We start from the raw sequence: 60,948 nt of genomic DNA on the forward strand, positions 1-60,948 counted from the left end.
TTAGTTTTCTGAAAATACACTTCATGTTCGTATTTCTCACATATTTCTGGAACCAAATGTCCGATTTCAAAAAAAATTAAACTCGTACAATGACAAAGTCATAGCTTTCGTTTAGTGTTAAAATCGTGCAAATCGGTCCACGGGCGGCTGAGATCTTGATGTGAAATTTTTGTAACGCACACATATACGCACACACGCACACACGCACACACACATACATACACATGCTCAGTTCGTCGAGCTGAGTTGATTGGTATATACGACTTGGGCCTTCGAGTCTCGGATAAAAAGTCGGTTTTCAAGCGATCTTTATACCCTTCTTAGGATGTAAGAAGGGTAAAAAGGGATATTTCTGGAAATTTAACAATTTTTAAAAAATACAAAAAGACTGCAGATTTGATTTGCCGCCTTAAATGGCAATATTACAGCTTCTGTTTAAGCCCAAAAGAGTTCAAATCGGGTCATAGACGGTTGAGATATTGGTGTGACAATTCTTTATTAGTAGTCTGAAAATATGTCTCATATTCGTATTTCACAGATATCTCTGAAACCGAATTTCCGATTGCAGAAAAAAAATTAATGGGTCCAATGACAAAAACATAGCTTTCGTTTAAAGATAAAATCGCACAAATCGGTCCAAGGACGACTGAGATCTTGATGGGACATATTATACCAATGTGTGAAGTTGATACGTCTAATGCTTTATGTTCGTATTTCAGAGATATCTCCGGAACCCAATGTCTAATTGCAAAAACAAAATACAATGGATTTAATGGCAAAGTCATAGCTTTCGTTTAAAGATAAAATCATGCAAATTGGTTTACAGACGGCTGAGATATTCATGTGACAGTATTTTGTTAGTTTTCTGAAAATACACTTCATGTTCGTATTTCTCACATATCTCTGGAACCAAATGTCCGATTGCAAAAAAAATTGAACTTGTACAATGACAAAGTCATAGCTTTCGTTTAGTGTTAAAATCGTGCAAATCGGTCCACGGGCGGATGAGATCTTGATGTGACATTTTTGTAACGCACACACATACGCACACACGCACACACGCACACACACATACATACACATGCATAGTTCGTCGAGCTGAGTTGATTGGTATATACGACTTGGGCCTCCGAGTCTCGGATAAAAAGTCGGTTTTTCAAGCGATCTTTATACCCTTCTTAGGATGTAAGAAGGGTAAAAAGGGATATTTCTGAAAATTTAACGATTTTTAAAAAATACAAAAAGGCTGCAGATTTGATTTGCCGCCTTAAATGGCAATATTACAGCTTCTGTTTAAGCCCAAAAGAGTTTAAATTGGGTCATAGACGGCTGAGATATTGGTGTGACAATTTTTCATTAGTAGTCTGAAAATATGTCTCATATTCGTATTTCACAGATATCTCTGAAACCGAATTTCCGATTGCAGAAAAAAATTAATGAGTCCAATGACAAAAACATAACTTTCGTTTAACGATAAAATCGCACAAATCGGTCCAAGGACGACTGAGATCTTGATGGGACATATTTTACCAATGTGTGAAGTTGATACGTCTAATGCCGTCTAAGACGAATTAAGTACTGTCCATTTAATTCCACCAGTTAATTTTCGTTATCTTTGCAGATACGTATTTCGACCACAACTGTGTGGTCGTCTTCAGTGTCTTGTACTTGACTCGACTTCAAAATACGTATCTGCAAAGATAACGAAAATTAACTGGTGGAATTAAATGGACAGTACTTAATTCGTCTTAGACGGTTTAATACATTCCACTAAACGAGCTTAATATATTTTTCCCGTCTAATGCTTTATGTTCGTATTTCAGAGATATCTCCGGAACCCAATGTCTAATTGCAAAAACAAAATACAATGGGTTCAATGGCAAAGTTATAGCTTTCGTTTAAAGATAAAATCATGCAAATTGGTTTACAGACGGCTGAGATATTTATGTGACATTATTTTGTTAGTTTTCTGAAAATACACTTCATGTTCGTATTTCTCACATATCTCTGGAAAAAAGATATTTTAGTTACTAGATAAAGATTGTCGCTTCGGTTCGCTTTGTTCTGCTGTCCGAAACATGTGTGGTACATACCTGTCAAATCGTATGGATTTTCCTTCTTTGACATTTAGCTCCCCTATCCTCGCCAGCAAAAGATGTTTCGGACAGCGACGACAGCGACAATCTTTATCTAGTAACTAAAATATCTTTTCTCTGGAACCAAATGTCCGATTGCAAAAAAAATTGAACTTGTACAATGACAAAGTCATAGCTTTCGTTTAGTGTTAAAATCGTGCAAATCGGTCCACGGACGGCTGAGATCTTGATGTGAGATTTTTGTAACGCACACACATACGCACACACGCACACACACACATACATACATGTGCTCAGTTCGTCGAACTGAGTTGATTGGTATATACGACTTGGGTCTCCGAGCCTCAGATAAAAAGTCGGTTTTTCAAGCGATCTTTATACCCTTCTTAGGATGTAAGAAGGGTAAAACACTATTGAAAAACATCAAAAGAAAATTTGAGAAATATATAATCAATGGTCTTTGAAATTGTTAATACCTTCATATAATCCAAGATGTATGCTCATTTTTGCGATTGACTGTAGGTACATGATTAAAAAAGACTCATCGTTCGATTGTTTGAGTAAGCGGAAAACTTCCAATTCCACCCATTCGTTGCGCGAGCAAAGTATTTCTTTAACCGTTTGACTCACGCGGCATCAAGGAAACATTAACGGATTCTGGCACAATTTCGTTGCAACTTATTGAACTTCAACTAGGATTTTTGTTTCTTGTAGAGTTTGTGCGAAAACCGCACCAATCTTTTTATGTTTGATCAAAGGCACCGTGAATAGAGTAAAAGGTATCAAGTCTCCCTATAATATACATATTCCTGTTCTATGGTTAAACATGCGATCACGTGAAAAAAGCTCCCACATAAGGCATCGCATAGTAACTATGACTTGCAGGAATATTTCATCCTTCCCATCCATATAGCCAAGCGGTATCCTATAGGAGGCTTATGTGTAATCTTGGCCACATAATAAATTAGTAAGACTTTTATGTTATGTTATTCCAATGATTCATATTATCTATCATTTGAGTATCGAATATGACAACGCATTTTTCCAGGTTGGTCGCTGCTCCGATGTTCTGCATATGCAAGGTGAGTGAACTAAATAGCAACGGAGCCACATTTCTGCAAGTCACGTAGAATTGCAGAAACATGGAGTATGTAGTATGGTTTATCAATTCAAAGCGATAAAGGATCGATTTCAAATTGCTTATCCGGGGCCTTATATTTATTTAGAAACTTTTGTTTTTTCGATTTTATTATGTTCTGAAATTCATTTAGGAGTGGCACTCGTTTAGGAGCGTCCTGACTCACGAGTTGCGGATGTTTATTAGGGTGTTAATAACTGTATGGAAACAAGTGGAATCGAATTTGTAGTTATTAGCCGGAAAATCAATCTAGTGCAATTCAGAAAAGATTCAAATACCTGTATTGTACAATTCTTTGTATAAGAAATTTTGTACTTCATAGCAATTTTTTCCTAATCGCTAAATTCTGCAAATTTATAGTAACTATAACCGGTGGCTTATAGTATGTACTACTTCCGGAACCCAGAAGATCACCCAGTAATCCCCCTTAGAACTCTCAAGCCGTTGCAACTCGCTAACAAATCTCGGCAGAAATTCTGCGAAGCGAATGATCGACGAAGGCCAGGGAACAAAAATGAATGATTTTCCAGCGATTGCTCCAACTATAACGCAATTTTTTGCTTCAGGTTAAACACAGTTTTGGGTTGGTACGGTGATGAGAATGCTTTTAAATCGAGGCCATGTCTACACACTAGTCACATATCTACGCAGGTTCTGCGATTGGGGGCGATGGCGGCGACTGAAGTATCACCCGCCTAGCTGCAGTTAAGCGCGCAGCTGATGGGCCCATGCAAATATGGCTGATCTTTAGTTGTGAACTGGATGGCGGCTGGACGGAAAGCCTCCGATTTTCTCGAGGGAGCTGCGCCGACGGATGTCGCGATTCTCGGGTTGATCTTTCTCTCCGGACAAGGGCCAACGTACCTCTGCACGTTTTCGATATTTACGGCTATGATCACCCGTGATTAAATGAAACCTTGCCTTCGGTTCCAATCCAGCGCTGTGGTACGCTATTGGCGACGTATTCCACGCACCGAGCTTTCCGAACGGTCCCATAGGGTTTGGAACGTATTGGACCCAGTGTTGGTAGAATCATTCTCCAATTTCACTTACCAAAGCCTCATGCGCGAGCTGACTCGCTTGTGAATCTGCATGGAGAGCATTGTGCATGAGTTTTTCATGCAGAATCGCATCGTTTCGCTCATTCGCCGAAAAACGAACGATTTCGCTTCAAAAAGTGTTAAAAGCCAATCGAAGCGTATTTTATGTTTACGTATGAATTTATTATCTATTGTTTTCAGCGAAGAAAGTTATTCCGATGAATTTAACGAAGAAAAACACGCAAAAATCACATAATGATGCAAATCGCGAGTTGAATCATGAACGATTCTCTGGGCCATGAATCGGGTGAGGTTTGCCTCGCACTTGATTTGAATTGTGGATGATATTTGAGAATTTGAGTTTTTACCAACACTGTGGACCACCGTCGTTTTGGCGATCAACGGTCCACTTTTCGCGTCACTATACTCGCGAAACATTACCACACTTCGTCCCACTATAGTATCCCCCCGCTTATCCGGACCTCGCTAGTCCGACGACTCTTTAGTCCGGATCTCGCTAATTCGGAATTTTCCGGATTAAAAAGTATTAACACGCATTTAAACACATTATGCTGTCAGTTTTTCAAATTTGTGCTGTGATTTTGTTTTGGTTTATTTGTATGAATTTGACAGTCGGATTAACGAGAGAAACCCCGTTAGTCCGGCCACACATTTGTCGGATCAGCGGGGGGATACTGTACTTCGAAGCGCGGGCCTTGACGAGCGCTCGGACTCCACAAAACGCCTTCAACGAAGTACGCGGACGAAATGACGGTACGTACACTTGGTATACAGAAAAGCGTGACAGAGGAGGGAGGGGGGTCTAAAAATCTCAAAAAGTAAAAGACGTCATATTTGAATCACCCCTAACAAACGTAAAGTTACACATGGAACGTCAATAATATAAGAGTTGACCCTGCAGATGTTTTCCTGAATAGTAGGCGAAAATGCGGGTTGTGAACTGCCCATGCGAAATGTACATAGGTACAAATCTTTATTTTAGTTTCTCACGATTTTCTCAACTTTACTCGTGATTTTTGCATAAGGAAATATGATATAAACCCGTTGAAAGCTATAGCAAACATATCTGCTGAAGGAATGAAGAAAATCCATCCAGCCGTTTTTGGGTTATGCGGATACGAACACAGACCATTTCATTTTTATTATATAGAAGATGACAAAATATTTGTTTTATCGAGATCGTTAAGGATATGGTTTAGATCTTTCGATTTTCGGATATTTTTAGACGAATGGGAAAAAGAAATAATTTTTATAACACCACGAAGTCGACGTCGAATTTCCCAAAGCATTTTCAGCTCGCTAACTCGATGTTGTCAAAATCAGTTCACATGCACAAAATATATGATGTCGGGCCATTTGGCAGAAAAGTTGAAAAAAACTTTTACATATTGTGAGTAGTGAAAAGTGAGTAATGAGAAGTGAGTAGTAAGAATTACATTTAGCACATCTCATTAGAAATAAGACGTGAGAAATAGAAAGTGAATAAAGATTTTACAGTGAGAAGTGATAATGAGACGTGAGAAGTGAAAATTAAGAATTGAGAAGTGAGAAGTGAGAAAAGAGAAATTTGAGAAATGGGAGCTGTGAAGTGAAAAGTAAGAAGTGATGAGTAAGAAGTGAGAAAAAAGAAGTGAGTAGTAAGAAGTGAGAAGTGAAAAGTGTGAAGTGTAAAGTAAAAAGTGAAAATTATATTGTGAAAAGTGAGAAGTGAGGACTAAGAAGTATGAAGTGAGAAGTCAGAATTGAGAAGTGAAAAGTGAGAGGTGAGAAGTTTAAAGTGGAAAATTTGAGAAGTGATGATAGTGAGAAGTGAAAAGTGAATAGTAAAAGGTAAAAAGTGGGAAGTAAGAAGCGAGAAGTGACAGGTGAGAAGTGAGAGGTAATAAATGAGAGATTTGAAGTGAGAGTAAATAGTGAGATTGATTTCATTTATTTAGTTTACATCTAAACACTGAATCAACAATTTGACGCCACAATACACGGTTCGAGGCCGCATCTCTCCATCCTCGAATGCGCCCCACGCTCGTCAAGTCGTTTTGCACCTGGTCTGCCCACCTCGCTTGCAGCGCTCCATGCCGTCTCGTACCTGTCGGATCGGAAGCGAACACCATCTTTGCAGGGTTGCTGTCCGGCATTCTTGCAACATGCCCTGCCCATCGTACCCTTCCGGCTTTAGCTACCTTCTGGATACTGCAGTATCAAGTAACCCATGGGTTCGCCGTAGAGCTGGACGAGCTCATGGTTCATTCTTCACCGCCACACACTGTCTTCTTGCAAACCGCCAAAGATGGTCCTAAGCACCCGTCTCTCAAATACTCCGAGTGCGTGCAAGTCCTCCTCAAGCATTGTCCATGTTTCATGTCCGTAGAGGACAACCGGTCTTATCAGCGTCTTGTACATGACACATTTGGTGCGGGGCGAATCTTTTTTGAACGCAGTTTCTTCTGGAGCCCGTAGTAGGCCCGACTTCCACAGATGATGCGCCTTCGTATTTCACGACTAACATTGTTATCAGCCGTTAGCAAGGATCCGAGGTAGACGAATTCCTCGACCACCTCAAAGGTATCCCCGTCAGGGCTGGTAGCGATCAATGGCGCTCAAAATAGTGACTTTTGTGACTAACGCTGGTGAAAAATGATGAAAGAGGCCAAATAGTGACTTTGAATCGCAGAAAAAGTGACCAGAAAGTGACTTTTATTTCTCGAAAAAGTGACAAAAGTTTTTAAAAAGCTACACGGATACAAATTTCATCCTTCATTTATTTAGTTAACATCTAAACAGATAACACTGAATCAACAATTTGACGCCACAATGCACGGTTCGAGGCCGCATCTCTCCATCCTCGGATACGCATATTCATGTTTGTTCACAAACTGATAATATGTTTGAATCAAACATATTTATTTTGAAAATTAAATTTAATGCCTGTTTGTTTTATGCGTGCACTAGTGGGTAGCCCCTCGCTCGCTCTTGCAAAAGTAAACAAAAACTTCACTTCAGGTCAGGTCCGATTGGATTCCAGCAAAGAAAGGGAAGCAAGTTTTTTCTTGCCTCCAAATTGCTGATGAGGATGTTTTTCAGGTTCAATAAGGTAAGTAAATGAAATATGAACGTTAGCAATTGTGGAATCTGGTAGTCAAATGCTACCATAATATAAATATTGCAGTAATATATTGGAAAACATTTTTGCGGTCGAACCAAAACAATAATATCCATGATTGATTCAATAATTTCGGTGGTTGAAGCAACTTAAAATGCATATTTGATTTAAAAATAGTTTTCGTTTGCTTCAAATGTAACATTATGTTTGTTTCAAACGTATTTATGTTTGGTGCTAGAACAAACTGAACTTTCGTTAGAATTTACCTAAAATATGTTTGTTTGTACCATACTTTTTTCTGCGTGGTTAAAAAGTTTAGAATTTCTATTTTTTTAAACTTATACCTTTTAAAAAGAATGCTCTTAGCTACACTGTAGTCAGCTTCAATGTTTCCTAAAATTCTGGCCAGTCGTTTATTAACACATATTAAATTCTACATTACTAAGCGAATCCACCAAGCGATGTTGATGCCTTTTTCGTGCATTATGAGATGTTATCTTATTTTCATTTAATAGCATTTCATCATCACATCATTTATTTCAAGTTATAAATCGTAACCTCAACAGGCCTTAAGAATTCCATAACAACCGAAATATATGCATCGGAATTGTGTTTATACAAAATAAATCAAAGCACGGATTTTTGCCAGAAACTTAAGATAAATGATTATTTTTAAACCTTAAGATTCTTTTTGGGTTCCAAAATACTACTAACGAAAGTGTCTTTGAAATACTAAATTACAAATGTATTGGTGAGTCAAATTACCATTTTTTTTAAAACGGTAATTTTTTTGGGATCGGCAAAGTTTAAAGAATTTTTAATGTCTAAATTTTTATCAGAATATATTTTGAATTATTGATCAGAGTGGATGTAGCTAAGTAAGTAAGTTGAACCCATTTCTTCTTCAATTATGTTAGTTCTAACTCGAAAAATAGGAACAATATAATCATTTTATCGACTAGTCAAGTCATCGTTATTTGCACAGATCTAATAAAACTATTTGGAAATTAAGATTTCAAAGCAAAGCAATATCCCCATCACGACTGCTTGTAATGTGACAGGTGACCAGGAGCACGCTACATTTTGATTTGGTCTCTTGAAAATGCAACTGTTTTCGCTTTCACATGACGATCACGAAAACTACCAGTAAAAACTGGCACACAATATACAAAATCGTAAACAGTGACATACGACGCCTCCAATTGGTCACTATTTAAAAGCTAAAAAAGTTTAGTTGAACTTTTAAACCGCGAAAGAACAACTTCTAGGTTAACAAGTTCCAAGCTTTCATTTTTCCAGTTTCGCCATTTGATTTGAATAGAATGTCATTTGACTGGTACATATTTAAAGCTTCATACTTTAAAAAAATGTAATTTCAATTCTACAGTGGAGTCCATAACGAATCTCTGGATTTTGATCAAAATAGTTGAAAATAGTGACTTTATTGACTTTAGCTCGAAAAAAAGAGATTTTTTAGTGACTGGCCCGAGTGACCAAGTCACAAAAAAGTGACCCGCTACCAGGCCTGCCCCGTCTATCGTAACACTGCTTCCCAGGCGGGCCCTGTCGCGCTCGGTTCCGCCCACAAGCATGTACTTTGTCTTTGACGCATCCACCACCAGTTCAACTTTTGATGCTTTACGTTTCAGGTGGGTGTACAGTTCTGCCACCTTTGCAAATGTTATGCCGACAATGTCCATGTCATCCGCGAAACAAATAAATTGACTGGATCTGTTGAAAATCGTACCCCGGCTGTTACACCCGGCTCTCCGCATGACACCTTCTAGTGCAATGTTGAACAACAGGCACGAAAGTCCATCACCTTATCTTAGTCCCCGGCGCGATTCGAACGAACTGGAGTGTTCGCCCGAAACCTTCACGCAGTTTTGCACACCATCCACCGTTGCTTTGATCAGTCTGATAAGCTTCCCAGGGAAGCTGTTCTCGTCAATAATTTTTCATTGCTCTACGCGGTCTATACTGTCGTATGCCGCCTTGTTGAAATCAATGAACAGATGGTGCGTTGGGACCTAGTATTCACGGCATTTTTGAAGGATTTGCCGTACAGTAAAGATCTGGTCCGTTGTCGAGCGGCCGTCAACGAACTCGGCTTGATAACTTACCACGAACTCATTCACTAATGGTGACAGACGTTGGAAGATGATCTGGGATATCACTTTGTATGCTGCATTAAAAATGGTGATCGCTCAAAAGTTGTCACACTCCAGCTTGTCGCCTTTCTTGTTCTTCCACTCCTCTGGTAGCTGTTCAGTTTCCCAGATTCTGACTATCAGTTTGTGCAGGTAAGTTGCTAGCTTTTCCATGCCCATCTTGATGAGCTCAGCTCCGAAATAAAAATTTCCACCTTTTTCAACATTCTCTGAAATTTTTGTTTCTGCTAATTTCTGTAGCTTTCTGAGCAAGAAGAAACAATAGAATTGAAGTAAGTGTAACAAAACAGGTGTGAAGAATGGCTATGAAAAATCTCAATGTCCGGACGTGGGGACAACTATCGAATATGTACAGACATTGACTTTGCACCACAATTACATGGTTCATCTAACAAATCATGATCTATATTTAAAATATGCCTAATATGGACCATCTCCACATAATCAGAATGCATTAGATTGATTTTAATATTGTTGATTCAAACCTTCTAAAATAACGCGAAACATCAAAATTTTAAGCATTTTCGTTGAATTTAAAATTTTGTACAAAATTTACCACATGAAGATCTGATATTCCATGCCGTTAAAAGCCTTTTCAATAGCTTCCTTTTGTTCTTAATAAGATGAAGCAGGGACCTCTACGTAGGGGCGGAAACGAAATCTGTAAACAAGCATTAGACTGGAACCCAGCGGGACATCGCAGCAGAGGCAGACCCAGAGGCTCATGGCGGCGAAGCCTCAATAAAGAAATAAAAGAAGTCGACCGAAATCTAACATGGCAACAGGTTAAAGCGATAGCCGGGCAACGCTCAGGATGGAGATCTTTCAAGTCGGCCCTTTGCACCACCGGAGGTGTACAGGATCCATAAGCAAAGGGACCTCTGCAAGTGTTGTTTTAAAATGTGTCCGGTGCTGGGGGATCTCCCCCTAAACAGTTAATGAGCCGCCTCACGAAACGATCTTTCACATACGGGACGATTTTTATAGAAATTTCCATAAGGTAGGGGAAGGTGGGTAGACTTGATCCCCGGGGAGACTTGATCATCCCCTGTTTTATCGAGAACTAAAGTAGTTTTGTTCTAGCGTATTTTTTAGTACAGATCCTCTAAACAAATGACCTTTATGTGGCGAGTTATTTTTTGTATTGACAAACTTATTTATTCTGCAGGGCGATTTGTATGTTTTGACCTTCCAAAAGATTTTTTTATTGGCCACGCAAAATTTGAACAACTTTTTATAACAATGACCAAATGATTTCATTTTCTCACAGCACAAAGCCATAAATATGCTTAATGATCTGTACTGATAAAAATGTCAACATTCCATCAAAGTTTGAGGATATTTGGATTTGAAGTTATTGCCTCAAAATGGGGACACTTGATCCCCCCATTTGGCGAAAAAATTAAAAAAAATATAAATCTGTTCTCAGGCTTCTATTTTTTTGTACATTTGACAGATTTGATGAAGGATTGGCAGGAAAAATTATTTATTGCGTAGATATCGTAGAAAGGGGATCAAGTCTCCCCAAATTTTAAAATTGCATGTGCTGCCGAATTCAATAACAAAAATCGTTGATGTATACGTACAGCAATTCGAAAATCACGCGTATTTTGAAGGAAAAATATTTAAAAAATCTGAGGGCACCTTTCTAATTTTATCAAAGCAAGTTATTGAAGAGGGATCAATTTCCCCCGAATATTTTGAAAGTCGATTTTTGACAGCAATCCAAAAAATCGATTGTGTATCAATAACAACAATAATTTATGGACTGTCATACATCAGTAATGTTAAATACTATATTTCTTAGAGAGTCTGTGTGGAAATCGCGTATGTTTATTTATTTTTGGCTGTGATACATCGAAAATCAGAAAAGGGGATCAAGTCTTCCCAGTCTCCCCTACAGTGGGGCAAGTGGGTAAAGGAAATCGTATATTTCATGTTCATCAAGTCATAAAAGTTGAATATAATATTGAAATTGATCATATTTATGACATAACGAATCATGCCTGCGAACAAGATCTTTGAAAAATACTTTTAGGATACAAAATATTTGGAAAACCAAAAAATCGGTTTCAAAAATGATTTTAAAAGAGGATGTTTCAATATAAGAACACATTTTCTGTTCATATATTGCATGCAAATGATAATAATACTGAATAGAGCATAACTGTGATCTGTTTTGATGCTTTTTGACACTTCATAAAAGTCAAAGGGCACTAGAGTGCCTCCATTAAATGATTTTTATGTTTTTGTTTTTTTACTTGACTTTTTTGAGATCTAATATCCATTTGTGTCTAACACTACTTTCTATTTCAGGTTTATAGTAAGATTATGAACTTTGGCGATAATTCAGAGAAATTATCTTTGAAATATGCATCAAACCTGGAATCATATTTGTAGAGAATAGCAATAATGAGAAAAATACATATAAGAGAACAAAGCAAATAAAAAAATCTTTTATTTGAGTATGTTATTGCTTAAAACTTGCCTATTTGCTCAGAGCGTGTTGGAATTTGACAGAAAGAAAAAAAATATATTTACAAATATTGCTTAGATTTGTCAGTCTCATAATTCATGTGTAGATGAGCAGATCGCATTTACGGTCCCGCCGAGGGTCCCGCTCGACCAAGCGAATTCGGATGAAGCAGCATCCGAAAGTAGATTCACGACAATGTCGCGGTTGGTGGGGACTGTAACGCTCCCAATTTTCGGAAGAAATGTGTTTTTTATGTGTTTCGGCCACGAGTTGATTGCTGGACGTTGGATTGGACAGGATTCCTGAGGTATGAGGTTGCTTTTGGCGTCGAGCGAATTTCACGATGCAATGTTTTCCACGGATTTGTTTGAGCTATGGTTTATTTTTGTTTCTTTTTCGATGACTGATTGATGCGTGTTATGATTGTTGACCGTTTACCATTACCAGAGGCTCGTTTGTTTTCACCGGAAAATAGATTTTTGTGTTCGAATTTTTGGATTGGCTATCAGCAATTTTCCGTGATTGTTTTGTAGGAGATGGGGTATATGAGTGCGCCGTGGCACCATATGAGCGCAATCCACATTTTTAACCAGGTTTAGATACGGAGTGGTTCCGTGATGAACTTAAATAAATTAAATTAATTAAATTAAACCCATGATTATTGCCCCGTGATTGATGTAGATTTCATTAAAACTAGGACCGTCTCCACCTGCATTATTGAGCCGTTGCATATCTAGAAATTCAATGGACGCAGTGGTTTATCCCGAACAAGAAACAAATCCTGAGATATGAACATTTTTCGATAACACAACTATTGAATATGCATGTACGTTTACTTCCCGAAAGTATCGCGGAATTAGGTTAACTTTTTGCTGTTTGTAAACAGCGTAAATTTTAAGTTTTCGAGTACATTCATGTGAGGTATCTCGAGTATCAAATACGAGGTTCGCTAAAACAACGTTATATTATCATTGGATGTGTTAATTGTTTACTGTGTGTTGTTAGTTATCGGACATAGTTAGGTTGAAAAAATCCAACTCTGGAGCGGGTTGGTCGGTGGCTGAATATGCCATCGGACCTAGTTTGGTTAAGAAAGTCCAACTCTGGAGTGGGTTGGTCGGTGGCTGGATATGCCATCGGACCTAGTTGGGTCAAGAAAATTCAACTCTGGAGTGGGTTGGTCGATGGCTGGATATGCCATCGGACCAAGTTGGGTCAAGAAAATCCAACTCTGGAGTGGGTTGGTCGATGGCTGGATATGCCATCGGACCTAGTTGGGTCAAGAAAATCCAACTCTGGAGTGGGTTGGTCGGTGACTGGATATGCCATCGGACCTAGTTGGGTCAAGAAAATCCAACTCTGGAGTGGGTTGGTCGGTGGCTGGATATGCCATCGGACCAAGTTGGGTCAAGAAAATCCAACTCTGGAGTGGGTTGGTCGATGGCTGGATATGCCATCGAACCTAGTTGGGTCAAGAAAATCCAACTCTGGAGTGGGTTGGTCGGTGGCTGGATATGCCATCGGACCAAGTTGGGTCAAGAAAATCCAACTCTGGAGTGGGTTGGTCGATGGCTGGATATGCCATCGGACCTAGTTGGGTCAAGAAAATCCAACTCTGGAGTGGGTTGGTCGGTGGCTGGCTATGCCATCGGACCAAGTTGGGTCAAGAAAATCCAACTCTGGAGTGGGTTGGTCGATGGCTGGATATGCCATCGGACCTAGTTGGGTCAAGAAAATCCAACTCTGGAGTGGGTTGGTCGGTGGCTGGATATGCCATCGGACCTAGTTGGGTCAAGAAAATCCAACTCTGGAATGGGTTGGTCGGTGGCTGGATATGCCATCGGACCAAGTTGGGTCAAGAAAATCCAACTCTGGAGTGGGTTGGTCGGTGGCTGGATATGCCATCGGACCTAGTTGGATCAAGAAAATCCAACTCTGGAGTGGGTTGGTCGGTGGCTGGATATGCCATCGGACCAAGTTGGGTCAAGAAAATCCAACTCTGGAGTGGGTTGGTCGATGGCTGGATATGCCATCGGACCTAGTTGGGTCAAGAAAATCCAACTCTGGAGTGGGTTGGTCGGTGGCTGGATATGCCATCGGACCAAGTTGGGTCAAGAAAATCCAACTCTGGAGTGGGTTGGTCGGTGGCTGGATATGCCATCGGACCTAGTTGGGTCAAGAAAATCCAACTCTGGAGTGGGTTGGTCGATGGCTGGATATGCCATCGGACCTAGTTGGGTCAAGAAAATCCAACTCTGGAGTGGGTTGGTCGGTGGCTGGATATGCTTGGATCTAGTTGGTAAGAAGTACAAACAAGATATGCAAAGGGTGGCATAAAGGAATAAGCTATTGCCTTGGTGAAGCGTTAGAACGTATAAATGCAACCAAAGTATGAACCAAAAACTTTTCTGATTTTGATGCATGAATGATTTCTTGAGCCTGGTAAGCTCAACCCAAGATAGCATGAAGGAATCAGCTCTTGCTCTTGATAAAGTGTTAGAACGTGTAAAATTAAGTGAAGTAAATGAAGATATGAACATGTTCTGATTTTGATGCTTGAATGATTTTTTGAGCCTGGTAAGCTCAACCCATGATAGTATGAAGGAATCGGCTCTTGCCCTTGATAAAGTGCTAGAACGTGTAAAATTAAGTGAAGTAAATGAAAATATGAGCATGTTCTGATTTTGATGCTTGAATGATTTCTTGAGCCTGGCAAGCTCAACCCATGATAGCATGATGGAATCAGCTCTTGCCCTTGATAAAGTATTAGAACGTGTAAATTGAAGTGAAGTAAAAGAAGATATGAACATTTACTGATTTTGATGCTTGAATTATTTTTTGAGCCTGGTAAGCTCAACCCATGATAGCATGAAGGAATCAGCTCTTGCCCTTGATAAAGTGTTAGAACGTGTAAAATTAAGTGAAGTAAAAATAGATATGACCATTTACTGATTTTGATGCTTGAATGATTTCTTGAGCCTGGTAAGCTCAACCCATGATAGCATGAAGTAATCAGCTCTTGTCCTTGATAAAGTGCTAGAACGTGTAAAATTAAGTGAAGTAAATGAAGATATGAACATGTTCTGGTTTTGATGCTTGAATGATTTCTTGAGCCTGGTAAGCTCAACCCATGATAGCATGAAGGAATCAGCTCTTGCCCTTGATAAAGTGTTAGAACGTGTAAATTGAAGTGAGGAAAAATAAGATATGAACATTTTCTGATTTTGATGCTTGAATGATTTCTTGAGCCTGGTAAGCTCAACCCATGATAGCATGAAGGAATCAGCTCTTGCCCTTGATAAAGTGTTGGAACACGTAAAATTAGGTGAAGTAAAAATAGAGATGAATATTTTCTGATTTTGATGATTGAATGATTTCTTGAGCCTGGTAAGCTTAACCCATGATAGCATGAAGGAATCAGCTCTTGCCTTTGATAAAGTGTTAGAAAGTGTAAAATTAAGTGAAGTAAAAATAGGTATGAACATTTACTGATTTTGATGCTTGAATGATTTCTTGAGCCTGGTAAGCTCAACCCATGATAGCATGAAGGAATCAGCTCTTGCCCTTGATAAAGTGTTGGAACACGTAAAATTAGGTGAAGTAAAAATAGAGATGAATATTTTCTGATTTTGATGCTTGAATGATTTCTTGAGCCTGGTAAGCTCAACCCATGATAGCATGAAGGAATCAGCTCTTGCCCTTGATAAAGTGTTGGAACGTGTAAAATTAGGTGAAGTAAAAATAGATATGAACATCTTCTGATTTTGATGATTGAATGATTTCTTGAGCCTGGTAAGCTCAACCCATGATAGCATGAAGGAATCAGCTCTTGCCCTTGATAAAGTGTTAGAACGTGTAAATTGAAGTGAGGAAAAATAAGATATGAACATTTTCTGATTTTGATGCTTGAATGATTTCTTGAGCCTGGTAAGCTCAACCCATGATAGCATGAAGGAATCAGCTCTTGCCCTTGATAAAGTGTTGGAACACGTAAAATTAGGTGAAGTAAAAATAGAGATGAATATTTTCTGATTTTGATGATTGAATGATTTCTTGAGCCTGGTAAGCTTAACCCATGATAGCATGAAGGAATCAGCTCTTGCCCTTGATAAAGTGTTGGAACACGTAAAATTAAGTGAAGTAAAAATAGAGATGAATATTTTCTGATTTAGATGCTTGAATGATTTCTTGAGCCTGGTAAGCTCAACCCATGATAGCATGAAGGAATCAGCTCTTGCCTTTGATAAAGTGTTAGAAAGTGTAAAATTAAGTGAAGTAAAAATAGATATGACCATTTACTGATTTTGATGCTTGAATGATTTTTTGAGCCTGGTAAGCTCAACCCATGATAGCATGAAGGAATCAGCTCTTGCCCTTGATAAAGTGTTAGAACGTGTAAATTGAAGTGAAGTAAATGAAGATATGAACATTTTCTGATTTTGATGCTTGAATGATTTCTTGAGCCTGGTAAGCTCAACCCATGATAGCATGATGGAATCAGCTCTTGCCCTTGATAAAGTGTTAGAACGTGTAAATTGAAGTGAAGTAAAAGAAGATATGAACATTTACTGATTTTGATGCTTGAATTATTTTTTGAGCCTGGTAAGCTCAACCCATGATAGCATGAAGGAATCAGCTCTTGCCCTTGATAAAGTGTTAGAACGTGTAAAATTAAGTGAAGTAAAAATAGATATGACCATTTACTGATTTTGATGCTTGAATGATTTCTTGAGCCTGGTAAGCTCAACCCATGATAGCATGAAGTAATCAGCTCTTGTCCTTGATAAAGTGCTAGAACGTGTAAAATTAAGTGAAGTAAATGAAGATATGAACATGATCTGGTTTTGATGCTTGAATGATTTCTTGAGCCTGGTAAGCTCAACCCATGATAGCATGAAGGAATCAGCTCTTGCCCTTGATAAAGTGTTAGAACGTGTAAATTGAAGTGAGGAAAAATAAGATATGAACATTTTCTGATTTTGATGCTTGAATGATTTCTTGAGCCTGGTAAGCTCAACCCATGATAGCATGAAGGAATCAGCTCTTGCCCTTGATAAAGTGTTGGAACACGTAAAATTAGGTGAAGTAAAAATAGAGATGAATATTTTCTGATTTTGATGATTGAATGATTTCTTGAGCCTGGTAAGCTTAACCCATGATAGCATGAAGGAATCAGCTCTTGCCCTTGATAAAGTGTTGGAACGTGTAAAATAGGTGAAGTAAAAATAGATATGAACATCTTCTGATTTTGATGATTGAATGATTTCTTGAGCCTGGCAAGCTCAACCCATGACAGCATGAAGGAATCAGCTCTTGCCGTTGATAAAGTGTTAGAACGTGTAAAATTAAGTGAAGTAAGTGAAGATATGAACATGTTCTGATTTTGATGCTTGAATGATTTCTTGAGCCTGGTAAGCTCAACCCATGATAGCATGAAGGAATCAGCTCTTGCCGTTGATAAAGTGTTAGAACACGTAAAATTAAGTGAAGTAAAAATAGATATGAACATCTTCTGATTTTGATGCTTGAATGATTTCTTGAGCCTGGTAAGCTCAACCCATGATAGCATGAAGGAATCAACTCTTGCCCTTGATAAAGTGTTAGAACGTGTAAATTGAAGTGAAGTAAATGAAGATATGAACATTTTCTGATTTTGATGCTTGAATGATTTCTTGAGCCTGGTAAGCTCAACCCATGATAGTATGAAGTAAACAGCTGTTGTTCTTGATGAACTTTTAGAACGTGTTAATTGAACGGAGTAAAAATAGATATGGAAGAGTAGAGGAGAAGGAGAATGTAGAGAATAGCAATAATGAGAAAAATACATATAAGAGAACAAAGCAAATAAAAAAATCTTTTATTTGAGTATGTTATTGCTTAAAACTTGCCTATTTGCTCAGAGCGTGTTGGAATTTGACAGAAAGAAAAAAAATATATTTACAAATATTGCTTAGATTTGTCAGTCTCATAATTCATGTGTAGATGAGCAGATCGCATTTACGGTCCCGCCGAGGGTCCCGCTCGACCAAGCGAATTCGGATGAAGCAGCATCCGAAAGTAGATTCACGACAATATTGTGTTTCATTAACAATCCACTTATGATTTCAGTAGAAGAGTCTACATTAACAAATGAATAAATTTTATAAATTTCAACTAAATAAATCCTAATTGTTGATATATTTGCAATAGTAGTGATTCTTGTATTTAAGCTATATAAAAAAACATTTTTTCACAAATTATTTATCAAACATGGATTATTTAAAACACTGACACGCTTGGCACTTTGGGTTCCTGATTTAGTATTACTACGTATCACTGTAATAGCCAAAAGCTTTCGAATGAGTTCGAATTGGTATCATTTGTTTATATAATAATTAATAGAATTGTGCACAACGATTCAAGACCCCTCGCCATCGGCTAAAACCGTTTAGCTCATCCCTGAAATCAACCGGGCGAATGATAAACTGACAACGTCAAGAGTAAACGTCACGGGAAATGATTGGCAGAAATAGCTATCCAATACGAAGAATAATAGTCAAGAGAGAAGATTAGATTCGCTAAACCTAAAACAATTATTCTAAAGTTAAAATTATCCTAAAATCTTATATTCTAAAGTGGTAAACTAGAATTTGTTCCTAATATTACAAGTAAGTACTTTGATGCTTAAAATTATGAATTTGATCTTAATTGTAATACTTAACTTAATAGGGACATTCACAACCACGAATTACCTTTGTTACAAGTAGACGGACAGTTAACGTAGAAGACAACAAATGTAAGTTAGCTTAAAATTAATCATGTAAAAAGAAATTACAATAAATAACAATTTCAGCTTAAAGCCTACTCAAAGCAATAACGAGTTTGCTGGTTAAGAGTCCGAAACGTGACCGTCTTCGTAACAAAATCTTTAAGATTTGTTTGTATCGTTCGGCGTGGAAAACATAACCATGTCTAGTGGTGATCCAGCGGCCGCCGACACACACGATCGTTCTGATGGACAAAATCAATGCATCGTGTGTAACGAACCAAACCATGCAGATCGCAAGATGGTCCAGTGCGACGGATGCGATCGCTGGTTCCACTTCAGGTGCGTCGGTGTGAACGACAGCATCGAAGGAGAGGACCGAAGCTTTAGATGCACAGCGTGTTCTGTTCCCGATCCACCAGCCTCTACAGTATCGACTTCAGCAAGTATGCGGGAAGCACGCATACAGTTGGAGGTGCAACGCCTAGCCGAGGAGAAGCGGCTACAGGAGAAGATGCAAGAAGAGCGAGGAAAGCAGGAGCAAGCTATTCAGGAGATGACGTTGCGTTTGGAACGAGAACGGAGAGACAAGGCCATCAGGGAGATGTTTGCCTTGGAGAAGGAATACATCCAACGAAAGTACGACCTGCTTCATACCCAATTGGATGACGATGGAGATGCAGTTAGCGTTCGTAGCCGTTGCAACCGTGGAGCGGAGAAAGTTGAGGATTGGATCACCCGTAACCCGGCTGTGACCATGAGTGCCAATTCTGGAAACAAACCCACTGGACTCACATCGCAGCTGAAACCAATCACGAGTTCTGCCCCAGGAACGGCAACAGCAACTATTGAAGAAGTAGGCCAAGTGAATCCACATTCAGCTTCTGCGGTCACTTCGAGTATGTTAGCTACTCTTTCGTTGCCATTATCCCATTCTGCAAACGCCTCGATCTCGCATCCTACTACACAACGACCACCTATAGCACAGAGTACCATGCAAGGGAACAATGTGATGCCAATAGTCACAGAGCGTGCAACAGTTTCTTAAACCCTCTGCGTCGGTCGATGCACACAATATGTTTGTGATTTCACCAACAACAGCGTCGATGGTTTCGTTTTCGTTGCCGTCACTGACCACTACACAGCCGGTCAGTTTCATGCCATCATACGGGAACTCATTTCTGCCACAGTCGTCGTTAGCAACCTACACACCACAAGCGCAAGGCATATCATCGGTAACATCAACATCGTCGTGCCGGCCCATCGTATCGCACACTGCCGCACCGTTTTGTTTACCAGCGAGTGGTATATCATCGATGTGGCAACCACCAACACACCACTCAACACCAACGAGTTCGTCTAGCGGTCGACGTTCAGCTGAGGTACAATACGCAAACACACAACCGATGTGCTCTCAGGTAAATGCTACTTCAGTTTCGACCCGTATGATCAGTATGAATCTTGGTGGGAAAGAGAATGTTTCATCTGCCAGTCAGCATGTACAAGCTCCAATGGGGGTAGGTAGTGGTTATGGGATTGCTAATTTGCCAAATATGTACCGAAACTATGTTCAAAATCAATGGTTAGTTGGAGATAATCAGATTCCCCAAATGCAAGATAATATAGCTAGTTATTTGCCAATGTCATGTTCGGTGGGTACATAGGACAGTCAGGAATCAGGTGCCAATTATTCCGAATACAATTCCCCAATTTTATCAAATTCCACCGTCAATAAGTGGTGTTCAATCGAATGCGTACGCGCCTGCAGTGTCGTTTACGTCCGCGCACCCGGACTTACAACTGGGTCCAAATGCTCAGCAGCTTGCAGCTCGTCATGTGGTCCCAAAAGAGCTTCCAGTGTTCGGAGGCAATCCTGCGGAATGGCCCCTGTTTTGGAGTAGCTACAATACTTCAACGCAGATGTGCGGGTACACCGAAGCAGAAAATCTCCTCCGTTTGCAACGCAGTTTGAAAGGTGAAGCAAGAAAAGCAGTGAACAGTTTTTTGCTACACCCTTCGAACGTGGGTGATATTATGTCGACACTAAGCACACTGTATGGCCGTCCCGATATCATCATTAACACGCTGTTAAACGATGTCAGGAGTACCCCCACGCCGAAACCAGAAAAACTTGATTCTCTGGTAAACTTTGGTTTGGTTTGGTAGTTCGCAATCTCTGTGCGCATCTAGTGTCAACTGGGCAGCAAATGCATTTGGCCAACCCGATTCTGCTCCAAGAGCTGGTCGACAAACTGCCGGCCAATATCAAATTGGGGTGGGCGATGCATAAGCAGTCAATAGCGGTAGCAGATCTTCGAGCGTTTGCAAATTACATGAACGTCATCATCAGTGCAGCTAGCAGTGTATCGAGTGGGGTTACAGAAAGTACCAAGGCGGACCGACAGAAAGGGAAGGCGTTCGTCAATTCCGTTCGTTCGGAATCTTGTGGTCGGAATGATCAACGTCATCCCGAAAAGGTCACTGGTAGGGGTAAAAGTGTGATGGATTCAAAGTCAACGGATCCTCCTAAAGTGCGTCCCTGTGCAGTGTGTCAAGTACATGGGCACAAACCAAAAGAATGTCCGATCTTCAAGGCGAAAACACTTGGTGAACGCTGGAAGGCCGTGCAAGATGCACATCTGTGCAAACGTTGTCTATACCCTCATGGAAAGTGGCCATGCAAGGCTGCTGGTTGTGGGACAAATGGATGCCAACAAAATCACCACAAATACCTCCATCCCGGCAATCCAAACGTCGGAAATGGCTCGAGTGAGAATGTATCAAATTCGACTACAGGGGTAGTAACGGTGCATCAACATATGCAGCACAGAGTCCTGTTTCGCGTCATTCCGGTCAGTCTTCACGCCAATGGGAAATCGGTGCATACCTTTGCCTTCTTGGATGGCGGTTCGGATTCAACGTTATTAGAAGACTCCATTGCCAAGAAACTTGGGGTCACTGGAGCTGTGTTTCCTCTCTGTATGCAGTGGACTAATGGTGTGAGGCGTACTGAAGAAGAATCAAGAAGAGTGATGCTGGAGATTTCCGGTAACAACGGCAATCGTTTTATGATGAAAGATGTCCACACTGTCTCTAGTTTAGATCTGCCACGACAAACAATTGACTTCGAAGAACTTCAAACAAAATTCCCTTATTTGAAAGAAATCCCAATCGCAAGTTATGATGATGCTACTCCGGGAATATTAATTGGACTGGACAACACCAAGCTGAAGACGACGTTGAAGCTTCGTGAAGGAAGCGGAAGTCAACCTGTGGCGGCGAAAACTCGTCTAGGATGGCTGCTGTACGGAAGGTCTGGAGAATCGGATTTAAAACTGGTCCACCGAGTACTGCACGCATGCAATCGGTCAACGAATGAAGACCTTCATGAGCTCGTCAAATCGTTTTTCACTGTCGAAGGTTCTGGTGTAGAATCTAACGAAATGGTAGAATCACCTAGCGAAAAACGGGCACGGAAAATATTGGAGGATACCACGGTTCGGACCGAGTCGGGAAAGTTTCAAACAGGGCTGTTGTGGAGGTACGACTTGGTGGAGTTTCCGGACAGCAAACCAATGGCGGAGCGGAGGTTGCAGTGCCTTGAAAGACGACTATCAAAGGACCCAACGTTGTACGACAAGGTGAGGGAACAAATTGATGACTATCTGTCCAAGGGTTACACCCATAAAGCAACAGAATGGGAGTTGAAAGAGACCGTGCAAAATCAGACATGGTATCTACCATTGGGTGTAGTAGTAAACCCTAAAAAGCCGGAAAAGGTTCGAGTTGTCTGGGACGCTGCAGCAACGGTAAAAGGAGTTTCGCTGAATTCCGTTCTGCTGAAAGGGCCGGATTTTCTACAGTCCTTACCAACGGTACTTTGTCGATTTAGACAGAGGGAGGTGGCCATCAATGCGGATATCAAGGAGATGTTCCACCAAGTGATTATCAGACCGGAGGATCGTCAGGCACAACGATTTCTGTGGCGGAAAAATCCGTCGGAGCAAACGGAAGTGTTTGTTATGGACGTCGCCATATTTGGAGCTACGTGCTCCCCAAGTTCTGCGCAGTTTGCGAAGAATAGAAATGCAGTTGAATTGTCCAGAGAGTTTCCTCGAGCTGCAACCGCGGTTTTGGAGAACCACTATGTGGACGACTATCTCGATAGTGTCGATAGCGTCTACGAGGCAGTGGAGCTTGCAAGAGAAGTCAAAACGTTACATCAATACGCCGGGTTTGAACTCCGACACTGGTTGTCCAATAGTGTGGATGTGTTGAAGCAAATCGGAGAAAAACCGTCAGAAACTCCGAAAAATTTCATGATGGGCAAGGACGTTGGGACTGAGAGAGTATTGGGGTTGAGTTGGTTGCCGCACGAAGACATCTTTACGTTCGCAATACAGTTCCGCGAAAATCTGAAGAGGTTGCTGGACGGGAATACGTATCCCACCAAAAGAGAGTTGTTGAGCCTGGTTATGAGTATTTTCGACCCTCTTGGATTGGTAGCTAACTTTGTGATACACGGAAAAATTCTTGTTCAAGAAGTTTGGAGATCCGGCAGCACTTGGGACGACAAAATTCCAGAGTTACTGTTTGCGTCGTGGAGTCGTTGGGTACGGGCACTACACAGCCTGGAGCAAGTACGAATACAAAGATGTTATTTTCCCGGATATGGTCCAGAAGCCTTGAAAACACTAGAATTGCACGTTTTTGTAGATGCAAGTATGGCTGCTTACGCTGCAGCTGCTTATTTTCGGATTGTGGACCGTGGAACCGTTCGGTGTACTCTTGTAGCGTCCAAAACCAAAGTGGCGCCCCTTAAGCAACTGTCAGTGCCAAGGCTTGAGCTCCAAGCAGCTGTAATCGGTACAAGGTTGATGAAGACAATTGCGTCAAGTCATACCCTTCGGAGAAAAAGGAAAATACACCGTGTTAGCCTGGCTCAGAGCGGATCAACGAAGGTTCCACCAGTTTGTGGCGTTCAGGGTAGGAGAGATTTTGGAATCCACCGACGTAAACGATTGGAGGAAAGTACCCTCAAAATGAAATGTTTCCGACGAAGCAACAAAATGGGGTAATGGTCCAGATGCCTCTGAAGAATCCCGATGGCTTCGTGGACCATCGTTTCTCTACCAAGATGAAGCAGAATGGCCAGGTCATAAGGAAGAAGAATGGAGCACAGCAGAAGAAATGCGGAATATAATAACGATCCATCGATGCAGCGTAACCGGAACGGTGCAGTTTGAGCGCTTTTCCAAATGGGAACGATTGTTGCAAGCCATGGGATATGTTCGACGATTCCTAAATAACTGTCTTGGAAAGAGAAACAACTTACCGTGCCTGACTACAAAGAATCTTTGCAGTAAAGAGATGCAGGAAGCAGAGATTATGGTGTTGAAATTGGTTCAACTTGAGGTCTACCCGCAAGAATTTGCTGTGCTTGAAGCGCTGCAGAAAGATTCGTCGCATCATCCGAAACAAATCGAGAAGAAAAGCCGTATCTACAAGTTGAATCCTTTCATCGGAGCAGATGGATTGATCCGCAAGGACGGGCGAATTGGTGCAGCTCCCGCAGTAGCAGATGACGCAAAATTTCCGGTGATACTACCGAAAGACCACTACGTAACAATGCTGATTATCGACGGATATCACCGAAAGTTTGCACACGCAAACAATGAAACCATCGTGAATGAGCTCAGGCAACGATTCCATGTGTCGGAGATAAGAGTAGCTGTGGGGAAAGTAGCGAAGTCCTGTACATTGTGTAAGGTACGCAAAGCAGTTCCACGACCACCTCGGATGAGCCCTCTCCCGGAAGCACGTTTAACCCCCTATATCAGGGCGTTCACTTTTACCGGGTTGGACTACTTCGGTCCCGTAACTGTACGAGTAGGGCGCACGAACGTGAAGAGATGGGCAGCATTATTTACCTGCCTCACAACAAGGGCAATTCATCTTGAGGTAGCCTTTACGTTGTCGACCGAATCATGCAAACTTGCCATTCGTCGGTTTATAGCTCGCCGTGGTGCACCGTTGGAGATATACTCTGATCAAGGACTAAATTTCCAAGGAGCAAGGAAGGAGTTGCGCGAAGAAATTCGAAAGCTGAATCAAGAGTTGGCTTCAACCTTCACAAACGCAGCCACACAGTGGAAGATGAATCCGCCTTATGCTCCTCATATGGGAGGTATATGGGAGCGGTTAGTACGCTCAGTGAAACTGGCATTGGCAGCCATGGAGACATCGAGAAACCCTGATGATGAAACCTTTCAAACCGCATTGACAGAAGCTGAATCCATCGTAAACACACGGCCGCTTACATATCTACCCTTGGATTCCGCAGAGAGTGAAGCGCTGACACCTAATCATTTCCTGCTTCTTAGCTCGAATGGAGTATGCCAGCCAGTCGCTAATCCGGTCGACGTGAAGTCCACGCTTCGTGCCAACTGGAACCATGTGCGCGTAATGCTGGACCGTTTTTGGACAAGATGGGTTACCGAGTATCTACCGGTCATTGCAAGGCAGTCGAAGTGGTTCGGGGAAACTAAGCCCGTACGAGTGGGAGATTTGGTGATAGTGGTGGATGAGGCAAGAAGGAACAGCTGGGAACGAGGAGTAGTTGTGAAGGTGAACCTTGGAAAAGACGGGCGCATACGGAGCGCGGATGTGAAATCGAAGGCAGGCGTATTTCTTCGTCCAGTAACTAAGCTGGCGGTCTTGGACGTGCTAGATGAAGATTGTATGGCTGAAGACAGAACTTCAAGCAATACGGGTCCGGGTATGTGCACAACGATTCAAGACCCCTCGCCATCGGCTAAAACCGTTTAGCTCATCCCTGAAATCAACCGGGCGAATGATAAACTGACAACGTCAAGAGTAAACGTCACGGGAAATGATTGGCAGAAATAGCTATCCAATACGAAGAATAATAGTCAAGAGAGAAGATTAGATTCGCTAAACCTAAAACAATTATTCTAAAGTTAAAGTTATCCTAAAATCTTATATTCTAAAGTGGTAAACTAGAATTTGTTCCTAATATTACAAGTAAGTACTTTGATGCTTAAAATTATGAATTTGATCTTAATTGTAATACTTAACTTAATAGGGACATTCACAACCACGAATTACCTTTGTTACAAGTAGACGGACAGTTAACGTAGAAGACAACAAATGTAAGTTAGCTTAAAATTAATCATGCAAAAAGAAATTACAATAAATAACAATTTCAGCTTAAAGCCTACTCAAAGCAATAACGAGTTTGCTGGTTAAGAGTCCGAAACGTGACCGTCTTCGTAACAAGAATATAATAATAAAATAGAATATAATATAATAGCTTAATAGAAATTATTTGTGTTTGGAAAAATAGAGAAATGCATTCAGTGTCGGAAAATTTTCACTTGCCCCACCCATGCTAAAAACAAGCGAAGCAATAAAATATTTTTTTCAAATTTTTTGATTTTCATATCAATATTTTTGTGGCTGGAATTCAAAACTACAAAGAAAACCAACTTATCAATGCACTAATTGAATGTGTTATGGAAACCAATATAAAAAATATTTGTATTTATTGACACGCAAAAAAAACTTGTGCAAAAGAATAAACTTGAAAGGTTAATAAACTTTTACTCTCGCATGTTGAAATGGTTCATTATTTCGTGTTTCACTTATTTAACGCATTGATTTGAATGGCCTTGTATGATTATGAAGACAAATTGAATAATTCTGTGCAATTCATCAGTGAAATATTAACGTTTTTTTCACTTACCCCATTTACCCACTTACACCACTGTACCTTACAAACTTCAAACTGCTCGTACTCAGTTAAATTGTTAAATTACAACCAATTCAGTGAAATATCTAGGAGGTTCATCAAAACAGCAAATGTTATCGTTCAAGTATAGGCGAGCGAAAAAGTCAAAATTTTAAACACTCTAAGCTCTAAGCAAATTAATTATCTTATCATATGTTTTACGCAGTTTACGTTGGGCGGTCGTATCTTGTATTTAACCCTTCTGATTTTATATTTTTATTTTATTTGTTTCCGCTGTAGTATTTTGCAACATTTCCTAGGTGAAATGTTTTGAAATGTTCAGAGCAGACGCCTGAATGCTATACATTTTCGAGAAGCGAGTGCAGAATGGATGGACATTTTTTCGTTAACAACGATGACAGGCACACCGTGAATCTATACAAACAAATCTGGGGTACTTATTCAAAAGGACGTATGTGATTTTGTAAACAAAGATTCAAATGTCGATTTATCCAATCTAACAGCACTCCCACGCAAACTATCACCACAGACAGGTAGGGGAGGACTACGACTACCTGTTGGTGGTGTTGGTTTGCGTGGGAGAGTCATCAGATTGAACGAATCGACGTTTGAATCTTTGTTTACAAAATCACATACGTCCTTTTGAATAAGTACGCGAGAAATGTGCTGCTTATCACTTTTATTAAACAAGAAGAAAATTGACGATGATAATTTACTCGACTAGTAAATTACGCCCTTTTACAGAAAAAAACACCAATTTTTTCCATAATCCGTAGCACGGCTAATTTTAGAACAGCTATTCTAACTAGAGTTCGGACTCAGGAGGTTTGCTTCTCTCACGTGTATTAGTCATTGCCATTTAACTGCCAAATTTTGTTTATTCTTAGATCGATAACATATTTTGATAAGACCATAGATCATGTATGTCTAACTTCAGTAGTCCTACGGAAAATTAATTTATTTCATAAATATTTAATGGCATTTATCAGCGATGGCGATGGGTCACTTATGACTGTACCCAATACATGATTCCCTTTCAGTTAATCTAACTGCCTATAAGATGCGCACATGCTATCATGCCGCCGCCCGTATCGAGTCGCGCACGGACAAGTTCGACCGCTAATAATCCAACTGGAGGAGGCCGGTTTCTCGGGGATTTTTCGCTCGGTCACATTCTCTCTCATGCCGCTACGTATATCTAGTCTGTACATAAGACATAGGAGGGTACCACTCTACGCGAGCAATGAATGGGCCAGGTTGGCGTCAAATAGTGGAGTGCGATCGCGCGCACACCTTCCGAGCCGGAGTGATCTCTACGAGGTGGGCACAAAAAGCGCCATGCTGGGTCAGTTATGGGCAGGTTGGGTGGCGAAAGCACGTGACTTGGACGTAACATCTTCGGCTCGTGGCTCGGACTGACCATCCCGATAGATGGTGTCGAAAGGTGGCGACGATGATGGCTCATCAAAGCGGTATGCAGATCCCGTGACGTGAGGTTGTTTCCTCATTTCAGTGACCGTCGCACCTTCACCAGAACGTCGCGACGACCACTGGGTGGCGTCAAAAAGCTACGACGTAAATATGACTTCGGAGGTTCAGTTCACCGGTTGACATCAGTCGTTTCAAATGATTTAATCGGAGAAGACGTGTTTCCAACTTGTTCCAGCCTTATTTTCACGTGTGATCGCGATCGCTAGTGGGTACCGTATTTGAAACGAAACAAGAATAGTGGCGAACAGATTTAATTAAAGTGATGAAGACAATGTTTCTGATAATAGCGTCTTTGACGCTTTGCGCGCTGTCCAAAATCAATGCACGTAAGTGGAATTCGTGTGTTATTGAATCAAAACAATATGCAAATGAGTGAGGCGTGCCATTCTGTTTGTCGTCAAACGGGTTCGTCTACGACAGACTTCAATTATCCCAAAATGAAATGCCGGAAAAAATGTCACAACGAGCCTGTCGCCCTCAAAGTCCTTTTGGGAATCTCAGCAATGCGGGTTATTCCACGGTGTCACAAAACGATTACGAAAAAAAACCTATGCATAGGAGCAGCAGAGTGAGTGACAGAAGCGGTTTTAGTTAACAAGTCATTAGAGCCGACCCCAATGTGTCATTAGGAATGTGATACGGTGATACATATTTTTTTGATCCGTGATTAAATTGATCACTTTTTAATAATTACGTATGTGAGGATAATAAGTTATCATTGAATGCTGGTTTCTATCAAACCATTGCAATAACGACTATTATCGATCGATGCGATTGATAAAAATTACCCAAAAGATTTACAATTTTAGGGAGATTAGGGACACCGCACCCTGGTTCAATCTCTTATCAGGTATCAGGTATCAGAACGTCGGCTCCAGGGGTTCGTCGGCTCCCTGGTTCAATCTCTTAGTATTATTGTATACCATTTTCATGGCTGTTAGTACATGATTATTACTGTGGACTTCCGGTCATAGCTGAGTAATTATTGCCAGGTCGATCATAGGTACAGTTCAGATAACGGGATAGATTGGGAATCCTGGCAGCATTAATCAATCAATTATTTCGTTTGTGCTCGTTCGTTTTTATCGTGTTAGAACCGTTGAAATTAAAGCTAAAGTGTTTAATGAAGATAATATATATTATAATATTACCTATAAGGGGCCCTCCTTAGCCGTGCGGACGCGCGGCTACAAAGCAAGACCATGCTGAGGGTGGCTGGGTTCGATTCCCGGTGCCGGTCTAAGCAATTTTCGGATTGGAAATTGTCTCGGCTTCCCTGGGCATAAAAGTATCATCGTACTAGCCTCATACGATATACGAATGCAAAAATGGTAACCTGGCTTAGAAACCTCGCAGTTAATAACTGCGGAAGTGTTTAATGAACACTAAGCTAAGGCGAGGCGACTCTGTCCCAGTGTGGGGATGTAATGCCAATAAGCAGAAGAAGAATATTACCTATACCTGTGATGGTCGTATACACTACGTGTTGTCCGTACCAAACCGAATGTTATGTCTTGTTCCAGGTTGCTCGTTCTTGGGCCGCCAGTCGCCAGTCTTTCTTGGTTGCACACAGCCAGCGAGTGCGGGGTCTACCCCGGATCCGATATCCTCTTCCAGGTTCTCTGTTAAACATGACTATTGCTGGTCTCTCTTCCGGCATACGCACTACATGTCCAGCCCACTGTAATCAGCTATATTTTACCGGCCTGCCTATGTCTGCATTTTTGTACACTTGGCACAACTCGTAATTCATGCGTCTGCGCCATCCACCATTTTCCACCGAGTTCGTTTCTCGGTCTGGTCTATGATGTTTTCGGGTGGGGAACATTCTCGACTCCCTGGGCATAATTTATCCATTGTTCTTGACACACAAGATACATACTCATTGTAATGGCTGGCGTAGAAAAGCTTTCAATTAATAACTGAGTAAAAGCTAATAGAATACTAAGCAGGCCAGCAGGTTCCAGTTGGAGCGTACAGCCATTCAAGAAGAAAATGGAGAATCTGAGGAGAATCCGAATGAATTTAGGGTGGACGAATATCTGGATAAATTTCTACAAAAAAACTCCACATGCACTACAGGGGAAACCCCGAAAGAATTTGCCTACTTCGACCATTTCTTAACTTTTATTGAAAATTCTTCTGATAGATTAGATTTTAACCGCAATCTATGAAAACTTACCGGAATCAAATAACATGTGAAATATCATCAGAGTACCTTATTTCTACAAGAAAATATATTGCTGTTCAAGAGAAAACTTTCCTCTTTACGGTTCAATTTCCAAACTACCGCAGCTGTCACTTCATACTTTTCTTTGCCGTTTGGCATGACATTCTACGATGACAACGCCATATACTAGGTTTTTGTTCCAGTGTATTGGAGATTTGCAGGCTTGCGGTAGAACTTTGACAGCTGTGGAAGAACTTTGCCGAATCCGCAAAATGGAAAATTTTGAAAAGATCCGCAATATTGTTTTGTGATTTCATACCTTCTGATGCGCATGTATATTTGCTTACAAATTTTATTGACAAATTGAATAAACCCTTTGTTTGCAGTATTCATTTGTCTTAGTTTTTCCATGATCGAACAATACAGATTATTTTACGATTTTGTTTCTATGGATTTGAATAGCTTCATAACCAGGCACGATTAAAAAACGATTTGTATTCATATTCAATTGATTGCGAAAGATATAAAACCAAATATAACAAATAGAGGAGTGCTTCGTGGGCACCAACATGACAAGGGCAAGAACAAAGTGAAGCGACAACACGATCCATTCTATGGTGGGCGATAAACATCGAGTAGAGGGTGACTGAAGACAAACATCGAAAGAACAGGTTTATGGTCGCCTTTTTTGCGGTATCATTTGATCGCATTGTGCACAATAACAATAACAACTTATTAGTTATTAACTTAATATTAATGATGCAAGTCGGGTTCGAGGAGCCAACCAATACGAGATGTGATTCATATGCACAGTCTTGTTAGAACATGAAGACACCATGTTCATTAACCAATTTCACAATCATTCGAAACTTTCCCATCACTTTTCCCAGGTGAGACATGTCTGATGGCAGTGATTCAGCAAATAAGCTGGGTTGAGAAATGGCGATGTCCAAGGTGTATGTAATAATAGCGCCAAGAAGCGAGCAACACATGTTTTTCAGAGGTGCTCCTTTTGCTTACAATCGAACTTATCTTAGATGGATTTGTGTTTGCTACCAATTTGTAGAATCATTCCGGTCGGATTATAAGGAGCATTGATCGCGATTCGGAAACAAAGGGCTATAAAATATTTCCGAAAATTAATTATCGAAAGGTTGTGACACTGCCTTTTGGTGCTTTCTTGGAATATTTTATCTTTTCTTTAAAGAACTGAGACCTGTCATAAGACGAATTTATTACTATTCCATTTTATTCTTTTAATTCCACAACGTTTTGATCTTTACAGATACGTATTTCGACCTCAACTGTAAGGCCTTCTTCAGTGTCTACTTGACTCGACTTTATACTACGCTTGATACCTAATCCAATCTTATTTAATAACTTTATTTACCTATACAACTAATTAATTTATTGCTTTGGTAAAAACATTCAGAGCTGCCAATTCGCTGATCTTTGTTCAAAAACGCTGTTTGTAATTGTCGGTAGATTTCCAAACTCTAACCTACATCAAGTTTCCACGGAGAAGAGATGTTTCTTAAACTACTAATATTTTATGCCATTATTGGGTGATTTTCCTTATGCACATACTCTGCTACCTAGATCTAAATTCGCAATGAAATATCTTAGAATTTTCTATTTTCGCCCCTTGCTCACATTGGGAGCAACTTATTAAAACAAAAACCCTGCCTTATTCAACTTTTCTACTTTATCCTTCATAGAACCCAATAAAGCCTTGAGTTGAGGCTAAGGAGGGCCCCGTTTAAGAAGAAGAAAGCCTTGAGTTGGTTGCTTCAAACTGGAGAATACTAGATCGATGCTGAATTTCATTAGTCGAGGGCGTAGCTGGTTGGTGATGTGTTTATCCTATGGGACCGCACATTTTTCTGCAGCTTATCGATCGAACGGTGCCTTCTTGTTGATGATTGCTCGTATAGCCTTCTCCTGGTATCCGTTGATCTTCGCTGTTTCCAAAATGTGTTGTAGCTTCTACGTTTATCCATCTTCGGTTAGGGTATCATTTGCATACTGTGGACCATGTAATACAATGCTGCCATTTTATGTTGATACGAAAAGTTCGATGTATTTGCGATGACTCTCATGGCGTTCGTAGGCTTCCTGTAGATTTCAAGGCTCAATGTTGTGTTTCCTTTCCTGATGACCAGTAGATCCCAGAAAGGTAATTTAAAGGATTATTCTAGGTTTTTAACGTAAACTACGCCTAAGGGGAAGACGTCACGAGATTAGGCGAGGTTTCAAGCGCTAATACCGTGCTTCTTTTGACAAATCGGGGGCTACTTTGGACATTTTGAAACAAGAATTATACCGTAAATTACTATCAAATTTCTATTATCACCATTCAGGTGTATTGTTGAAAGTTGGATGGCAACTTTCTGTTTCAAACTTTGTATTTATTTCGTTTAATTTTTTCAGAAAATTCCAAAGTAGCACCCGTAGTCAAAAGAAGCCCCGCACGACGGTAGCTCCTTTATCTTTCGATAGATTTTCGAGATTTTATTATAAATCGGATCGAAAACTCTCCAGAAATTTTTAAAATCCATTGAAACTATTGTTTACACTGGCCGACAGTAAATTTGTATTTGCGATGCTCATGGGTTGCATTTGTAGTTTCTGCCCTCATAAATCGACTGGTTACTTGCGTTTGTTGTTTGATGTAGGGGATCATCCCATTAACGGCGTTGAAGTCACTTGCATGTTTGCATGATTGCAAGTTCAGATAAGTTAAAATACTAAGTTATTACGATCTCTGAATGTCCCAATGAGTGCAAAAATGGGCCTACCAGAGGTAACTACTAAGGGTATGCGATAAGACACTTTTTCCTAACGAAACGAAACGAAATTTATAATGTCCATGTGGATTCGAAACAAAACGGAACGAAACATAGATTTACTTTCGAGACTTTGAAACGATACGAAATCAAGGTCCATTGATTTCGAAATTTTACGAAACGAAATGAAATTTAATTTTTTTCCGGGAATCGAGCCCAGCCACCCTCAGCATGATCTTGCTTTATAGCCGCGCATCTTACCGCTTGGCTAAGGACGGCCCTGAACCTTTCTATAATACGCAAAGATATGTAAGGTACACCGGGGCAAGTTGAAATGCGGGGTAAGTTGAAACGGAAGCTGTAATTCAGATAAGAAACGACCGAATGCTCTGATAATTTTTTTCAACAAACTACTCGCCTAAACGCTCCTTCTGACTGCCATTCCCGAAAGATTGCAGCTTTCAAAAGCAATCCCTGCCATTGTTTATTTTTCGCCCTTTGCAAAATACAAACCAACTATTTGACGTGTCAATGAAACAGGTCTCAAAACGATGTTTGGAAGAGTTTTTTCATCAAATTTTCACGGTAGGTAATCATTCAATGTTGAATAAGCATAATGATTATGAAAAATCGATGAAAGACCCGTTTTAATTTTTGTATTTTGGTTGTTTGATATTGCTCTGCATGTTCAACTCATCGGGGCAAATAGAAATGCGTGGTGCGGGGCAAGTTGAAACAAACGATTCAAAACGTCACCCTCGCAATTAAAAGTATTTTTTTTTTTCAGAATTCTACATGGTTCGTAAATACATACATTCGAAAAACATAAATTTATGAAAACATGCAAACTTCTAAACATAAATTTAATAAATTTCCACCTGTTCCGTCCTGGATGCAACCCTCCTACAATCTCCACTAGAATGAAAAGAAGGGTCCTCCTACAATCTCCACTAAAATGTTTAAACTGCAGTTTTGAGATTCTTAATCTACTGAGCACTGACTCTCAGAAAAATAAAACATAGAATATGTGAACATTTTGTTAACTACATCTTTCACTACCCCAGCTGTTTATTTCTCTAATCGAAGAGTTTATGAGAGATGTGATGGCTGGTTAATTAATGTAGTTATGAAGAAGCCACAGCCGAATTAATCAACTGCGGCAATATACAAGTGAATCAAATAATGAAGCATCCTGAATAGTAATCCGAGTGGTGACAGTAGGAGGAAATCAATTTGATAGATTTTCAACGCAGTGCGTTCTTCAGAATTTGGTCTCTGAAAATACGCTTGTGACTTTGTTGTACACTACCCTTATTCACATAAGAGTCCCATGTCAGTTTCGCTGACTTGAGTAATTTGCTGTTGAATTTATCAAACTTGTTTTACATGGAGAAATACAAAAAAAATCTAATAAATTGAAAACAAAAAATTGGTATCTTTCCAAAACATTGACGTAATATTCTTTATCCGTATTAATTGTCCCACAATAAAATAGACCATACTTAAGTTTATTTCTTGTGTAAAAGAGTACCTATCAAAATCTGGAATCTGATTTTTATGAGAGTAAATATCAAGATGAGACAACTAAAATGGAATTTGTTTTCAAATTTCTAGAACAAAGTCTACTATTTTATCATAAATCGTCAAAAACTTACATGGGACTCTTATGCGAATCCAAGCAGAATTATAGTCACCTTTACAACCTCGTGCTTCTTGAGTCTCACTGAGTACATACATTTTGTTATTAAAACGGCAAAATTAGCTTACGTCTGAATATAACGCAGTGTTTCAACTTGCCCCGATTCGCGGGGCAAGTTGAAACGACGCATATAAAAAAATAATTTAAATATAAAAAAATATTTTTAAAAAAGTTTGTTAAGGTTGCTTATTTTTTATGTATAATATTTGGCCCGAACTAGCAAACACCGCAAACGGATTTAAACTGCAGGTGATTTTTTTACAGCACTTCGAATTTCAACTTTGAAAAAAACCATTTCAACTTCCCCCGGTGTACCTTATTCCAGATTGTGTTTCAGAAATGTGATCGCAAATTTTCTACGACAGCAGTTTGCCACGTATGAAGAAATATTTTTTCCTTTCTCATACAAAAACTTGTAACAAGAGGATATCATTTTCTTTCAAATTCTTTTTTTTTTTCATGGTGGTTACAATGGCAGCTGTCCCTTGCTATTAATCTACACTGTACCCCGCCCATATTGACTTCTAGGAGCCTCCCGTTTTTCATCATCACACAGACGTTCCTAAACGATGTTGCTCATGTGCAGGGTTCGGATTTCTCACTCACTCACGCGACAACTGATCACTCCACCATGCATTTTATCCGGATAAATTACAGTGCGATAAACTCCGGCACAAACGATGGTGCGAAAAATTGCTATCCTTCTTCCCATGCTTCGCGAAAATCAAATGCCGCTTGCTTTGCCACTCCAAGCTGATTGAATCTAACGATGCGCCACGATAAGCAAAAGGTTTAATACAGGAGTTTTTCCGTTCGCTTTTAATCAATTCATGTGGTGGTGTGGTTCTAGTGGGCGCTCTGAACATTTAAAAATTGTTTTGGGTTCGAATCCCGTTGCGGTCCTAAATTTTTGTAAATATGCTTGTAAAATTTATCTGATGAGGCGACGAGAAGGAAAATTTGTGGATTAAAATTAAATTATCCGGTGATCTGGCGCTCACGAATTTATCACCCGCCAATTCTATCCGGATAAAAATGTTGTGTGAGAATACTTCCTCACAGGGGGACCATGAAAAATCACACTCCGCTAAATGGATTAATCGCAGGTTTTTATTCATATGAGTGAGAATTCCGAAGCCTGCTCATGTGGTCACTGTTGTGGGCCGTGTTGATGAAAACAAGGATTTGTATAACAGCCCACCCTCATCATTATAAGCACTTAGTATTGTCAAACTACCATCACTAACATCAACATCACTCTTTTCTTCTTCTTTACCTTTACAAAAGTATATAAGTTTTTCTCCCACTACGAATCATTTCACTCAGTATAAGCAATGAAATCACGCATCATATTCACCTACTATCATTACGTTAATTTTAACATAGTCATCATGATCACCAAAAATTATTGCGGTCACTATCACCGTATTGTTCTTTCTTCACATTCACAACTACTCCACTATCTTAACTCCCTTAAGCAGGAAACTAGCCTCAGAAACGAGTCACCGAAAAACTACCAAACGGTCAAAACCAAATTACTAAATCGTCGGAACCATCTTTGTTCATAATTCCGTTCAACCTTTCCAAATTCACGTCACGATTTATACTATGTTCACACTAGGGCCTTGTAACATGTTATTCGGCTATTTTGATGAGCTTTCTTTCGTCGATAATTTGAATATCATGTTATTCAGGCCGTAGTGCAAACATAGTATTAATAAGTATATAAGTCACTGCTTACGATTTTGTTGAACATATATTGCAGTCGTGTATTTAATGATAAGTCGATTCACTTAATGTAGACCCATGACTGCCAACACCATCTAACACCGCTACATCAATTTTTACATCAACTATATTTTGCACTTCATCAGTAACCATCCTAAAAAACACTTCAGCATAATTTTCCACCTATTTCCTAAATCAATTTTTAAAAGCTGTAAATTTTCAAAAATTATCATTTTTTTTAAATATTCACTTTTAAAGGCCTACTAATACCTCCACTATTGGTACCGTTACCCTAAACGAAATAAAATAATAATTTATGTTATAAACGAAATAAAGAAATCAGATTTCGCCATGCTCAAATTCAGCGAAATTCCGATCCTGAAACGATTTTTTTTCTAAATACCGCATATGCTTAGTAACGACAGGTAGGGATTTTGAAAACTGTTCAGCAGCATATAAGCATAAAAGCATATGGAGACGCATGGTACATTTGTGTGATGATGACTAAACTTTTTAGGCAAATTTCATCTCACTCTTTTTATCAAATAAATGAACAAGTGTGGAAGCATTTGCAAGCAACTTGTATTATAATTATTATTGAACTGGGATGTATAAATGGGGTGGCCCAGCCGCTAGACAGTGGAGTCCCTACTCCTTCATAGAGTGGGAGATGCTGCTAAAGCTGGGTAGTATTGTCGTGGGATGGTTCCTTCTCTTCTATATAGAGCGGAATAGTTGGTTCAGTGTAGTATACACCCAGGTTTTTTTTACACGGTTGGAATTCATTAATTTCTCGGTAAACCTGAACTTTCGCTGGTTTTTAAATACCCTCTGAATTTTCTTTGATTTTTTGTGAATTTTTTGGTGGGGTTAACTCATTGTTTCGTTGACGCTGAAGGTCCCAAACGACTAAAACCAAACCGTGTAAAAAAAACTGGGTTTATTTGGTTTTACGTAGTTTACGTCGAGCGGTCGTGTCTTGTGTACAACCTCCAATTTTTTTTTTTAAATTGACGACCTTATTTACTGTGTTTTGTTCCTCCTAAGGATGTTTTTAGTGGCCACGCAAAATTAGAACAACTTCTCCCAATAATGACCAAATGCTATCATTTTTTCACAGCACAAATCCATAAATTAAATATGCTAAATACCAAGGCCCTCCTTAGCCGTGCGGTAAGACGCGTGGCTACAAAGTAAGACCATGCTGAGGGTGGCTGGGTTCGATTCCCGCTGCCGGTCTAGGTAATTTTCGGATTGGAAATTGTCTCGACTTCCCTGGGCATAAACGTATCATCGTGCTAGCCTCATGATATACGAATGCAAAAATGGTAACCTGGCTTAGAAACCTCGCAGTTAATAAATGTGTAAGTGCTTAATGAACACTAAGCTGCGAGGCGGCTCTGTCCCAGTGTGGGGATGTAATGCCAATAAGAAGAAGAAGAAGAAGAAATGCCAGAAAAATGCTAAAAAATGCCATCATTCCACCACAATTTCAGGATATTTGGTTTTTAAGTTGTTGTCTCAATTTGAGCAGGCTTCTCTCATTGGGCATCCATATAAAAATTTGTCTAAAAAATTTAAGAAAGTTTAATTTGTTCTCCAGCGGCTATTTTTTGAAGATTTGAAAGTTGTGATGAAGGGTTTGCTCTAAAAAAATATTTATTGAGTACCATAGATATCATAGAAAGGCGATCATCAAGTCTCCCCAATTTTGAAGATTGCATGCGCTGTCGAATTCCATAGTAAAAATCGTTCATGGATACGCACAGCAAGTCGGAAAACCTGCGTATTTTGGAGTATAAATATTTAAAAGTTCAGAGAGCATGGTCCTCATTACAAGCAGTAGGTCGAGGGTTCAATCCCAGGCTCACATGAATCTCTATAATTTTTGGATCGTTTTTTGTTAAAACGATTCGTATTGTTGTTCCTGTCGCACTAAAAATTCAAAAAACATCCGTTTCACCTATGACAAATAGTAGAGTTCTCTGCATCTTTCTTAAGCAGGTGTTCAGCTAATCCAATGATCGAAATTTTCACTCATTCTCAGTTCTAAGAGAAAAGAGTGGTGAGTGAAAGATGTTTTCCGCCACAAATTACGAAAAAAATATTCTCCTTCGACCCAAAAACGCCTGATTTCGTCTCATCGAACTTGCAACTGAAATTGGAAGTCACTATTTGGTCACTTTTTCTGCAACTGAAAGTCACTATTTGGTCCCTTTTTACGTCAGCTTTGGTCAATAAAGTCACTATTTTGAGTGGCTTCAGTCGCTACCAGCCGTGAATAATAGATAATACCCTAAAAGTAGGCAATTATCAAGGATTGGAACGCGCTGTATAGGGGATGCATGATGCATGAAAGAAATAAAATTTTCAATAGTTTAGCGTTGATAATCAATAGTTTCAATACTACTGGCAAATTGGTGGAAAGTTTACGAATCGATTGATATATAAATCATTAAAATCCATTGAAAGATAAAGGACCTATTGATGTTACAAATCTTACATGATTTCGTGACGGTCTCCAGTTTTGAAATTCTCATTTGACACCCTGTATCAGAGTCTTCCCCTTAGACGTAGTTTACGTCAAAACAGCAGGTTTCTGGACGTCTTCTAAGCGATTTTCACCAACTCATCTACTTTCCTGTAGATTGCTAGTTTGTCATGTTTCTAGGGATCCTAATTATGCTAGATCAGCTGGAATACGGATGCTGTCATTTAGAATGTAGAAAACTTCGATTTACTAAATTCAATATGAGTAAAATTTTCCGATCAAGAAGAACTTCAAAACGGAAAACAATCCAGCTTGTCCCTGCAAGCCCCTAAAGCCCTTGCGTATTATATTAGTTTGATGCCGATCTATATAATGCATGATTTTTACGTGTTCTGCATTGTTGAATGCATTGAATTACAATGATATGGAAATGCTAATATCATCTTCCAAACTTGGACGTACATGTTCATGATAGCATTAGAGGCGATAGTATAGAATTGATAGTTCCCGTTAGGATACGGCAGGCATGAAGAATGTTTTTATAGAAGTCGGTTTGAAAGCGAGCGGAGGGCAATATTTGTGATGGCATATATCGCACGACCTTCCTTCTGCCAAGCTCCCGTATGAAGGGGGAGGGAAGAATATCAGTGTGGAAGCTGATATATCTCCACTGGCAAAAGGAAGGTGGTTTGACTTGCTCATATGCCATCGCGTGCGGAAGGATTTGCTATCGACGAGTACTGTCTCCAAATTTCTAATATGACATCAGCATTTAGTCGAATAGGATTTTTATTGCACAGTTCTGTTTTCTCATTGCGTCCGTCTCGTCGCAACCAACTTGGCTGCCTCGGAGAGAACAAAGCAGAGAAAGGCACTGCTGCTGTACCGTCGACCAATAACAGCTGAATTGATGGATGCCCCCTTTTGCCAGTGGAGATATATCAGCTTCCACACTGATATTCTTCCCTCCCCTTCATACGGGAGCTTGGCAGAAGGAAGGTCGTGCGATATATGCCATCACAAATATTGCCCTCCGCTCGCTTTCAAACCGACTTCTATAAAAAACATTCTTCATGCCTGCCGTATCCTAACGGAACTATCAATTCTATACTTTCGCCTCTAATGCTATCATGAACATGTACGTCCAAGTTTGGAAGATGATATTAGCATTTCCATATCATTGTAAATCGTTTAACTTCACGTAGAAGTAACACACATGAAATCATTAATTTAGTGCATTGAATTAACTTTTTTCATTTAAAAAAATGATTAATAAATCTGTATGTAAGCAAAACATTCGTCACGATTGCGTTTGGACGTTTTTAAAAGCGAAATCATTTTTCGGCGAGTGAACGAAGCGAAGTAATTCTGTCCGAGAAACTCAAGCGCGATGCTCTCACTACAGATTCGCGAGCGACTTAGCTCGTGCATGAAGCCTCGATGATTGAGATTTGAGTATGATTCTACTAGGGACGTTCCGATACTTCAAAATATCGATATTTGATTCGATACGATAATCGAATCAAAGTATCGATATCTCCGATATATTGGAATGAAAATATCGATATATCGGAAAATCATATGATATTTCAGAAATGAGAATATTTAGAATATATTTGTTGAAGTTATTCAATTACTATCGTATTACCGTATTAGCCCTTTACAATAAGGCCGATACAAATATTTTAAATCCATTTTGTCTCCTCCCCCCTCGGATTTTTGCCTTTCTCGTACAACAAAGTTGTACCAGAAAGGCTTTCATTTCACTCCCAAAACGTACTTTTTATAGAGCGCTTGTAGACCCATAGTATTATATACCATTCGATTCAGCTCGACAAACTGAGCAAATGTCTGTCTGTCCGTGTGTGTGTCCGTGTGTGTGTGTGCGTATGTGTGTGCACATTGAAACATTAGCCAATTTTTCTAGTACTAAACCTGAATCGATTTTGCTACAACAAGTTGCATTCGATGGGGAATGTTTTCTTCTTGTTCACTATTGAGTTTCATAATGATGGCACTTCTCAAAAAATAGTAAATATTCAAAGAGTTATGAGACATCATTATTTCGTAACAAATAAGCTATCGATTTTCTAGGTTATGTTCTCCCAAGACACAATTTATTCGAAACCGGCGCACTGACAGCATAGAATACACAGCTTACACGGAAGAAAAAAAAACTTCACAAAGAAACATAGAAACCCATTAATGAGTTAAAAAGTACCTATTTTAAGATTTCATGTATACACTGAAAATTCTAGTTTATTTTTTCAAAATGACCTAAGAAACATATTTTCATGAATGAATTTTAATATTGCGATCAACAGACCAATATGATAGCTTTTGATTGCGGTACACAAATTAATTCATGAAAAAAGGTGACATATGTTCTTTTAAAAGTTAAGCGTCATTTCTGCCATTTCTTTCCCCTATGGGCCGATGTGAGCAGTGAGAAGTGAAAAGTGAGACGTGAGAAGTGCGAAGTGAGGAGTGAAAAGTAAGAAGTAAGAAATGAAAAATGAGAAATGAAAAATCACCAGATGATCCGAAATGAAAACAAAAATGTTTTTCCAAATTTAATCTAGACTATCCTTTGAAAAGAGCTGAAATTTTTATTGCTAATATTTTCAAATGGATATAATAGAAAAACGACGCATCCCACAAAAAAGTGTTGTATGGGTGACCATCGCAAAATCAGTCAAAATTTCTAGTGAAAATATCATAAACAATCTAAATTGAGCCCTACACTGAAAAAAATCAGTTTAAAAATTTTAAAGTCGATTTGCGAAAAAATGCTCTTTTTTATTTAAATGAAATTTTGTCTCAAGATAGGTGATTATGTTCCCTACCAACCGTCCATACATCGCAAGCTGGGCACCCTTAAGGAAAAAAAGTTTTTCTAACAAAAACTTTTTCTTGTCGGAATTATTTTCAGTGTATTTTCATCTGAAACTAAACCAATGAAAGCCATCGTTATAGAACCCCAAGCAAATCTATTTTTATGATACATTGTCTAATTTAGTCACTAAATATAGTTTGTTTTTAAATTAAGAGTAATATTAAAAAGGGGTTTATGTCTTCAAAAAATATTATTTTCCATTATTAGCTTCTTTAGTTGCGACCAGTTACGACCAAAACATTGTACTCTGCCTGACTGTACAGGAATAATTAATATGAGTATATATGTATACATATGTTAAATCCACCCCTAAAGACACTGAAAAAATCAATTCCGTTAAGAAAAAGTTTTGTTAGAAAAACTTTTTCCCTTAAAAGTGCCCGGCTTGCGATGTATGGACGGTTGGTAGGAATATAATCACCTATCTTGAGACAAAATTTCTTCCAAATCAAAAAGAGCGTTTTTTGCAAATTGACTTTTATTTTTTAAATCGATTTTTTTAGTGTAGGGTTCTATTTAGAGTTTTTCAAAAGTTTTATTAGAAAGTTTGAATGATTTTGCGACAGTCACCCATACAACACTTTTTGTAGGAAGCGTCGTTTATCGATTATATCCATTTGAAAAAATCAGTAAAAACAAGTTTGACCCTTTTCAAAAGATAGTCTGCATCAGATTTGGAAAACCTAAGTATGCACTTTTCTTTTTACAGCACCTTTTAAGTATTGACCAATAAATTGACAAAAAGTCAACTTAACAATAAGAACACTTGCAAGTTCCCAAAAAGTCCTATTTGGCTTCATGCATTTCAAGCATAATTTTTCATAACGACGTATGTAACAATTATGAGGATTCGAGAAATCCTTTGCAGAAAGTTGGCAAAACTTTTTCTAAAACTGTTTTAAAACTAAATCTTTTTTCAATACTTTTTTCCGCTGGCATGCATCATTACATGACACGTAATAAGCGTGCTTCACAGCAAAGCTCAGTTCATTCAAATTCACTGTGAAAAACAATAAAATTATACATACACCGGTATGCTACACGCACGTCGGTGTACATTGGTCAGTTTTCCATAGTTGCACGATTGACGCAACTGCAGTTTTGTTTTGTTTTGCTTTTTTGTTACATAGGTCGCTCTCAGTTCCCATATGTTAAAGCGACGTATGTAACAGTGAGACTTCAAAAATAGAAATTTTTACATACGTCGATTCGCAAAAAGATCGAATTAAAGAATTTTAAGATCTGAAATCAGTAAAATCGATGCGTATTATATAAAGCCGCGTGTGATTGTCACGTTGTATTAAAAACCCCGTTTTGTTTACTTTTGTTACATACGTCGTTATGAAAAATTTTGCTTGATTTCTATTACATTTCTCGCATAACTTGTCAAAAGGACCTAAGTAACATTTTTTCATGAATTCTCGCTTAACTTTTCAAAAGCACCTAAGTAACATTTTTTTCATGAATTAATTTGAATACTGCAATCAATAGTTTTCATGTTGTTCTGTTGATTGCAGTACTCAAATTAATTCATTAAAAAAATGTTACTTAGGCCCTTTTGAAAAGTTATGCGAGATTTATAATACAACAAAAAGCCATCTAGTAGAAAATCTAGATGGATTATTCCATTGCTGACAAACGTTCATTTCGAGCCAAACACCGCAAGTTGCTGGTTGATTTTTTTGTCATATACTCTGTCTCGCTCAAACCAACAGCGAATAATCTAACGACTACTTTCACGAACACTTTATTTAAGGACCAGCCACTTTAACCGACCGTGTCCATTTAGCAAGTATGGTGTTGAATATAATCTGTAGATTAAAAAAAAAAACAGTTTAATAAAGTAAAAAAAACTCAGCAAGTAACCGCACAATATTGAGTAAAACAAATTAAGTGTGTAGCATTTCCACATTCAATGAATAAATTTCGCACCGTGTATACTGACAGCATTAAAGTTTGTGTTGCTTCTTTCGTGTTTTATTTATTGATGATGCTAACCTCTCAAGCAAAGCTTTCCAAAGCTTCAAATGTGGAACACGAAAACTAACACACGCGCTATAGAGACCGAAGCCGATGACTTTATCCGCTCGCATCAACACAGTTGTAAAAATTTCATCGTTGGAAATAAAAATCGCATTCGTACATGCTTTCTCGTGCGCTCGTTACGTTTGCTGCCATTTTTTTCCTGCTTTGGAAGGAAAGAAGAGGCGTGTCATTGAGGCTAACTGCTTATTGGGTTGGGTGGTTTGGGTGGAATGATGGTGTAGTTTGGGCATTTGGGTGATTTGAACATAACGTTCGTTTATTTATGTGAATTGTGTTGTTAATTTTCACAAATGTACTTGTACAATTATTACACAAAGGCATGCAAAATCAATGTATGACATACAACTAGTTTTATTGAACTTTAATATTACATTGGTGAAAAAACACTACGTGGGAATCGGCCCTAAAACAATTGTAGACGCGCTGTCTGGACAGTTAATCCATATTGTATTTTATAATGTATTTTTTAAAACGTGCCGCTGCGCTAATTATTGTACTATTTACCCACGATCGCATATTTGTAACATATGCATTTTTTCCTTTCTCGTACAACAAAGTTGTACCGAAAGGCTATATGATTGCTCCAAAAACTTTTGATAGAAGGCCCGGAGACCCATCGTGTTATATACCGATCTACTCAGCTCGACAAACTGAGGTGACGTCTGTTTTTTTGTGTATGTATGTGTATGTGTACAAATTTTGTAGACACACGTTTTAGAACTTAGAATTAACCGATTTGCTTGCAACAAGTTGCATCCGACAGGGAATTGTTTGCTATTGAAAATGGGCCCGATCATTGCTTTTCGGAATTATTGAAAAATCATTGTTTTTTCCCACAGGTCCCCCTTGGAAAAAAAATCAAAAAACAATTGTTTTTGAATGGTGGCAAGGCAAAAATATTAAAAATGATCGAAAAAATGTGATCTATTCGCCCAAAGAGCTTTTTTGACCTTTTTAAAGTGATTTTTTCAATACATTTTATAATGCACGAGAAAGGCATCATCACTGCTAGGTGGATTAATCTGGGTTTTTTTGCCTAAAAATGATATTTTGAGGGGGCACCAAAATAAAATTCGGATAATTTTTAGGATTTTCAAAACATTCTTTAACAAATCCGAGGAGTTTTTTTTATTTTTTCATTTTAATATTTATTTTTTATTATCCCCCCCCTTGACCTTTCGGAGACTAGTAGGACAAAAAGTCAATTAAATATTTGTAACGGCCTAATGATTGGAAATGAGTTTTTTCTATTATATTATTCAATCTGCGTCTGTAGTGTGCCAGTCCAACAATCATCGGCGGCGGCGTTCGTCGTAATTTTAACCGGAAGTGGCGGCGTTTTTGGCATGATACTGACCTCACTATTTTCTGTTCGCTCGAAAAAATCAACTGGAGTTTTAAGAAATTTGTTGAAATTCCACTGACATTTGTTTGTATTTCTATTCGAGCCTAGTTATAATTTTAACGGAAAAATCCATTGCAATACTCTTATTTAAAAAAGGAAATTCTCTTAAACTTTCACGAGAAATTGAGGTGGTCAAACGCAAAGGGGTGTAAGCGTCAAAAATTTATTTTCTAGAAAAACGGGTGCAAAGTTTTTCAATATTTTTTCGCTTTATACAAAATGTATGGAAGTTAAAAAAATACTCATTTTCTGTAAATATTTTCTTCTAAACAACGTACAAACTCTATTAACATATTGTTGCAAAGCTTGAAAACCAAAGCATTTTTTCCTGTGGCCAACTCAATTCTGACCAAAATGTCACTTACACCCCACTGCTTCTAACCCCCTCAATTATTTTTTTGTTTCACATGAAATTCCCCGGAATTTCGGCAGGAGATTCTCTTCAAATTTTTCCGGACATTCTTCAAAATTGACGCATTTAATCAAATAAAATTCAAATTTTCATTATTAACAAATATTTAATATTTTAAGGAAATTCTTTTTAATTCCTACGGGGAATTCTTTAAAATTTCGGAAGGAAATTTTCATTTGTTTTCCAATTCTTCCAAATTCTCAATTCAACAAATCTTTTCCTAATTTCTAAATTTAATTTATCTAATTTATCACGTCAAATATTTGATTTAATTCCCGTAAGGATTCAAATACCAACGGAATGACAAATGTTGCACAAGGACGTGACAACGCAAAGTGTTTGTGATGGCAGCGCACACCTCATACCACCCGCGCCACCGAGAAAATTCATCTGAACCATTAAAAATACGACATTTCAGATCCATTTTGAAATACTTTCTTTCAAGTAATTTCTTATAACAATTGCATTGTTTTTTTGTGTTACTTTCTTCTGATTCAATATATCGATATCGAAAGCAAAAATATCGATATGACCAATATATTGAAAGCAAAATATCGATACAAAAATATCGGATATCGAAACAAAAATATCGATATTGCGATATATCGGAAGTATCGGAACGTCCCTAGATTCTACCAACATTGATTATTCCCCAAAAAATGAAAGTAAAATGCTGCGATATCTCACATCAAGGTCTCTGATTCCCCTATTAATGAGGATTTACATCGCTGCTCATCTCAGCCGTCGGGACGGGACCCACCCCTGCCCCATGCATTATGAAGGTCTCTGAACCCCCCATCACAGTTCAGCCCTTCCTGCCAGCGGCCTGCAGTCGTTTCGGTACTGTGTTTGGGATCGGTGAAGAGGCCTTTCAAAAAAAAAAATACGCAGGCAAGTACCCAGCTCTCAAATACATATCCAGCACGTCTGCCTTGAATACCTCGGAGATTTTTGCATCTCTCATACCTACCGAAGCTCAAAATTCATCAGCATTGAAGAATCCAGTTCGCAACCAACGTATCAAACACTTTCTCCTCGGTCACCGGGATGCACGCTTGCCCTAAGCTTTATGGAAGCCTCTGAGCCCCCCAGCACAGTCGAGCCCTCCCTGCTGCGGCCACCGTTCAACAGTCCTCCCAGTCCTGTGTCTGGGATTAGCGAAGAGGTCTTCGGCAAACCATCTCAAGGCAAGTACCAAGTCTTATCGAGCAATCATCGACCTGAAAGCCTTTTGAGTTTCAGTTTTGCTCGACGACGAGTTAAGGCTGATCAAAACAGCTGTTCCATTACATCTCCGTTTCAATCATCCGATACTAATCGGGATTGCTTATAAACTCACGGTCATCGTCTGGACCTTCTTCGCCAGTAATCAGCATAGATTTCGACACAGTACCCAACGTTGTTGAATAAATTCCTCAAAACCCTCGAACATCGCGCTCTGTCCACTTGAGTACATCATCCAACCCGGGAAGCAGACTTGCTATCAGTCACGAGGAAGCCTCTTGTTCACTCATCACAGTCGAGCCCCTCCAGCTAGCGACCCACAGTCGTCCCGGTCCTGTGTTTAAGCTGGACGAGGAGTTCTTCCGCACAACATCGGCAGGCAAGCAACTTTTCAACTTCTAGCATCGAACGACGAGACAAACTGTTAGTGTACACTACCAAAATGTGGCCGGCATCAATCTTTCCATCGAGGAATACCGTCTAGCAGTCACATGATCAGTGCTGTGCACTATGGGGGATCCCCATACAAGCGAGCGGTCAAAAATAAAATTGGACTTTTCAAGTGATTTTCCACTTTGCTTTAGCTGTGTATGGTCGAAATAGCATGAATATATAATTTCTAACACCCCCCCCCCCTTTAGGGATCGTCTATGAATTACGTAATATTTTTTTTCATAAATTCGATTAACGTGACAAAGCAATCCAATTTAGGAAGTTTAATTTTATATGTTTTCTTGAGGAGAAGGAAGGGGTTGTACAAAACTAAGTACAGCAATTTATGGACATCATGAACCCTCCCCCTTCTCCATCCTCATTTGTGGACTGTCGTCTATATATTTTTGTATATTTTTTGCGGAAGGTAATCATTTTTGTGGGAAGAAAGTAACAAAACGCCTCCCCTACCAATAAATCTAATAACTTTTCATTGCTCTAAATCTGAAGTTGGCGGCGAGAGAACCGAATTAATGTTAAAAGACATTAATTTCATGACATTCAGTGATATTTTTTGTTCTTACTCTCATGCCTCACAATTTGTATTTAGAACAATCTGTTTGACAAAGTACTAGGTTCTGAAGGATCCTAAAGCATTAAATGTTAATCAAAGAATCAGAAGTCAAGAACGAGTAAAGTACGAGACACTGAAGACGTCCTAACAGGTCGAAATACGTATATGTAGAACTAATACGAGTTGGTGGAATAAAATGGAATTTTACTAAACTCGTCTTATGACAGTGAAAACATTCCACTAAAAATAGTTAAACAATTTTCTTAAAGAATCAGAATTGGAAATAACTTTTGAAAAAGGGTATTAGCAAATTAGAAATCGCAATCCCATGACATTTGTACAAGTTATTCAAAAAATAAATGAGAATAATATATTCTCAAAAAATGTGAACATTCATTCATTCCACAATGCTCCATTGTTCCGAAAAGCAAATTTCTTTCAATTTGAATAACAACACTATTTAAATTATTATTTTGATTTGTTTTCATGATTTCTACAAGTTATATATAGCATCATTCTTTTTCTGTGTGAAGGTTTAAATCTTTAATGATATTTTCTTCAATTCCATCAACGATGGAAGATGACATGAATTCATCTAAAGTATCAGAGGATAAAGAACTTTTAAAAATCTTCAAATATTACAAAATTCCGAATGGCATAAGAATAACTAGGTAAATTTTTTTCCAATGTCTCCTCGTTATCCAAATCGAGCTTAAAATAGATCTGATTCATGTAAGGCACGAAGAAAAATGTCAACATTTGCCTCTCTTGATCATTTTCTTGCATTATGAGTTCTAAATTTCTTCTTTTTTATATTGACTTTCCGCTGGTTGTTCAGCCAGTGAACCTCAAAGTGTAGATGAGTGAATAAATATTTCCCTACCTTTAGCCAGACATTCATGAACACTAGCAAGAATTTCATACTCTCCGTACTAACTAAGATATTGTTCGTCTTTACTTTTGCAATAAACATGTCAGGAATTATTGATTCCATGAGATTTATAAATATTTACATACTATGAAACCTCATATTTAGTTCTCCATCAGTAGCTAATGAATAGCTCAGAAAAAATAGGTTTAGGGAAATGACTCAAACCACTCAAGCCCCAAACGCAATTCAGCGGAATGGCGACGGAACCAGTAAAATTTGACAGGAAATATATAAATTCCGTTACCGTTACCGTTGTGCTGCATTGTATTGGGGGTTTTATTCATTCACTCCTTTGAAAAGTTAAAAAAAATGTTATAAATAAAGTCGAAGTTATTACCAATACATGTATTTTGACCATACCCTTTGAGCCCATAGTTCAGTCTGGCCCATTTTCAATAGGAAACGATGGGACTAGATTTCCCGTCGAATGAAACTTGTTGCGAGAAAATCGTACACAAATAAGCGTCTAAATGGCGATTTGCGCACATACATACAGACGCGCATGCACACACATACAGACATCACCTCAATTCTTCGAGCTGAGTTAGTTGATATATACCACTACGGATCTCCGGGCCTTCTATCAAACATTCGTTTTTGGAATGAGCATTAACCTTGGAGTACGAGAGAGGCAAAACACAGTAAAAAAAATAAATGAAAAAAATCAAAGTGATTTAACTCTGTTAATTGCAAATACTGGCAAGAAATTATTTCGGGAAATTTTAGTCGAAGCTTCGTCCTTGATGTGCATCATAAAAGAACCCGGGGATTTCTGAGGAAAAAAAGTTCTTCACTATCAAAGTTGAAAATAGCGTCGTTTTGGAAAAAATATTGTTTCCGCATTTTTTCATTTTTTTCACAATGTAACCATTAGTTTTTGCATACCATTTTAAAGCTTATACAATTACCTTTGTAATGATGTATTAACATTAAAGAAAAACATTAAGAAAATATTTCAATAAATAGTTGAAAGTAAAATATTTTTTCAGGAAATTTGTTAACTTTTTTACCCATTTCTGACTTTGACACCTTATATCTTTGGAACTAGTGCACCTAGAGACTTCAAATTCAGAATTTCTCTTAATTAGAGTATTGACAATGGAGAGAAAATATTTTAAAATAATTCGGAAGACATGACATTTTCGATTAATGACCGCCCGAAATCCTATAGTGCTGTGACATCGTCGTCTTCATCGAAATATGGCTAAATGAGAACACGCTATCTACCTAGTCAGGTGTTCGATTCTGGGTATGAAGTTTTCCGTTGCGACCGGAGCCATAGCAACAGCCGAAAAACTACCGGAGGAGGTGTATTGGGCGCTGTTAAATCAAGCCTACAGCCCAGAGCAGTCGAAAATTCGTCCTGGGAATGTCTTGAGCAAGTTTGGCCGTCAATTGAGCTGGGAGATCGTAAGCAGTTTCTTTGTGAAATATACACCTGATCGAACTCGCGGTATTAAGGTACCCCGGGGGCAAGTGAAAAATACGGGGTAAGTGGGTACTATAGTTGCCGATGAATCGATGAACGTTTTTCATGGTAACAATGTTCTAGAAAGATGAAGCAGAACTATCAACGAATTCACCCGACACAAAAATATTTGGAATCAAAACCATTTGAGGCACCATACTAATGCTAATGCTTGTTCATGACTTTAAACTACCAGGAAAAGCTATTACTTTTATTTTAATTCAATGGATTTCCAACAAAATAGTCGTTTCTAAATTCATCATTGATGTGGAAAGTGCATATTTAGAGCAATTTAATTGCAATTGTGTGACATCGAAAACGATTTAAAAGTTTTACGGCCAAAAACTGCCATTTTCACTTGCCCGTGAGTTTAAACATACATGCAAGACAACAAACAATTTAAAATGTAAATTTGTTGTTGTCTTATTTTCATATCAGCTAACATTATAAACTAAGGTGACCAGACGTCCCGCGTTTCGCGGGACAGTCTCGCATTTTCGCCATTTGTCCCGCGCTGAAAAGAGTCCCGCGAAATGTCCCGCGTTTCATTTATTTCAAGATAATATCCCGCGAAATAAAGAAATATTTAATAAATAGCAGTAATTTAGTAAACGTTCTTCAAGAACTTTTTGAAAATCAAGATTTTGAAAATTTATTATATTGATTAATGATTTTCGATTTTCGTCTCATACAAAGCATCGCTCCGGAGGCTTGATGAGTGGTCTTTCACCCAACGCCACGGCCACACTCGCATGTTGTTTAAACCTTTTTTCTGCGTCCAAATTATATTTCTTACACCTTAAATAAAATTATCATCAGTAACAAACAGAGTAAAGCCCCAAACGCAATACAACGGAACGGCAACAGAAACGGAAAATTTGACAGAAAATATATGGGCTAAATGTCAAATTTTCCGTATCCGTTACCGTTCCGTTGTATTGCGTTTGGGGCTTAAGGAAGAGCTAAACAAATTTTTTTAGCTCTTCCTTACTCTGTTTGTTACTAATGATAATTTTATTTAAGATGTAAGAAATATAATTTTACACAGAAAAGAGGTTTCTCCAAGTGTTTCTCATATTGTCAGCAACGTCATATGTATCTTTCCGTCTCCTACAAAATTATAACAGTGATAGTGCAACGCTGAGCGGCAGCACAAGCACTCACTTAAAACACGTGTTTGTTGGTTTCCAATTTTATTTCGTCCGAGCGAGTCCGTAGCGAGTTTGAGGAATTTCGACAAGCCTGCTTTGGTGTATTCTAGTGATCCTAGTCAAATCCTCATGGACACGAGAACGAGGATAGACATTAAATGGGATACCTACTAAAAGAACTATGTATAATAAGTGAAATGGAAGATTTCAACGTGCTATTGAGAAATATTTTACTCAATCTGCAAGAACAACAATGCTTTTAAAGTGAAGAACTGAAATCATTTCAAAATTCACAGAAATAATAAATTTTCAAGATTTTTCGGCTATACAGCTGATTTATAAGAACACATTTTTAAATTTTGTCTAATGTTTCGGCATCGAGTGCGATGTCTTCTTCAGGTAAAAAAAAATGTTTGCTCTTTGTAATGGAACGCCTACCATACTTAACAAAAAGCGATCATTTCTTTTCTCCTGGAAGAAGACATTGACCCCGATGACCATTGAAACGCTGGACAAAATTTAAAAATATGTTCTAATAAATAAGACTGCATAGCCGACAAATCTCTAAAATCAACACTACAGTAGAAGTCAACAACTAGAAATAATAAGAAAAATAACAATGCTCCTTTGGCACAGATTCTGACAGCACTCAATGCTCGATTGGCTCAAGATCTCTGATTGTAGGATCCCTAGCTCAACAATTTCAACTCACATCGCGTTCGTATGTTGTTATTATTTCAGTAAAAACTTCACTTGAAATCTGAGCAAGTTCGACGAATTTTATGTAGCTCGGATCTTTTTTTGTTTCAAGCTTATGGAAAAATTTATGATAAATCGTATGTCAGTTTGCGGGGAATAATATAAAAAACTGAGTAAGATGTAGGGATTTTAAGCAAATTTGAGCACTCTGCCTAATTGCATAAACCGAATAATACGATCACTTTGAATGTTAGCTAAGTGAATCATGCATACAATACAAATAAGTTTAACTATCAGGAACTCGCACCGTTGTTTGATTCATTCACAACAGAGGTGGGATTGTGTGATTGATCCAGGGCCAAGCGAGTCCAAGAGGGGCTTATCAAATTTTAAAGTTTTGACTTAAGCACATTTTTGTATAAAAACAAGGATTTACAAAATTTTGTCCCGCGCTGGCACAAAATATATCTGGTCACTTTATTATAAACCCTTTCTTGTTGCAAAAAAAAAGTCCGACAAGTAACCAACCTCCATCCATGGTCTGAAAATACTACGATTTAGGAATAATATGGACATTATATCTACATTTATCAAATTAGTTTCGTTCGACAATATAAAACAGAATAGGTCCCACTTGCCCCGTTTTAAGGGGTAAGTGGGTCCTACAGGTAAAATTATTTGTTTCACTACTAATACTTTTTGAAATTGAATAAATGGCATTCAACACCTCTACACTTCAACAACGGAAGCATATAATGATGTATACGTGGTTTATGTTCTGAAATATCTTGTTTTCTGAGTATGCGATAAAAATTTTGCTGAACTAGCGTTTTTTAGGTCCCACTTGCCATTCCGCTTCGTCGATCCTTTAGGCTGCTAATGCTATTGATCACATTGTCGTACTTGGTGACTTTTATTTGCCAGGTATCTCGTGGGAGCACTCCACTCCCCCAACGGCTTCCTTCTTTCAAATGCTGGTCTCTCCGTTCTCCACGCTGGAGTTACGAAGCTTCTCGATAGTTACAGTTAAGCCACGCTACAACAGATCAATTCCATTGCTAATAAAAATAATTGCTATTTGGACTATGTTTCCTTAGCAATGAAGGGACATCAACAATCGTAATGAATCGCCTGCTTTGACCGTGCTTACAGCGCCACACTAGGAGTTTACTATCTGAAATCAGTATGACGAAAGGCATCTAAGGTTCGATTTCTCAAAATTAAGCACCTTCATCTAAAAAAAAAAAATATGGTAGGCGCAGTAGCAGACACCTTCCTACATAACCGGTACCAAATAGTTTTTCATGAAAAGTTTCTATTTTCGAGAAAACCCGCGTTAGATGTCTGCCACACTGAGGATACTGGACGTAAGAACATCATACGTTTCTCTTTTGAATTTTCGCCACAAGAAAATGTATTGATTTTCATACGATTTTCTATTGGAATGCATTTCATACGACAATCTTATGAAATATTTTCAGTTCGTTGGACGTCGTGATTAGGAGGCGTGCGTTTACACCACACGCCCACCGACGCTTCGAGAATCTGTCTCGTTGGATGCCCAATAAAGAGTTAGAATTGATCGAAAAAAGATCCTACGATTTTCATAGTTCAATTCGTATGAAAAATTCTCATAAGTTTGGTCGTATGAATATCTTACGGCCAGTATCCTCAGTGCAATAATTCATTATAGGGCACTGCACGGAAAAATCTCTTTCTCTTTCGTTCTTCAGAAATTTTGACATTTACTGGCCTTGTTGTTTTCTAATTACTTTACAGCGAGAAAAAGACAAAGCAGCCCGTGCAGTGCTCTATGGCTCCATCGCCACTGGTGAAGCTGGTTCAGCTGGTTGCACACCATCCCCCGTTAACAGTTTCAATCGACCACAGTTTGCCTCATGATGTCGTGATTCCTCCGGTTTCATTCTACTACGACTCTTACCGCAAGGCTAATCACAGTTGTATTGCTGATTATTTCTCCTCCTTCGATTGGGAGAGCATTTTGGATCCAGAAGACGCCAATAGTTCTGCGCAAACTTTCTCCAATGTTTTAGCATATGTCAAGCTCTATCTGGAATAAGGGCGAATGTCGCAAGAGAGGATTCTCTTCGTCGACTTCCCCTCTTTTTAATAAAAGTGACAAGCAGCGGATTTGTTTGTAGTTCATCATCTCATCACGATAGAAAACAATGCGAACTTGCATTCTGAGGTGATAAACTGCAAAGAAAACCGCTGCTTGTCACTTTAGTTTAAAAGAGGGGAAGTCAACGAAGAGAATTCTCTCTTGCGACATTCGCCCTTTTACCAGATAGAGCTTGATGTAGTCGACAGATTCGTAGCGAGAAACGTCATTCACCTATCAATTTTTTCTCTGAAGCTAGCATTGGAAGATAAACGAAAATCGTGCCTACTAGATGAAATTTCGTTCTCGTTCCATTACTCTTACCTCTCACTCACTTTTCGCGAGAATTATCGCAGAACAATTATAAAAATTGTATGGCCACGGCGGGACTCGAACACAGAATATCAACAATAATATCTAAAGGGATAGGCTCACCCTAGCCACAACACCACGCTAACTGCATGTTGGCACCAGTTTATTTGGACCATAAAGGCTACTACCGTTTGCATTGCGGATGGTACCGAAAAAGACAGGATATGAAACAAAGCGAGAAAACCTACCTCCCGCGGCAATCGAAGTGAGCGAAAAATGGTTATCACTCTCCAGACTGTTTTTTTTTTTTTCCGGGAATCGATTTCTCCCCGAAAGTTTTCGTGAGGGACCATCCTGTGCTCCTGAGATTGAGTGAGCATTACGAACCCTGATCAAGAAAAGTGCTCTGCGAAGGTTTGTCAAACATCGAACAATCCCGCTCAAACGTCATTACGCCACACTCAACCGTGAGTACTAGAGGATCAGCAAGCGATGCTTTCATCTATATCAGCGGAATATTATATTCAACGTCAGTTTCGATCACAACCTAAAGAGTTTTGGAAATATGTGAAGGAACAGTGCAAGAAGGCTGGACTGTCATCGTCAATGACGTTCAACGGAGCAACAGCTGCTACAACCAGACATCTTGCACGCGTACAAAAAAGGATGAGATTGAGCAACGACTGCTACGCGCACACAAAATTTAGCACACGCGAATCTCACGAAGCTTGTGTACCTCACATTAACATTGGTGAGTCACATTGCGACATCTCAATGCGATCAGCTCATGCGCTGTTTGCCATGGCAAACCTTTGCAAACAATAGCGAAGGTGCGTAAAACAGTTTGAGCGGAAAATTTTCATTCAATAATATCGTCGCCTAAGTAACGCCCGCTATGCATTCCTAGCGCATGAGATGAGTCTCATGAGACGTACATTGAGACACGCTCACTCAGTTATTGTATGCGCACGCTCTATTTAATAGAGCGTGGGAGCCGACGTGAGGACCAGCTCCGCTTCGATCCGGGTAAGCGTGGGAGTCAACTCGAGGATCAGCTCCACTTCGAGTAGAATTGAAGCGTGGAAGTCGCACCGACGGAAAACTCCGTTTAGATGCGAGAATGCGGTTAGACGAGTTAGTTAGCAGGACTACAGCTCCAATGGCCAGATTACGACAGTTTACTGCCTGAAATCGTTGTACTGCTCGCTATCCCGATCGATCTTAGAATACTGCTCGGAAGTCTGGAGTCCGAACTATAACAATGGCGTTGAGAGGATTGAATCTGTGCAGCGACATTTTCTACCGTAGATTCCCATGGAGGAATCCTTTTCAACTTCCAAGTTATGAAAGGCGTTGTCTTTTGGAACCGCTCCACGTACGAAGGAACGTGACAAAGGCTTTGTTTGCTGCTTGCTGATGTTCTACAAGGTCGCGTAGACTGTCCAAGAATCCTGGCTACACGGTGCTGTCATGGGTCTGCAGGGTTTTTAACCGAGTGGCCTCATTATTTAATTTTAACGTTTTTCGTCAAACGCTACGTCGACGGTTCTTCGGTGTATACTGGAGACTAGAAAATTGACTATTTTTAGATTGTGTATCGATTTGAGACAAATAGAATCAAGATTAGAATAAGGCCACTAGGGGGGCACTAGAATGCATGTTGATGTATAAACCAATAAAGAAGATAAAGATAAATTAAACTGTTGCTCGAAATAAGGCGAAACACGTGATGTGGCGTTTCTTTTAAAGCACGCATTTGCTCGGTGCAATGCAAAAAGGGAGATCATTCCTTCTTTTAAATTACGTGTTTGCTCAGGATAATGCTAAAGATAATGTTCCCTTTTTGAAAAGCATGTGTCTTACCTTCTTCATTGTCAATATCAAGAAGTCTATAATAGTCCTGTCTAATGAGAGCTCAAAGTAGATTGCAATTGCTTTCGAGCTCATTTTTGGCGTCCATTTAGCCGACTCTAACCTACTTCGAGTCGTTTGTAACAAATTGGAAGCAGTAGTCCGAGCAAGTTCAAGCAACTCAAGGTAGCTCGGGATTTTGACTGTTGTCAAATGAAGCAAAATTATCAAAACAGAAGCTTCAACTCCGCAAAGGAAGTAAAGTTAGTTTTTCTTGCTTTGATCCCAAGAAACAAAAAAAAAATCAAATAAATTTTTCTTATGCTTGCCGAGCGTCCATTGAAAATCTACCTCGAAGTAGTTTAACAGCTTCTTGTTGTCAAAAATTCTCGTGTAAGTCCGAGCTGAGCCATAAAACAGCATACTTACGTTGACGTCCAGTTTGAAGTTGCGTAAAAAATATGATTATTAAAAATAAGATCATTTTCATTGCGTTATGCCAAACGACTATTATGCCAAATGACTTTAGGGAAGATCCATTAATTACGTAACGCAAAAGTTGAGCATTTAAAACCCCCCCTTCCTCCCCCCTATGTCACACTTCTTGTATGAAACATCTGAATGTTGTGTATGGATGGTCACATTTCGCTCTACTCCCCCTCTAAGAGTAACGTAATTTGTGGATGCTCCCATTATGCTAAACGGGGTAGCCCTATTTTAAATATCGCAGCTCATTTAAATCAGTGCGCATGATGAACCTTATGCTTGCATAAGGCCCTTACTCCCCACATGATTGCCGCGACAGATGTTTCTATTTTTTTCATAAACTATGCATGTTGTGTTCATCCATAGGCGAGGATTTTAGCTATTCAACAAACGGCGGAATTCCCTCTTAAGGGACCACATACTTAAATTTTATTTTAACCATTCACAGTTTATATGGCTGAACCTGTTTTAGCACCTTATTACGGTTTTTCTAGGGGAATTACCTCTCACCGTAAGTTATATGTTTTGCATTAATAAGATGACAGCCTATCTGCTCAGTTGTAGTTGCAGTCGATACTGATTCACATCAGCTAAGTGGAATATCGGCAGCGTTGATCTGAGCCCCATACAAATGTAAAATAAAATGTCACAAACATTAAGTTGCCGTGGGATTCCCCTTTACGGAAATATATTGTAGAGCTGCTGTTGAAACGAACCATAGATCAGCTGAAGAACCATTCACTAACTATGTTACAATATTGTAGATGACTAAGCAGCGGCGCTAATGTGAAGCCATGTGAATCGTGCTTATTGAACTGCATCGATGTTGCTATCTAACCGACACTCAGCAGCGAAGTTTACTCATCTCATTTAAAATGCATATTTGCGTTGAACAAACTCAAACACGCGACTAAGACATGCTCGTCTCTTCCATTTCAGAAGACTCACCCTGTACCACCCCGAGCAACACCCCGGGAATGTGCATACCGGTGGATCGATGTCGAAACATTATAAAGATCTTCAAGCTGCAACGGCCCATTTCTTCCCATCAACTGCAGTACATTCGACAATCCGCCTGCCACATCCCGGACACAAAATATGCCGTATGTTGTCAGCTCAACGAGATCGATCCGGCCCAATCGCTTTTACCAACGGAGTGTGGAGTCACGACCGATGATCGGATATCCAATGGGGAAAATGCCGGCCTCTTTGAGTTCCCTTGGATGGCCTTGCTGCGGTATCGGGAGTTTAATGGTGAAATAGTTGACGGCTGCGCGGGATCGTTGATTACTGAGCGGTTCGTGCTAACGGCGGCCCACTGCATCAAGGTGAAGAGTAAAACACTGTAAGTGCTAATTTATGACCTTTACGCGAAGACCTTATAAATGAGAAATTTAAACATTTTCAGAGATCATGTTCGATTGGGTGAATACAACAAAAAGACGTACGTAGATTGCGTATCCCAAGACTGCGCCGATCCACCACAGGATATCAAAATAGAGCACACCGTCATCCATCCTCAGTATAACACGCCAAAGTTTTCCAATGACATCGGCCTAATTCGCCTGCGACAAACGGTTGTATTTCAAGGTACTTCGAACGATAAACCATCGAACGATTATCTCACTAACCCAATCTTCCTACTGTTACAGATCACATCAAACCTATCTGTCTTCCGATAACGCCCGAGTTCCAGAAGATAAACTACCCCAGATACATACTTACGGGATGGGGCAAAACGGAGAACGACCAGCTGTCGAACGTGCTGCAGAAAGCAACTCTACCTCGGGTGGACAACGAACAGTGTATGCAAGTGTTCAAGCTGAACCAACTGCCAATCAAACTGACCGAGAAGCAAATGTGTGCCGGTGGGAAAAACTTTACCGACAGCTGCCGGGGAGATTCTGGAGGACCCCTGGGAATGGTTGGCAAGCTGAACAAAGCCCCGCGTTTCATTCAGTTCGGTGTCGTTTCCGTCGGCAGCAATTCGTGTGGGGTTCAAAATGTTCCCAGCGTCTACACCCGAGTGGGAGAATACATGGACTGGATTGAAGGACATCTGCATTCGTAATGCCTATTATTCATCAATATATCTTATATCTAAATATAATACTCTAAACAGGGATTTCTCATTGCCAAAAACTCATGTAGATAAGATTGAAAATAAATATTATTTATGAAATAAACGAAAATAACTTACCGTCGCCTAGTCCAGTGTAAATATTCGCTTGGAAATATCGTCCACCAGCCAGTCGATAGCCTCGACCAGTTTCCCCCCGGTCACGGCACTGACCCCATGAATCGCCCAATGATGAGTTTCGATCTTCTCCAACTGCAGCACCTCTCTAATTTCGTTAGCCGTCAGCGCTCCCGGGAGATCTTGCTTGTTGGCCAGTACCAGCAAAGTGGCCCCGGCAAGTCGTTCCTCTTGCAGCAACATGGCCAGTTCCTCGCGGCACGATTCCATGCGCATCCGATCGGTACTGTCCACCACCCACACTAGGCCGTCGGTGCACTCGAAGTAGTTCCGCCAGTATGACCGGAGCGACTTTTGTCCGCCCACGTCCCACATGTTCAGGGTGTAGTTATTGTACTCCAGCGTTTTTATGTTGAACCCCAGGGTGGGCGATATCTGATCTATTGGTTCCCCATTGAACCGCTTGAGGATTGTCGTTTTGCCGGCGTTGTCAAGGCCACTGGAAAGATGAGTAATCGTCGTATCGGCAGATGGAATTTAAATAACTCGTACTTACAGTAGCAGAATCCTCATTTCCTTTTCCTTTTGTTTCATTTTCTTCAGTATCGTCAAAAATCCCATGTTGAATTGTATATTTCACAAAATTATGACAAAAACTTGCTAAAATCTTCAAACTATGCGGAACTTGAGAATATGATAAATACAAAATAAGTTTTATTTTGATCACTGTTCTTCCACTTATATACATCTGAAAAGAGCTTATGCAAAAATGTTCATATCTAAGAATTTGCATCCTCGTGATAAAGTTTAAATTTTCTTAAGTTTCAGCGACAAAATACGACAAAGGTTAACTGTTGATACAATTGGAACAAAAGTTTGATGCTGTATATTTAGGTATTGCAAATTTAAAAAAGAAAAATTTAAAAAATATTGAAGCCTTTATCGAATGTAAGTTGATCAAAAATACAATAAAAACCAAAAATCGACACCAACATTTCAAAAGATCGAAACCGCTTTTGTAAACAAGAGGTTCTCAAGTCGCTGCGGGCTAGTTTGAACAGGTTTGAACCGTTTGAACCAGACTTTAGTATAAAGTCCAGCTCATTGGTTTGAACCCACTCACGCAATCCAACACCGCAATCCAACAGCAGCTTCTTTCATTTCAATGGCGCGAGATTGCGTAGGTGGTTACAAATTATTTAGCCCACCAGCGAGGTGAGGAGTTTTTGTTTACAAAAGCCGTTTTGCCATTTTGAAATGTTGGTGCCGATATGTGCGCTGATGATGCAAACTGTCATTACGACCATTACGACCCGTTACGGATCAAGTCGATCAAGTAGAGTTGCAGTCAGGGATGCCAGGGGGTTTTTTCAAATGTCTTCACACTCGAGTAAAAATGTCTTCAATTGACTTCTCCAAAACCAGAATCACCAACACTAATGTCACTGTGTAGGATGTGTAAAATAAAAGTAGGTGGTAATCCAGTAGCAGCAAAACTATCACAAACACTTTGAGAGGAATACCGCGGAATCACGCACACTTTTATTCATTTGGAGAAGTCAATTTCAAAATTATGATTATCAGTGAAAAATTTCAAAATCCAATTGACGATTAAAGGTTGCATGAAGAAGAAGAAGTCGAAGGATGATATTTGAAAAATATTGCACGGGGAAGCATATACGGGAAGATTTTTAAAACTCTTCTTAAAAATTCTAGGAGCAATTTAATTAAAAACGGTTAGCAGTACGGGGTTGGACTTTCCTTCTACTTTATAATAAACGCAATTTTTCGATTTTAAATTTTATTTTATGATATCATA

The 60,948-nt window shown here is 39.2% G+C and overlaps 4 protein-coding genes across 7 annotated transcripts; 3 read left to right on the forward strand and 1 right to left on the reverse strand.

Annotated features, from left to right (window-relative positions):
• Nucleotides 1-12,146: 12,146 nt before the first annotated feature.
• On the forward strand, nucleotides 12,147-59,141 carry LOC134222397 (serine protease grass-like). Of its 3 annotated transcripts, none has more exons than XM_062701558.1 (4): nucleotides 12,147-12,349; nucleotides 57,872-58,277; nucleotides 58,341-58,522; nucleotides 58,585-59,141. In XM_062701558.1, exons 2-4 carry the CDS (start codon nucleotides 57,910-57,912, stop codon nucleotides 59,001-59,003), a joined length of 969 nt encoding a protein of 322 aa, XP_062557542.1. In that variant the 5' UTR covers nucleotides 12,147-12,349; nucleotides 57,872-57,909; the 3' UTR covers nucleotides 59,004-59,141. The 3 variants fall into 3 exon arrangements, with proteins under 3 accessions (XP_062557542.1, XP_062557536.1, XP_062557549.1); XM_062701552.1 differs by lacking the exon at nucleotides 12,147-12,349 and adding an exon at nucleotides 28,104-28,375; XM_062701565.1 differs by lacking the exon at nucleotides 12,147-12,349 and adding an exon at nucleotides 57,545-57,565.
• On the forward strand, nucleotides 18,990-23,650 carry LOC134205992 (uncharacterized). Its single transcript, XM_062681685.1, has 5 exons — nucleotides 18,990-19,686; nucleotides 19,889-20,369; nucleotides 20,524-20,929; nucleotides 20,992-23,427; nucleotides 23,582-23,650. Exons 1-5 carry the CDS (start codon nucleotides 18,990-18,992, stop codon nucleotides 23,648-23,650), a joined length of 4,089 nt encoding a protein of 1,362 aa, XP_062537669.1.
• Nucleotides 23,978-25,615, forward strand: LOC134205994 (uncharacterized). The gene has a single exon (XM_062681686.1). The coding sequence runs from the start codon at nucleotides 23,978-23,980 to the stop codon at nucleotides 25,613-25,615; it is 1,638 nt and encodes a 545-aa protein (XP_062537670.1).
• LOC134222421 (ADP-ribosylation factor-like protein 2) lies at nucleotides 58,139-60,095 on the reverse strand. 2 transcript variants are annotated; one of them, XM_062701577.1, is made up of 3 exons: nucleotides 59,686-60,095; nucleotides 59,133-59,628; nucleotides 58,139-58,250 (listed from the first exon to the last, which is right to left on the reverse strand). In XM_062701577.1, exons 1-2 carry the CDS (start codon nucleotides 59,748-59,750, stop codon nucleotides 59,139-59,141), a joined length of 555 nt encoding a protein of 184 aa, XP_062557561.1. In that variant the 5' UTR covers nucleotides 59,751-60,095; the 3' UTR covers nucleotides 58,139-58,250; nucleotides 59,133-59,138. The 2 variants fall into 2 exon arrangements, with proteins under 2 accessions (XP_062557561.1, XP_062557556.1); XM_062701572.1 differs by lacking the exon at nucleotides 58,139-58,250 and having other exon boundaries at nucleotides 59,085-59,628.
• Between the last annotated feature and the right edge of the window lie 853 nt (nucleotides 60,096-60,948).

Source organism: Armigeres subalbatus, chromosome 1 (genome assembly GCF_024139115.2).
Source record: "Armigeres subalbatus isolate Guangzhou_Male chromosome 1, GZ_Asu_2, whole genome shotgun sequence".
NCBI classification, from domain to species: Eukaryota; Metazoa; Arthropoda; class Insecta; order Diptera; family Culicidae; genus Armigeres; species Armigeres subalbatus.

What these genes read in the sequence shown, in the direction of transcription:
- LOC134205992 (XM_062681685.1), top strand. Translation starts at nt 18,990, where the DNA reads ATGTCTAGTGGTGATCCAGCGGCCGCCGACACACACGATCGTTCTGAT. An exon ending in AACTATGTTCAAAATCAATG is followed by an intron (nt 20,370 to 20,523) that starts GTTAGTTGGAGA and finishes ACCGTCAATAAG; the next exon opens with TGGTGTTCAATCGAATGCGT. An exon ending in CAGAAAAACTTGATTCTCTG is followed by an intron (nt 20,930 to 20,991) that starts GTAAACTTTGGT and finishes TCAACTGGGCAG; the next exon opens with CAAATGCATTTGGCCAACCC.
- LOC134205994 (XM_062681686.1), top strand. Translation starts at nt 23,978, where the DNA reads ATGCGGAATATAATAACGATCCATCGATGCAGCGTAACCGGAACGGTG.
- LOC134222397 (XM_062701552.1), top strand. Translation starts at nt 28,312, where the DNA reads ATGAAGACAATGTTTCTGATAATAGCGTCTTTGACGCTTTGCGCGCTG. An exon ending in GCTGTCCAAAATCAATGCAC is followed by an intron (nt 28,376 to 57,871) that starts GTAAGTGGAATT and finishes CTTCCATTTCAG; the next exon opens with AAGACTCACCCTGTACCACC. An exon ending in ACAAACGGTTGTATTTCAAG is followed by an intron (nt 58,523 to 58,584) that starts GTACTTCGAACG and finishes CTACTGTTACAG; the next exon opens with ATCACATCAAACCTATCTGT.
- LOC134222421 (XM_062701577.1), bottom strand. Translation starts at nt 59,750, where the DNA reads ATGGGATTTTTGACGATACTGAAGAAAATGAAACAAAAGGAAAAGGAA. An exon ending in GAAATGAGGATTCTGCTACT is followed by an intron (nt 59,629 to 59,685) that starts GTAAGTACGAGT and finishes TCATCTTTCCAG; the next exon opens with TGGCCTTGACAACGCCGGCA.